The sequence below is a fragment of the Salvia miltiorrhiza genome, chromosome 7 (genome assembly GCF_028751815.1).
Source record: "Salvia miltiorrhiza cultivar Shanhuang (shh) chromosome 7, IMPLAD_Smil_shh, whole genome shotgun sequence".
Classification (NCBI taxonomy): domain Eukaryota; kingdom Viridiplantae; phylum Streptophyta; class Magnoliopsida; order Lamiales; family Lamiaceae; genus Salvia; species Salvia miltiorrhiza.
In genome coordinates, this window is record NC_080393.1 from 39,963,847 (window position 1) to 40,035,935 (window position 72,089).

At 39.2% G+C, this 72,089-nt stretch overlaps 3 protein-coding genes, 2 long non-coding RNA genes and 2 pseudogenes across 5 annotated transcripts; 2 read left to right on the forward strand and 5 right to left on the reverse strand.

Annotated features, from left to right (window-relative positions):
- Positions 1–840: 840 nt before the first annotated feature.
- On the forward strand, positions 841–17,520 carry LOC130992906 (uncharacterized). Its single transcript, XR_009091466.1, has 3 exons — positions 841–975; positions 15,873–17,042; positions 17,258–17,520. It is a non-coding gene; the product is annotated as an uncharacterized LOC130992906 (long non-coding RNA).
- A 12,350-nt stretch (positions 17,521–29,870) lies between these two features.
- LOC130992893 (homeobox-leucine zipper protein ATHB-12-like) lies at positions 29,871–31,094 on the forward strand (annotated as a pseudogene).
- LOC130994214 (mediator of RNA polymerase II transcription subunit 10b-like) lies at positions 29,976–34,943 on the reverse strand (annotated as a pseudogene).
- Positions 34,944–37,474: 2,531 nt separating this feature from the next.
- LOC130994215 (uncharacterized) lies at positions 37,475–38,918 on the reverse strand. The gene is made up of 2 exons (XM_057919250.1): positions 38,109–38,918; positions 37,475–38,029 (listed from the first exon to the last, which is right to left on the reverse strand). The coding sequence occupies exons 1-2, from the start codon at positions 38,916–38,918 to the stop codon at positions 37,475–37,477; spliced, it is 1,365 nt and encodes a 454-aa protein (XP_057775233.1).
- An 11,766-nt stretch (positions 38,919–50,684) lies between these two features.
- LOC130994216 (uncharacterized) lies at positions 50,685–52,440 on the reverse strand. The gene is made up of 4 exons (XM_057919251.1): positions 52,204–52,440; positions 51,690–52,133; positions 51,512–51,590; positions 50,685–51,409 (listed from the first exon to the last, which is right to left on the reverse strand). Exons 1-4 carry the CDS (start codon positions 52,438–52,440, stop codon positions 50,685–50,687), a joined length of 1,485 nt encoding a protein of 494 aa, XP_057775234.1.
- A 5,516-nt stretch (positions 52,441–57,956) lies between these two features.
- Positions 57,957–60,756, reverse strand: LOC130992880 (methionine gamma-lyase). The gene is made up of 2 exons (XM_057917639.1): positions 59,699–60,756; positions 57,957–58,687 (listed from the first exon to the last, which is right to left on the reverse strand). The coding sequence occupies exons 1-2, from the start codon at positions 60,444–60,446 to the stop codon at positions 58,110–58,112; spliced, it is 1,326 nt and encodes a 441-aa protein (XP_057773622.1). The 5' UTR covers positions 60,447–60,756; the 3' UTR covers positions 57,957–58,109.
- A 10,298-nt stretch (positions 60,757–71,054) lies between these two features.
- On the reverse strand, positions 71,055–71,877 carry LOC130992930 (uncharacterized). The gene is made up of 2 exons (XR_009091490.1): positions 71,819–71,877; positions 71,055–71,204 (listed from the first exon to the last, which is right to left on the reverse strand). It is a non-coding gene; the product is annotated as an uncharacterized LOC130992930 (long non-coding RNA).
- Between the last annotated feature and the right edge of the window lie 212 nt (positions 71,878–72,089).

Consider the following 72,089-nt stretch of genomic DNA (forward strand, 5'->3'; position numbering starts at 1 on the left):
TTCTTTATTACTTATAATTAAGAATCACTATTGAGAGTACTGAGATATTGGCATTAGCTTATTAAGAGAACCGAGATGAAGTTTCTCAATAGATGAGATGTGAGTATTTTAAAAATTTTGATGATGGATCTAGTGAGTGAATTACCTTGAGAGGATGAGTTTCGATAGAGATGCTGATTAAAAAGAGAAAAGAATATAGTTTGTGTTTCCGATTAAGGAAGCATAATTATTTTTTTGAGATGATTTATAGTGTTAAGAGTTACTATGATGAAACTTGACTAGAAATAGAGTCGAGGTGAGTGAGTGAGAATCACTATAGAAATAGAGTCAGATTCGTGAGACGATTAGATTGACGTGAGATTTTGACTGATTGTAATGTTACGTTTAAGTGAGATCATTTGATTGATTGTTATGTGACCTACTTGATACATGTGTATTATGATTGAGTGATTTGTGATTTTTCTAAGCATGATAGCACCCGAGATTAATTTTAAAATTCATAACAAACGGATTAATTTTAATTGGTGAGTAGTAATGTTACTATTGATATTATAATTTTCCTAGGTGAATTTTTCGAAGTTTATTTTTCTGAGATTGTTGCGAGGTGAATATATGTGTACCCAAGTGTTATAATTATTTTTGGTCACATGAGTGCCTAATAAATAGATTTGATTTAATTAGTAAGTGATTTGATAAATCAATTTTTCACTACACATTTTACTATACAATTTTTACCATTTTCATTAATTATTACTTTAACCTAAGATATTTACTTAGCAAGTGGCTTGGTGGCCAAGTTGTGCATTAAATGAACATAAAATGAGTTGGTAGCTTATGTCGCAAGCTTATCAGTTATCATTTAAACAAAACAAAAATTTTCTCTCTCTTTTCCCCCTCTTGAATCAAGAGCAAGGATTGAAGGAGTTCTCAAGATTGAGCTAAAGAGAAGATTTTGATTTATATTCAAATTATTGAGTAAGTGTTGAAACTTAGATCTAATTATATTTGTGATAGATATGAGTGTATATGGATAGATCAAGCAAAAAAACACCACCCTTTTTAATTCTTTAAATTTTCGAAAATTAGGGTTCTTGCCCTTCAAAAAAATTTGTTTTTATTTTCTTAAATTGAGGTTACATTTATGTAGTTGGGATCATATTGAGTCTACTTCTATATGCAAGGAATGAATTTAAAATGAATTGTGAATTTTCAAATGAGTTAGTTTGTGTAAATTTGGGAAACCTTGATCTTGAGGATGGATCGATGAAGTGATGATTGATATATGTTATTGAGGATGCTAATATGATATTTGATGGATTGGATTGACGATTGAGATGGATTGGTGGAATTTGAAGTGAGTTAGTTTGATGGAATTTGGGCATATGTGTTTCTATGCTTTAATTTACTAATTGTTGGCTTATATGTGTAATTAAGTGAGTTAATTTGATAGATCTAAGGTTGAATTGATGATTTATGCATGTTTGAAGATTTTGAAAAAGTTTAGTTTACCTAAAATTGGGACTTTATTATATATGTGCTAATTTATTAAATTAGCTATGTATAATTGATATTGAGCATGATAAAAATGATAATTTATGATCAATTTGATTAATTATTAAGAATGCCTAAAATTGGTTAAGTTTAGTTTGCTAATTTTAGGGAGTTTTGATTAATGAGATCAATACTTGAATTGATAATGATTATGTGTTAATTAGACTACTAGGAAGGTGAAAGCATGATTAAATTGGTATATGATAATGAGATGTGAAAATTTCACCGAGTTAGTTTGCATGCATATAAGAGATCTTGTATATGAGATGAGTTATGAGATGAATGTGTCTATATGTGGCTTATTGACGATGAATTGAGCCTATATATGAAAGATGAGACGAAACGAATCATTCCCTAAAAATCTAGGAAGTGACCGAATGCATGCCTAGAAAGTGGAAGCCGAGTTTGATTTTTCTTGAGTCGTTTGATCATGTATTCATGTTCTTGTGTATTATGTAACATCCCAAATATTTAGATTTATATATAAGTTGAATTATTAGTATTTTCTTTTATAGTTTTTTTTAGATAATTACATGAAACATATAGATGTGCACCATTTATTTATTTTATTATTATTATTATTATTATTATTATTATTATTATTATTATTATTATTATTATTATTATTATTATTATTATTATTATTATTATTATTTCGATTCCTATTAGAACTAGAACTCTTTTATCATCTTTATTCCTTATCCTTGGAGATAAACGTAGAATATAATTTTATACATATCAAATACTTAATTAGACTTCTATTAGAAACTTTATAATTAATATATATTTTTTTCTTAATCACATCATAAGTGGTGGTTGCCGAATTTTTTAGTAGTTAACTAAATTTTGATATTTAATTAGTTTATATTAAAACCTTAAATGAGTTAGATTAAATAGTTTAATTCCACTATCCTTATATTTCTCCAAATTATGAAACAATGTTAATTCTTAAGTTTTTCATAATATTTTTTTTTTTTAGAACAAAGCCACCACTTTATAAATCAAGCAAGAGAATCAACAAGAGTACTGGGGACAACACCAGTAAAGAAAGAAACATTGCGGAAAACAGTAGCATGCTTAGCTAATTTATCAGCAATACTATTACCCTCCCTGGGAGTCCAGCTGTAGGAAACACGACGGAAGCTAGCAGCAATCTCACAAATATCCCACAAAGTAGCACCCACATAAGAGAAGTTAGTGGAAGAGTTGGTGAGCTTCCAAAAGAGGTTCTGGCAGTCCATTTCTACAATAACATCCTCTTTCCTCCACTTTTTGCAAAGACGCAGACCCTCCGCAACAGCCAAGCCTTCCCCTTCTTCAGTCGTAAACGCTCCTTCCACAAAGCCGAACCGGCATCCAGAAACCACACCGTCCGCATCCGTAAGCACAGCTGCCAAACCCACACCCACACCTCTAGCAAAAGCGGCATCACAGCTCACCTTCCACTGGTTTTCCTCACACCTTAAAGAGGGGGCACGAGAGACCCGGGCCTGTGAAGTACTCACGATTTTGCTCCACAGTGAACGCTGCGCGATCGAGAAGCAATCTTGATGGCTAAGGGTTTTATCTTGGAAAGTTCTCAAGTTTCTAGCATACCACACAGTCCAACAGAGGACGACAAAGAGATTTTGGGTTTCTTTAGGATGATTCTCACGGAAGAAGTCGAACCAATCTTTGATGGAGCACAACGCCGAAGCAGGTAGAGGCTGAAGGCGAAGAGGCGAAGCCGCCCAGAAAAACAGAGCCCACGGGCAATCTCGAAGAGCATGTTCCAAAGTTTCTTCATGAATACCACATCTTTTGCAGATCGGATCAATCCTAATGGATCGTTGGCGAAGATAAGTAGTCGTCGGGATGGCCCCACTCAAGCATCTCCACATAAATAATTTGACTTTCGGGATAACATCCATCTTCCAAACCCATTTCCACAAGGCATCATTCGAGCAAGATGACGTCGGGTCAGAGCGTTGTTTAAGCATGCACGCAAGATGATAGCCAGATTTCATCGTGTAGCAGCAAAACTTTGCCGCCGGCCAGAAAATCCGATCAGGGACATGCTGATTGCGGAGCAAGTGATCCCCAAACTTCCATTGATCCCCATCCGGGAAGATCATAGCAATCTTCTCCCTATCCCAGTTCTCATTATCCTCGGAAAACAGATCCACCACACACCTCTCCCTCCAAACTTCACTAACACAGCCCTTCGTAAAAGACCCGTCTCCATCCGGCAGCCACGCGTCCTCACCAATCCGGACTCTTCTACCATCCCCAATTCGCCATGCAATTCCTTCCGCCAACAAGTTCCGTCCTACAACCAAGCTTCTCCACGCAAAAGAGGGATTATGGGCATTGGGTGCAAGGAGGAAATCAGACCTCGGGTAATACCTGGCTTTAAGGGAACGTGCCAAGAGAGAGCCATCAGCATGCTGCAAACGCCATGCCTGTTTAGCGAGCATGGCCTGATTAAACAGGCTAATGTCCCGAAATCCGAGGCCACCTTGAGATTTTGGTATGCAGAGCCGTTTCCAGCTACGCCAATGGATTCGGCGTTCATCATTCTTTTGGCCCCAAAAGAAGCTAGCAGCCAAACTGTTAAGTTGCTGACAGAGTTGATCCGGAAGGCAAAAACAACTCATGAGGTACGAAGGAATAGAATGCAATACAGATTTGATGAGAACAACCTTGCCTGCTCCGGAAAGATATCTCATCTTCCAATCCTTGGTTTTTTTACGGGTCCTATCCACCAACATCTGGAATATTTCAGTTCTGGAGCGCCCCACCGTGCTAGGAATCCCAAGATATTTCCCATTAGAAGTACCTCTACTAACGCCAAGTTGGTCAGCAAGGCTTGTCCGAAGCTCCTCAACAACTCCTCCGCTAAAAGTGATTGAGGACTTGTCTAAACTCACCATTTGACCAGAAACACCTTCATAACCAGAAAGAATCTCCTTAACCTTCTCAATCTCTTTGTGACAAGCCCTCCCAAAGATGATGCAATCATCAGCAAACAACAGGTGGCTAACTCTCGGGCTCGAGCGGCCAAGACGAGCCCCGTTCAACAAGTTCTGGGTTTCTGCTCTTCGAAGGAGACCTGAAAGTGCTTCAGCAACAACAAGAAGAGATAAGGAGAAAGGGGGTCTCCTTGCCGTAAGCCCCGGCTAGGAGCAAAAGAATCGCCAGGAAAGCCATTCACCAACACTTGAAAAGAGACCGTCGTAACACACCGCATAATCAAAGCAACAAAAGATTCATGGAACCCCAAACGACTCATCATAGCTTCTAAGAAACCCCACTCGACGCGATCATACGCCTTAGCCATATCAAATTTAAAAGCAAAAACACCTTTCTTACTAGCCTTGTTAATTTTCATCATGTGGAAAATTTCAAAAGTTAAGAGGGCATTATCGGTGATATGACGACCTGGAACAAAGGCAGATTGGTGTTCGTTTATAATATCAGGTAGAACCATTTTGAGTCTATTAGTAATGACCTTAGAAATTATTTTGTACACCACATTACACAAACTAATAGGGCGGTAGTCAGCTGGACAAACACAATTTTTTTTCTTTGGGATGAGGCAGATATAAGTGGAATTTAGCGGACCCGGACTCGCCCCCCCATTCAGGATACTAAGTAAAACAGGTAACAGATCAATACTAAAAAAATTCCAACAAGAGGAGTAAAAAATAACCGGCATACCGTCCGGTCCAGGCGCTTTCAGAGGGTGCATCTGTTTAAGCGCAGAGACAATCTCAGCGGCGGTGTAGGGGGAGGTGAGCACCCTGTTCATTTCCGAAGTGACTACAGGTTCAACAGCTTGAAGAATCGACGCAGGATCAAGGGTATGGCCAGCCAAAAAAATTTCCTGAAAGTACTCCTGAAACACCCTCTCAATCTCCTTATTGATCTTAGTAACTCGCCCATCGGGACATTGGATATGTTTAATGTGATTGCGTTTTTTCCTTCCCGCTGCAACTTTATGGAAGAACCCGGTGTTGCGGTCCCCCTCCGCAAGCCAGTCCGCACGGGACCGCTGCTTCCACATAATCTCCTCCTTGTTAAGCAAGTCGTCAAGCTCCTAATCAACCTGCATCTGTTCATCTTTAGTATTTGCATCACAATAGGGTCTCTGCAACTCCGCTAGCCTTTGACGGAGCAAGGCTGTAGTCTTCCTAATATGCCCAAATTCATGCCTCTCCCAAAGCTTCAATTCTCTTCCCATATCAGCTAGCTTTTGTTTGGTGTCATTAGCGGTAGAGAAGCCTCCACCCATGTTCCATAAATCTTCACACACAAGTTTACAAGGATCATCCTTTAACCACATCGCCTCGAACCGAAACGGGCGACTCCGATAAGGATCTTCAACCTCCAGCGTCTCATCACAGAGAAAAAGAGGGCAATGGTCACTGGATTTCCTTGGAAGATGAGACACCTTATACCCCATATGCTCGTCAATCCACAAGCTGCTTCCAAAAAATCTATCAGTCCTTTCCATGATATGAGCATCACCCTGCTGGTTATTTGACCAAGTATACGGATCACCCTCGTAGCCCAAGTCAATAAGCCCACAGTGATCAATGACATCCCGGAAAGCTTGGAGTCTAGAGTCCGCCTTCGCCTGCCCACCCCGCTTCTCAAAATGATAAAGAGTTTCGTTGAAGTCCCCACCGCAAATCCATCTCGTGTTGCACAACGGGAGTAGACGCATCATAAGATCCCAGGTAAGCTTGTGATCCTCCGTGCGGCTCCACCCATAAATCCCACAAAAATCCCACTGCTCAGGAAAGCTAGAGCCAGACACTTGAGCCAAAATATGGTTGGTAGAATGAGATTTGATATCCAGGATAATATCATCTGTCCAGAGGAGACAAAGCCCCCCACTCCGCCCGCTTCCATCACGCGAGCAATCAACAACAAAGAAATTTTCAAAAGCAGCCTTGGATAGGATCGACTGCCACTCATCACGGACAAGCTTTGTTTCCATTAAGAAAACAATGCTGGGTTTCTTTTGTTTGGTTAACCAAACCAGCTGACGAACTGTCGATGGGTTCCCAAGCCCTCGACAGTTCCAAACTAGCGAATACATTGTGCCCGGCGGGATTGCTCCAAAGCAATCTCCGCCGATAGTGCAGCTAAGGTGGTAGAGTCAGTAAGAAGGGTTCCCTTGAGTCGTTTCTGAACAAGATCAACATCTTCCTTATTGACAAAAGAAACGTCATTTTCCTCCTCGCGCAAATGACGTTTTCTGGAAATATCCATAGGAAAAGGGCTCGCAGGTTTGGGAGGGTCAGTTTCAGTAGTGGTAGTGGTTGGGTTCCTCTGATGTCTGGATCATTTTTTGGGAGTAGAGGTTGTTGGTAAAGCTGGGCCCGGTATGTTGGAGTGGAGGGTACTCGTGGAGTGAGGGATGTTAAGTCGGGCTATAAGATCTTTGGTTGGTGTGTAACGGTCTGTGGCTTCAGGTAAACTAAGGACTTTTGATGTGAGATGAGTTTTTTCGGGATTGATAGCATCTGCATCAGGCTGTCGAAAAGTATGGTAGGAATCTGAAGATGTGTGAGTGCATGAGATTTTATGGGGATTGGTAGCAGCTTTAGTGAGGTTTGTCAGAGGGGTTTTTTTGTGAGGGGAGGTGGTGGTAAGGAGGGGAGAGTTCTCAGGGGACGGATTGTAGGAAAGGGTGGTGGGCGTGGCTTTGAGAAATAGCCAACGGGGCCAGGTTTTCGACGGGCATTCGGGAGTTGAGTAGCAGCAGCAGCGTCTGTTTAGCCCTATTTTGTGATGAATCTCTGGGTGTTTACGTGTTATATTGACTTTTATTTTGGTCTCTTTCACTTAAGAGTTGAATGATTTGAGCTTTTGTGCTAATTTTGTTGTCTCAGGATTTTGTGCTCAAATTGATTGATATGTGGACAAAAATAAAGTCAGAATTTAGTTGATTGGTTTGAATAAGAATCGAAGTTTGTCTCGATACGAGTTCGTAGGCGAAAACGGATCCAAAATCCGACTTGAAACGAGGGAGAACAGGCCAAAACAAAACCGCTGCGCATTGCAGTAGACGGCGGGCGCCGTGGGACGGCGGCCGCCGTGCCCATTCTGCGAAAGGCCCTCACGGCGGCGCCGTTACACGGCGGCGGCCGCCTCTGTGCAGATCCGACAGTACGTTTTTTCGATTAAAAACCCCTTTCTAGGGTTTTACTTTATCATTCTCGTCTCCAGCAACCTCTAGGGGCGATTTCCACCATTTTCTTTGGGTTTTTAGAGTTTCAAAACAATTACTTTCGATTGTGGATTCATTGGATTGCTTTGGATGTCAATTAACATTTCATCGGATTGGATTTCCTTGAATTGCTACGTTTTGTAAGAACTCCTTTTGATTCTCTTTGTTTTATGAATCCTTTGGTTATTGAATCTTTTGTTTCTTGTCTTTGATGATTATGATGATTGAAGATCATTGTTGTTGATTCTATATTCTCTTGGTTATATGAATCTTTTGGTTAATTAAGTTTTGTGTTTTATGCTTTGATGAATGTGATGATTGGAGATTATTATTGTTGAGTTTAGATAATTTTGGATTATATGAATCCTTTGGTTAATTGAATCGTTGTTTTATACTTTTGATGGATGTGATGATTGGAGATTATTGTCGTTGAGTTTAGATAATCTACGTGATTCGTAGTTCGTTGCTATTGCTTACGTTTTTCCCTTTTTGTTGTTGAAGGTTTAGATATTTCTTTTTATGGAGATTAAGATTTTCTTTGCATTAGAATCTTATGCTTGATTGAGTTTCTTGCCTAGGTAGTTATTAATCTTTGATGTTTACAAGTTTATGATCGTTTGGTTTAGTGTTGGAGTTGGAAACTCTAGTTGATTTCGTTAATGTTCAAATGCCATGTTCTAGTTAGTTCGTCGCTGAGTTACTTGCGGAATTCTCTTTGATTGTGTGTGTTTGCTTAACATTCATTTGATTAAATGTTAATATGTTATTTCGCCTAGATAATCGTTGTTTATGGTGTTGAATTGATGATTGCTTTCTAGATTGCTAGTTTAGAACCTTAGCTTTGTTTACCTTCTTGCGTTCTTATTGGCTTCCTATCTTTTGCCTAGTTAACTTTATATGCTTTATTTTAATTACGCATTAGTTAATCGGAGAGAAAGTGTCAGACCCAATTACCCGATTAGAGTGTTTAGATTTCTTTTAAGTTTCTTGTGAGCAATACGATTAGAGCCCTGCTAAGTCTTCCTTGTGAGACGACTTGAGTCACCTTACCACCCTAGGACGACCTCGTATAAATTCGAGTCCATCCGTTAGGTGTTTTTGGATGAGTCAAATTTTGGCGCCGTTGCCGGGGAAGGCTTTAGGCATTTGATTGTGTTGCATTGTTTTCCGTGTTTATTTTTGTTTATTTCTTTTGACTCGGTTATTTTCTCCCTCCGGTGCGTTTGATTTGTTTGTTCGTGTTGTGTATGCAAGGACGTAGAAGCTTGAAGAGAAAGCTTGCACCTTACTACGACAACATTCATCGACCTCGGGAGGTTCTTTCAAGCCTGGAGAAGGAGTCCGAGTCCAGTTCGAGAAGTTTTGTGGAATCACAGTTTCGAGAGAAAAATTGTGAAGAGAGAATTGCTTCCAATCCCATTCTGGAAGCTTTTGAGGAGACACTTTCAGTGCATTCTGAAAAAGAAGAAGAAGCTTGGCCCAATCCTGACCAAGAAGCAATGGCGGAGAAGAATGTTCAGTACATGGGAGATTTTTCCAGACCAGTTATTGGGACCACTAGCACGTCAGCTATAGTGCTTCCCACGGCGGTCCGAAATTATAATCTGAAGCCCAATGATTCAAACCTGTTGCCGCTCTTTTATGGGATGCCCAGTGAGGACGCCTTGCAGTTCATCCGTGATTTCTGCACCCAAGTGCAGACCTTCCCACTGCTGGAACTCACCGAGGATCAGTTGAGACTCAAGTGCTTGCCCTACGCACTCAAGGACCGGGCGAGAACGTGGTTGCTGTCCCTGCCGCCGAACTCCATCACTACATGGGGAGAGGCGTGTGAGAAGTTCATGCTCAAGTACTACCCTAATCACAAGACTCAAGAGATTAGGAGCCAAATTATGGACTTCATGCAAGGAGCTGACGAGCCTTTCCACGAGGCTTGGGAGAGATTCCAAGAGCTCCTCCGCCAGTGCCCGCAGCACCAGCTATCACCCGTCATGTTGATGCAGTTCTTCTATGACGGATTGATCCAGACGGCACAGTTTATGGTGGACAGTACAGCAGGGGGCAACATTGCCCGGAAGACAGCTGATGAGCTCAAAGGGATTTTCGAAACACTTGCCGCGAGTTCTCAACAGAAATCAGTTAGAGGAAGGAGGGTTGAAGCCAATGCAGTAGCTCCCAACAATGAGCTTCAGAAGCAAGTAGCGGACCTGATGAGGCAAGTACAACACCTCACGATGAACCAGGTGAAGGCTCCACCAGTTCATGCGCCACCAGCAGAAGGATGTAGCATATGTGGCGATTTTGGTCATGGAACAAACGCGTGCCATCGCATGGGGGAATGCACACCTGAAGGAGAAGCAGAGGTCTATGCTGCTCAGAGCTATCCGGGGAGGCCTCAATTTGAACAGAGGCCCGTGTTTAATCAAGGGCAACAAAATTCCAACTCGGGTTGGAGAGCTCAGCAGCAGAACTACACTCAAGCTTATCAGCAACAGCAGCCCCCGCAGTATCAGCAGTATCAACAGTTTCCTATACAACAAGGGAATTTTCAGCAGCAGCAGCAGCAGCAATACCAGAATGCTCCCCAACAGTTTCAGAAGCAAGCTCAACCACAGAAGCCGTCTCTCGAGGACACCATGCAGTCTTTCATGGAGATGACCAAACAGAACATGGAGTCTCAGAGTGCTACCATCAAGCGTCTCGAGACTACAGTTGGGCAACTTACAGGAGCCCTGAATCAGCTGCAGCAAGAACAGCCGACCGAAAAGTTCCCGAACCAGGACAAACAGCCGCATCAAGCTCATGCCGTTGAGGTAGTCAAGGACAAGGCCCCAATAACCATGGGGAGATGGAGAAGCAAAACTGTGCAGGCAATCAAGGCTACCCAATGCCCCAGTGAGCCACTGCCACCCGTCACTGTTGCACTAGACCAACCACCACCCAAGCAAGGAGATCCAGGTAGCTTTATTTTTGATATTAGCTTAGGTGGGGTTGAAAAGGTTTTGGGAATGCTTGATTTGGGCGCGGCAGTCAATTTGATGCCGCTTGATATTTTTGAGAGGTTGGGAAATAAAGAGCTGAAATGCACGAACATTAAGATAGAGCTAGCTGACGGCTCCATTAGCAGCCCACGAGGCCTTGTTGAGGATGTTGAGGTGGTCGTGAGGGGGATTAGTGTTTTCACTGATTTTGTTGTACTTGATGAGGGAAAAGGGATTAGAGGCGAGAATGGGCATCTCGTGCTACTTGGCCGACCCTTTATGGCTACCACCCGTACTCGCATCGATGTGGGTACGGGAACTGTAAGTATGGTAGGGGCGGGTAGAGCGGTAACATTCTCTGTTTTTGATCAAAAACCTACTACCCCCACTCGCTTAATTCAAACCTGCTCTTATGTTGAAGCATTTGATGCTTTGGATGAGAACTATATTGTGCAGGAATTCCTTAATCAGCTGCAGGAGGAGGACGAGATCGTGGAGGAATTCCTTGCTAACCTGCAGGATGAGGCTGACATTGAGCAGGAATCTCTGGATAAGCTGCACGAGGAATATGACATAGAGCAAGGCTTCCTGTCTGCCTTGCCACTGGAAGAGAAGCTCGATGAGGTTGTGTCACTCAATCTCCTTGGATGGGTGGATAGAGGAGCATCTCATGATATGAGCATGGAACGCTCATTTGGAGGACCCGCAGCTGCAATTCAAAAAGATGTGTTTACAAGGGCGCTAAGACAGCTGGAGCTCCAATCGGATTTTGGTTAAGGGACCTTCTTAGTCGGGCTGGCGACTTAAAAACTAGCGCTGCATGGGAGGCAACCCATGTTTTCTTGCTTTTTCTGGTTTCATTTTTCTGTCGTTTTGTTTGTGTTGTGTTTTGTTGCATCTGTTGTTTGGTGCAGGTTGTTGCGTTGGAGACTGCTTGTTCTTTGGATGAGAGAGAGGCAAACATCGTGGGACACTACAGACTCACCACTGGATCGGTATTTAGGGAAGTTTCCTCCTTCACCCCTCTTTTTGTTTGCACTGAGGACAGTGCCAGAGTTTAAGTGTGGGGGGGGGTGTTTGTTGGTAGTTGTGATCCTATGGGTGCCTTTTTGTTGTGTTTTTGGGCTTTCTTGTGTGGGGCAAATGGTCTCCTTTATCTTGATTGTTGTTTGACTTCAAGTAATAATGCACACTTTGATGATTTGTTCACAAGTAAATTTCATGCTTTGTGTTGGCTTGGTTGCTATCTTTGTCTCTCAGGCTATGCATATTCCTCTCTTGATGTAAGTTGTTTAATGTTTTGGATGCAACACCCTTATGAGCTATTCTTGACGTGATTTGTCCGGTAGATGCTAGAGGGAGTGTTTTCATTGTGATAGCCTACGATCTTATCCCTTGAGTTTGAATGTTGGTTTGTTGTGAAGTTTTCTATAGCTTTGGGTCTCTGCTCCTCTGACAGTAGTGTTATGAGCATGGAAAACCATGTGAGAACATTTTGGATTACCTCCAAAAGTGTTGATCTCACGAAAGTTGGCCCATCTATTTAGAATGGAATAACATCACCTTTAAAAGAAAGATGTATAAAATTTGATTTGGTTTGATTGTTTATCATCTTCAAGGAAAATGGGATTTGATTATAAAGGCAATCACATTAGGGAATTCACCTCTAGCGGAGAATTGGGTCTGATCGGATTGAATTGTATCATGTGGTTGTTGCTTCTTAAAGTCTTAACAATGAACATCTCGTGAGGAATGTGAAAGGCTAAGAGACTTAGATTGGTTGGAGATGTGAATGGTGAGGAAGTTTTCTTGTGAACTATCTTTTGGTGTCGTGACTTTGCTTGAGGACAAGCAAAGGATCAAGTGTGGGGGGGTTGTTTAGCCCTATTTTGTGATGAATCTCTGGGTGTTTACGTGTTATATTGACTTTTATTTTGGTCTCTTTCACTTAAGAGTTGAATGATTTGAGCTTTTGTGCTAATTTTGTTGTCTCAGGATTTTGTGCTCAAATTGATTGATATGTGGACAAAAATAAAGTCAGAATTTAGTTGATTGGTTTGAATAAGAATCGAAGTTTGTCTCGATACGAGTTCGTAGGCGAAAACGGATCCAAAATCCGACTTGAAACGAGGGAGAACAGGCCAAAACAAAACCGCTGCGCATTGCAGTAGACGGCGGGCGCCGTGGGACGGCGGCCGCCGTGCCCATTCTGCGAAAGGCCCTCACGGCGGCGCCGTTACACGGCGGCGGCCGCCTCTGTGCAGATCCGACAGTACGTTTTTTCGATTAAAAACCCCTTTCTAGGGTTTTACTTTATCATTCTCGTCTCCAGCAACCTCTAGGGGCGATTTCCACCATTTTCTTTGGGTTTTTAGAGTTTCAAAACAATTACTTTCGATTGTGGATTCATTGGATTGCTTTGGATGTCAATTAACATTTCATCGGATTGGATTTCCTTGAATTGCTACGTTTTGTAAGAACTCCTTTTGATTCTCTTTGTTTTATGAATCCTTTGGTTATTGAATCTTTTGTTTCTTGTCTTTGATGATTATGATGATTGAAGATCATTGTTGTTGATTCTATATTCTCTTGGTTATATGAATCTTTTGGTTAATTAAGTTTTGTGTTTTATGCTTTGATGAATGTGATGATTGGAGATTATTATTGTTGAGTTTAGATAATTTTGGATTATATGAATCCTTTGGTTAATTGAATCGTTGTTTTATACTTTTGATGGATGTGATGATTGGAGATTATTGTCGTTGAGTTTAGATAATCTACGTGATTCGTAGTTCGTTGCTATTGCTTACGTTTTTCCCTTTTTGTTGTTGAAGGTTTAGATATTTCTTTTTATGGAGATTAAGATTTTCTTTGCATTAGAATCTTATGCTTGATTGAGTTTCTTGCCTAGGTAGTTATTAATCTTTGATGTTTACAAGTTTATGATCGTTTGGTTTAGTGTTGGAGTTGGAAACTCTAGTTGATTTCGTTAATGTTCAAATGCCATGTTCTAGTTAGTTCGTCGCTGAGTTACTTGCGGAATTCTCTTTGATTGTGTGTGTTTGCTTAACATTCATTTGATTAAATGTTAATATGTTATTTCGCCTAGATAATCGTTGTTTATGGTGTTGAATTGATGATTGCTTTCTAGATTGCTAGTTTAGAACCTTAGCTTTGTTTACCTTCTTGCGTTCTTATTGGCTTCCTATCTTTTGCCTAGTTAACTTTATATGCTTTATTTTAATTACGCATTAGTTAATCGGAGAGAAAGTGTCAGACCCAATTACCCGATTAGAGTGTTTAGATTTCTTTTAAGTTTCTTGTGAGCAATACGATTAGAGCCCTGCTAAGTCTTCCTTGTGAGACGACTTGAGTCACCTTACCACCCTAGGACGACCTCGTATAAATTCGAGTCCATCCGTTAGGTGTTTTTGGATGAGTCAGCGTCTTTTGGTGTTGGGTGTCTAGTTCGTTTGAGGGGTGAAGCCTTAAGAGCAGGTTCGTACTTAAGGTCATCATATTGAGTTCCATCTTCATCATCGTCAACACTCCTTTCGCAAGATCTGGTCTGGTGCCCAATAGTACCACATTTGTAGCAGTAGATAGGAAGGTTCTCATATTTTAGTGGAATCCAGAGCTTCTGTCCCTCGAACATAATAGTCACACCTCTCAGAAGGGGTTGAGAAACATCGAAACTAATTTTGAAGCGAGCAAAACACCCTTGATAGTTAGCTTCAAGATCCAGTTCGTCAATCACTCCAATTTTCTGGCCTATATTCTGAAGAGTGTCTTCCGTCATGCATCTCATGGGCAGGTCATACGCCCTTACCCAGAAAGAACAGTGGGTTAGTTTTATACTTGAGGGTTGAACCGCCCCATCAAGCGCCGCAATAGCGAGGAGGTTGCCATCAAAATGCCACGGCTGCCTCTTTATGACCCATTCTCTATCATCCTCGTTCTCAAAATTGAAGAGGAACAAGTTTTTCTTCCACTCTCGCCCCGTCACAGAGCAGCGAGATTTCCAGGACTTTGTCATAACCTCAATAAGATGATAGCCATTAGGGGGTTTTTGGCTCACCAGACGTCCAACCATGCAAGTGTTGGCTTGAGCAGAAGTAGGGTTATTGGGATGACAAGGGCCAATGTCCACAACTTCGGATTCCCGTTCAGTACGACTCTCTGGATTCGAGCCATACCCATAATCCCGCGAAGAACCTCCTCGCTCCATAACCTGAAATCAAAATAAAAAAGAAAAGAGAGCAAAAACACCAAACCAGAACAGCCGCCACCAAGAGAACCTATACACAAAAACAAGAAACACCCGCACAAGCAAAGGCTCGGAGGGGCAGAGAAAAGGAGACAGAAGACGAGGTCACAGAAAGATATGAGGACGACAAAAGGAAGTCAGAGGGGAGACACCAGTGAACAAAGATCAAGGTAGAGACGTCACGCCGCCAAACGAGTAGGACAAAACCTAAACCAAAACTCTAGAGAGGACAAAACCCTAAGGAGGTAGGGAACGAAAATTCATAACACTTTTGCTTATGACATAACTTTTGCTTTTCATATATATACACGCATATATACGATTATATTATAGAGTTGCTTATAGGATTTTTAGTTTAAGTTAGGATTCATATTGAAATGTTTTATCTATTTAATTAGGTGTGGTGCAATTAGGATCCTCGTTCCGGTTTTGATTGAATTTATAAGTCTCGATATTAAGGTGAGGGATTTTACGCTTATTCATATGGTTATATATGTTTTTATTATCGCGTTTGATTACTTGTTTACGTGCATCTTATGACTATGTTGTTATGTGTGATCATGGGACCTATGCCATTGATCTATGATGTTATGTGCGATCATGGGACCTAAGCCATTGATCTATGTTGATAAGTTGATCATGGGACCTAAGCCATTGATCTATGTATGTGTTTGGTCATGGGACTTAAGCCATCGACTCAAACTATGATTATGTTTGTCAAGGGGCTCCGGTCTCTTGGCGTATGTTTGCAAGTATGATAACGTGATTTGATTATATATGTGACGTATATGAATATTTTGTTATGTTCCTCACTGAGTATATTTTTCAATATACTCACCCCTTATCTTTTCAGTTTTGCAGTTTCAGAGTCGAAGTGGCCATGGAAGTGGAGAATGACTAGGGATAAGAATTTTACATAACATTTTAGTTGAACTTGTTAAGTTTTATTTTATTTTATTTTATGATACTACCTTAGTTTTGGCAAGTTGACTTTGAAATTAGTTTAAATTTTCTTTATAAATCAAGAAATTATTATTTTACTATCTTTTGTTCTCTAAATTTTTAAATAGTAAAGTTTATGAAAATTGGGGTGTTACATATTATGTGAGTCTAATGTGAATTTTCGAGAAATTTTCAACAAAGAAATCCAGAGTTTAGTTTGTCAAGAATGAGATAAAATGGCATAACTTGTTGATGTGAATTATTTTTGGATAAATGATTTAAGAATGTTTCATATTATGTCTTTGGCTTTCTAAAATAAATTTTTGGGAATTTTTCCCCAACTAAAATGTTTTCCGTTTTTTATAAAAAGTTTTTAAGTATGTTTGATATGATGTAAATCAATTCGATTAATTTTGTTGTGAGCTAATATGGAATTTATATTTCTTGTGTGTATGCTTATCTATATGTTTGTTGTCGATATAGTTTAGTTCTATATTGGGTGATAAGTCAAGAATCGAAATAGTATTTACTTAGGAAAAGTTTACGATATGAGATCGAGTTAGATGGAGTGTAGTGTTGGAATAGTACTAAGATAGGAATAGAGTTCTTAGTAAGGAAGTTTCTGACTGATTTCTTTTATTCTTATCATGAACTACTCTGATGTGATGATACCTGAAGATACAAGCAGAGGACGGAAGTAAGTTCACCCGAGTGCTACAAGACTAAGCTAAGTTTGTTATGTGGGCATTATTTTACTATACGTATATAGAGATCCCCTGCGTGTCTTAGGCCTCTTATACGAAATGAAATGAAAGATATGATTTAACTGTTCAGTTTCTGTTTGATGAAAACTACCAATGATGAATGATAGAGTTAAAGTTATGTTTAAACTAATTGACTTGCCAATTTTTGATGATGATGAGCTTGTATGTTACCCTCTACTGATGAGACGAATTCGGTCCTGCTACAAGCGGAATTTTATGCACAGAGGTGACTGTGAGCCATCTATCGGGTCGGCCGGTCATGGTACCTGAGAGGGAGGCCTACTTCTCAATACCTTTGATGATGAGTTGTAGATGTGGTACATACATGATGAATATTTTTACTGCAGTCGTTTATTATGATGTTTATGATTAAAATTTTCATGCACATGTTCGTTTATACTAAAATCCCTGTGTTTTGCTCGAATTGTGACAAGTTCAATTAATAGTTCTAAGAGCAAGCTTTCATTTGTTTTTCGGCATATGTCCATTGAGTATTCTGTACTCAGCCCTGCATGTATTTCTAAACGTGCAGGATAAGCGAGGAGGGAGATTGGACTGGTGCTGGTGGGGACTTTGTTTCGAATGATGTTTCCTTTTGCCGTATTTCTATTTCTTATGGTAGTACCGTAATGATGGAGTTTATTTTGGATTTGATAAAGGAATATACTCTTAGCTATATGTCTTCATACATATAGTCTATTCACGTTTTACTGTGATACTCTGCATTTTATGAACCATTGTAAATATTGAACTATTTCCACTTTGTAAATATTGTCGAGAATCTTGATACTTTTGTGATTTATGCTTAAATTACTCTATTTTCAAGGGTTTGTATGTGCGTGTTTTAAGATAATCTTCTGGAAATTGGTGCGTTTTATGGTGTATTCTATGCTTAGCAGGAGATTTAGGCTTTCGCGATGGAAGAATGCAATTTTGGAGAATTTTGGATGAATTTGGCGTTTTCTAGGTGTTCTGGTATCCAGAGCAGAGAAATCACCATTCCTCTGGAGTCAGAGAAATCAATCTCCACTGCAGCGAAGTCAACTCACCAGAGCAGAGAAACCAATCGCCAGAGAAGTCGATAGTCAGAGCAGAGGGGAGAGAAGCCAGTGCAGCGGAATCGAGAAGCCAGAGAAATCACGAATACAGTGCAGAGGAATCGAAGTTCCAGTACAGAGAAATCAAGAGACCAGAGCAGAGGATTCACCCATTCCTCTGCAGAGAAGCGCCAGCATCAGAGAAGTGAAAAGCCAGAGAAATCACCATTTCTTTGGTGATCCCCATTCCGATGGCGACTCATTTCTCTGGCGAGGTCAGAGAAATCATCCATTCTTCTGGCGCGACCCATTCCTCTGGCGAGAGCTGCGAATTCGGCAAGAGTAGGAGTATTTTCCAGAAGCGCGCATCCAGCTGGAGAGTTGCCTTATTTTACACGATTCTATTACCTTTAGAATTCTACTTTGCATGGCAACTTCCATGGTGATCAAAGGAAATCTGAAATCTATAAATAGGTCCTCTTTTGACCTATTACCATAGACCGAAAACCCTAGCATTCATATTTCAGTTTTATAGGTTTAGAATATTTTAGCTTTCTAGTTTTCAAGGCTTGGATCAAGATTGGAGATTCAAGTCGCTACTTCAGTTTTCATTCGGTTTTTATACAATTTGTTTTTACAATTGCGTTCAATTTAATTATGTTTATGTTTGATTTTATTATGTCTGGCTAGTTTCCTTTAGCTGATTCTAGGGTTTGTAAATAGTTGATTGAATTTATGTGATTTATTTGTTAATACCTTTGTGCCTTCCAGTTTATGATTCATAATTCCTGGTGCTTAATTTCGTGTGAATTATTTGGCCTATAGTTTGCATGTTTAGCTATTCGGTTTGAGACCTAGCGGAGATAACTGTTTAGCGGATTCAGGAATGTATGATATGATTTTAACCTTGAGACCTAGCGGAGATAGGTGGATCATAGGGAGCTATTCTTAGGAGCTTTTGGGAGTTAGTAGATTTTCTTGAGACCTAACGGAGATAGATAATTTACTAATCTACAATCGTTGCTGCTCTAGCGAGAGTAATTGATTAATTAAGTGATCTCTCATCATAACTGGATTAAAACTGGTACATGGGATTAATAGATTTATTGCGTAGATTTAGTTAATGAATTTACTACCCTAGGATCAGTTGTCTTTTAATATTTGATTCTTCTACGTGTTTTGATTTATTGTTATTTGCGTTTTAGTTCAAGTAAATCAATCTCTACTTTCGTTTACCTGCATACTGTTAGTGTCTGTTTAGGAAATAGATAGAGTAATTTCGTTTTACAGTCTCTGTGGATACGATACTTGGTTACCAATTTGTGCTACAATTGCACCGTGTTAGTTGCGGTAATTTGTTGCTAATAATTTAGTGATCTTTGAACTTATGAAGCCGATGATATTTATATCTTTGAGATGTTATTATTGTTGCTTGCCTTAGCATGTTTTATTGTGAGCTTCCGCTTGATGTTCAATCTAGTTTTTATGTCTTTACTCCCATGAGATGTGATAAACATGCACTTTTATCTCTTGGTGTGTCATTTTTTACGTTTAATTATGAGGATTTTGTGTGTTTGATGATTTATTTGAGCTTATATTGGTTTGTGGTCAAGAACTTGTCACTTCCTTGTGTTTGAATGAATTTTCAGAAATAATTAAGCAGAATTTGGAAGAATTGGCTGAAATACAAGTTTTAGTTCGTCTTGAGTGGAGTTCGTGAGCGAAAACAGAATGTAAATCGGAGTTCGGACGAGGGAGAATGAGTCAAAACAAAATCTCTGTGCAAAGCTGTCAGACATTTCGGCGCTGCATGCAAGCTGGGCGCGCGGCCGCGCATCGGGCCGCGTGACAGCACAGATTTTGTGCGATTTTTCTATTATTTCAGCTATTTTTCGATCCTACACGGTTTTGACCTATATTTTGAGACCTAGGGCGTATAAATACTTCCCAGAAACATATTGAAATCACCTTTTATCATATTTTACTTTTCTTGAGAGCTGAGAGAGATGGAGAACTGAGCCAGAGTAAGAACTGAAGATTCTCGATTTCACTACGGTTTTATTGTTGAATGTTTTCCTATTTTATTGAGACTTTGATTCTAGTTCATATGTCTATGTGTGGCTAGAATCCCTTTTTTCAGGGTTTAGGGAGTAAACATGATTTGAGTTTCCGACTGTTTGATACAATCAGTCGAGATTGTTATTCCTTTTTATGTTCTCAATATCACGAGCCTCCAAGAGTCAACGCGAATAATTTCAAGCTTAAGACTGGTTTGATCACCATGGTGCAACAAAACCAGTATGGGGGCAAAGTCGTGGAGGACCCTAATGCGCACCTGGCGCAATTCCTGGAGCTCTGCAGCATTGTTAAGATGATTGGAGTCCCTGATGACATTATACGACTCCGCCTTTTTCCATTCTCACTCCAGGGTAAGGCAAAGTCATGGTATCAAACTCTACAGCTAGGAGCCAATCCAGTATGGGGGGTTTTGGCGGATCTTTTCCTGCGAAAGTTTCATTCTCCCGAGCTTATATTGAAGTTAAAAATGGATATTCTCCAATTCCAACAGTTTGAAGGAGAGATACTAGCGGAGACTTGGGAGAGATATCAAGAGAAGCTCAGAAAGTGTCCAAACCATGGATTTGATGAAGGCACGCAAGTAGTTATGTTCTATAACGTTTGCGGGGAGTGCACCAGAATGTTCATGGACACGGCTGCAGGTGGATCCCTACTTAAAAATGGGAGTTCTGAAGCAATGGAGATTATCGAGAGCATGGCTACCACATGTTATCAATGTCCTTCTGGAAGAATCCAACTGAAGAAAGCTGCAGCCGTTTTCAGCTCTGACCCTTTGACTTTATTTGCCACTCAGATTGCGAAGCTGACTTCCAAGATAAACACTTTGACTACTGCCAGGAGTGCACCAGCCGTGGAAGAACCGATGATGATAGAAGATGCCAATTATCTCAATGACAGAAACTATTGGAATGACGGATACAATAGTGTACAACAGTTTCACCACGGAGGGCACCCGTATCCGAATTTGGCGTATGAAAACCCAAACAATGCAATCCAACCTCCACCAGGCTTCTCTGTTACCAATGGAGTCATTAATGAAGAGAAGAAGCTAAATATGGAGGAGCTAATGATGAAGTTCATCTCCAAGGCAGATGAGAGGATGGAGAGGATTGAGGCTACCACTGCTGCCTTGGGAACAGAGATGAAGATGTTTGAGACCCAATTGGGTCAAATGACCACCGCCATCAGCAAGCTTCAGCAATCGGGTAATTCCTCAAACAATGCCAAGGTGAACACAAAGGAGCAGTGCGTGGTAATTGGGGTGAAGAGTGCAGCCACATCTGAAAGCAGCCATGTATTTCGTGGGATGGGGAATGAGCCAAAACAAAGCCATAAGGGAAGCCGACGAGTTCCACCTCATCATCGTCGTCCCGGGTGGATGTCGTTTCCCCAGCGTCATTATAAGATCATCGATTTACCGAGTGGGACTACACAAGAAGAGGCCAAGACGCCCGAGTATGAGAGTGCACCGTCGGTTGTGGAGGAAAAAGCTGAGGAGGTCACTGTTGAGGTTTCTGGCAAAAAGAATGATGAGAAGAATAAAGAAGCTTCAACAGCAACTGTGACTATACCATTCCCTCAGCGCCATTAGAAAGAGAGGATGAAAGAGTGGCTCTCTAAGTTTTTAGAGATCTTCAAAAAGGTGAACATCAACATTCTATTGGTGGAGATGTTACAGGAGATGCCGCAATATGCCAAATTCCTCAAGGACATAGTCTCGCGCAAGAAGAAGTTGGGGGAGTTTGAGACCGTGAAGCTAAATGAAGAATGTAACGCGATTTTACAGAGGATGCTACCAGCGAAGTTGGCGATTGAAGAGTTGAAGTATATATCTATGAGGCTGCAGATGGCAGACAGGTCGGTCACTTATCCACGTGGAGTGGTAGAAAACATGCTTGTGAAGGTGGGGGATTTTATTTCCCTGCCGATTTTGTGGTTTTAGACATTGAGGATGACAATAAAATTTCGCTGATTTTGGAGCGCCCGTTCCTTGCAATGGGAAGAGCTTTGATTGATGTGGAGAAAAGAGAGCTCACGTTGCGAGTTCATGATGTAAGCCAAAAGTTCTATGTCTATGAACCATGCCCCATCCACAAGGATGAAGTGCCAAAGAAAGCAAAAGATCCGGGAAAGGTGAGAGTTGATGTTCATAATACATTTAATGATGAACATTTTATTTGGCAGGACCCACGTGATTAGATTTCTAAGGGAGAAGGCATGGCTGGCAAGATTAGAGCAGAGCGCAGCTGGGTGCAGAATTGCTTGTACTAGCCTCCTTGAAGATTCTATTATTCTGTCAAGCTAACGACGTTAAAAATAGTGCTTATTGGGAGGCAACCCAATTTTGGTTAATTCATTTCTTTTTGTTAGTTTGTTTGTTTTCGTGCCCCACAATTCCTTTTCAAACTTATTCTCCTTGGTGGTGAATAAGTTTGGGTGGATGTGTTTTTGTGGGTGCACTGTTTCTTTTGGTTAGTCTTGTTCGTGTCATAGTTGAGTCGTTTAGTCTTGCTGTGGTGGTTTCTCTGTGATGTTACCTTAATGATGATGTGAGTAGTGTAGAGATTGGTTGAATAATTAGCTCATGATGATTTCTGTTTAAAACTTGTCAAATTGCATGCGTTTGTGTTGATATTGTTGTGATTGAGCATGATTGATGAATGAAAAGCATGGTCTCTTTGATGTTGCAATCAATGAAATAAGCTGTGAGATTTGAGCCTTGACTGTCACCCTTTTTACAATCTAATTTCTTATTCTTGAGTGATTGTTCGAGCATGCTTGTGTCTCACTAGAACTTGTCTTGGTTTCTACCTCGAGGTCACATAGTGTGCTTAATAACTTTGAGATGATAGAAGGCCATCTTTGCTAGCCTATATATCTCATACTTGTCCTTTTACTATATATGATCCTAGTTCACCCCCTTTGAGCCTTATTTTTTATTTTATTTGATTTAGCCGTTGGTGGAAACTTGGCAATTATTGATGTGGGGTAGTTGGCGTTGTGGAGACATGTGATTATGGATTATGAACTTTGATCTTGATTGAAAAATCTTAGTACCTTACAAGTTGTTGAAAAAAAAAAGAGAAGGAAAGAAAAGAAAAGAAAGAAAAGAGAGATAAGAATTGAAAAAATGGGTACATAGGATGCTTTCGAAAGTCATAATGCCATGAGAAATAATTGATGAATTGCGATGGTTTCTGAATTGAAAAATCTGATTTTATGAGAGGTGGATGATTGTATTGAGTAAGAATGCTATAAGGTTGGTGATTGTGCTACATTGAGAAGTATCCATTAGTCACTTAGCCAAATATATCATATCCTACCAAAGAGCCTACATTACAACCCTCAATAAAGACCTTTTTGATCTTGGTTATAGGAGCACACATTAAGTGATGGAGAGGTGAGACAATTGACAAGCTTATGGTTGAATACTTGTTTTGCTTGAACTGAGTGTATACACGTCCATGATTTTGATTGACATACTTGAGAGTTGAGAGTTCTTAAATTCTTTATCCTTTTGGTGAGGATTGCAAGTCATTGAGACCATAATTTGAAGATTGTCATGAGTGTGATATCTTGATGATAGGAGATACAAATGCATGTTGATATTTTTGTTGACAAATCTGAAGCCATAATGCTATCAATTTTTCCCTGCGCTCTTATAGATTCATTCTTGGTTCATCTTTGTTTTGTCCAAGGTCAAAACAAAAGAAATTATATTTTACTCAGGTATTTCGGCACCGCATGCGGGCTGGGCGCACGGCCGCGCCTCGGGCCGCGTGACAACACAGATTTTGCGCGATTTTTCTATTATTTCAGCTATTTTTCGATCCTACACGGTTTTGACCTATATTTTGAGACCTAGGGCTTATAAATACTTCCCAGAAACATATTGAAATCACATTTTATCATATTTTACTTTTCCTGAGAGCTGAGAGAGACGGAGAATTGAGCTAGAGCAAGAACTAAAGATTCTTGATTTCACTACGGTTTTTATTGTTGAATGTTTTCCTATTTTATTGAAACTTTGATTCTAGTTCATATGTCTATGTGTGGCTAGAATCCCTTTTCCAAGGGTTTAGGGAATAAACATGATTTGAGTTTCTGACTATTTGATTTAATCAATCGAGATTGTTATTCCTTTTATGTTCTTGTTTATATTGTTTGCTTTATTGCTTGATCACCAATTTAGCATAATCATAGGTTTTAATTTGATATCGAGAGATGATAATTATTACCTGAACTAAGAACATATAACACATTTATTTTAATTCTTAAGAAAATTGATATTTGTGAGGGCGTTAATGCTAGGAGCTTTTAGGAGTTGCATGTTACAAGTGTGATCCGGAGACGGTAATCTTGCATGTAATCAACGGTTTGTATGCCGTGAGAGTGGGTATAGACTAACTTTGAGATTGCCTTAGGAATCATCTTAATGATTGAATTGAACTTGTTAGTTATGAGAATCTGTTGAGACGTTTGCATTGGAAAATTCTTCTCATATCTGTTTCTCTGTTTCGCAGATTGATTTATTTGTTTTCTGTTATTTATTTATTTAGTTTTAAAAACAAAACTCTTAATTTCAATTATCTAGATAGAGGATTAGGATCTAGGATATGAATTGATATTAATTAGTCTCTGTGGAATATGACCTTGCTTGCTACTGTACACAGTTGCACCCGTGCACTTGCGGTGTGCTAAGAAATTAGTAAACATGATGTTATCATATCTTTTATTTAGTCATATCGATACTCGGTCTACACTATCACTGGCTACGCGTCGGACTGCGACACCACTATTCGGGATCTTCAGGTCCACCCACACCGTCAAAAGTTGGTGGTTTTTCCTTTCTAACTTTCTCTTCTGCAATGCGATTGGAAACTACACGTGGTATGTAATCCTTGTAGACGTACCCTCTACCTTGTCCACAGCCAACACATCCTCTTCCCTGACCCTGTCCATTCCACATCCTCACTCTCCTATCACAAAGTCTTCTACATTGTTCTCAATCCGAAATCCGTTTACATTGTCTCTCATTCTGAAGTTTGAATTTTATCAATTTGTAAAAAGCAGATATTAATTAACATTGTACACTTTACTATCACATAGAGCACCCATACGTTCACACACACACACACACACACACACACACACACACACACACACACACACACATATATATATATATATATATATATATATATATATATAAGTAGAGTCAAATACTCCCTCCGTCCATGAAAAAGAGTCCTATTTAGAGTTCGGCTCGGGTTTTAAGAAAGTTGTTAAAGTACATGTAAGTGAGATAAATGTATAATTTGTAGGGATATTATTAGTACAAAAAAGTAGAATAAAAGTACATTTTTAGTTAAAAAGTGAAATAAAAGTACAATTTATAGTTAATTTGTAAGAGAAAATGTATGATGTGATGGTTCAAAAAGTTAAATGGAACTCTTTTTCATGGACAAAAAAAATGGGATAAGTAGGACTCTATTTTATGGACGGAGGGAGTACATCTTAAGAAAAAAGTAGACCTGTCAGGAGCTAGGTGTCAAGGTGAAATCCGGGCTACCGAGTTCCCTACTTCACATCTAAAAATACTAAAATTAGACACATGTCCCGTGCCAACCCCTCAAGTGATACTCTCTTATGGGCCAGAGGGAGTATAATATATAGAAAATATTATTATAAAAGAAGCATCATTGTATACAAAAAATAATATTATCATAGAAAACAAAATTTATTGGATGCGTAAAAAGCATTATTACATTTAAAAATCAATAATCAAAATATATAGACTAGATTGATATGTAGTTAACATAATAAAAATGGTTTTCATACAATCCTTCCTCATAACTACAAAATAGAAAAGACTTGATTAAAACTTAAACGAATTAATTCTTTCAGAATAATCTATAATCATTAATCATCGTACATATGGCTTACTCATCACACCAACAATCACTTCTCTTGATATTATTATCTTAGGAATTCCAAGTGTGTGAACATCTAGCTAGACTTTCTCGTATATATGCAGTCACCACACGCTCTAACTATTTATTGCTTTCTTCTACAGCTTATCGTCCCAAAACACCAATTTTAGCCTTACACTTCATAAATCATAATGTCCCCAAAGTCATGGAAAAAGGGAGAGGTTTCGGGTTCACTTTTGGGGCTAGACTATTATTCCGTGTTCTAATTTCCTTTTCTTAGACAAAATTCATTGTATTTCATAATTTTCAACAGTGGCATTTCGTTATGTTATAAGCATATCAATAATTTATCTTAATATTAAAATAATGCAATATTTAGCCCTGCTTGTTACTAGCCGCAACAAAAAGTTAAAAACAAATATTATTTAATGCTATTCTCTCATATTACCTAAGGTGTTTGGAACAGCTTATAAGTTGTCGAAGTATATAGATAGTTCAGAATTTTTTTTTAGGGGAATAGATAGTTCAGATTATAAATTAGAGAGACAATTTTTTTAACTAAAGACACAAAATAAAAGAAAAATGAACTTAAAATGTTATAGTATGATGAAAATAGTTGAAAAATATTTGTAAAATGATTGTTACAGTATAAGATTATGAAAAAACAAGTTAGAGTGGGGAAACTTATTTTTTAGTGAACTTATTTTAGAGCTTATAAACTGGGAGCTTATTTTGCTAAACACAAGTTGCTTATAAGTTGTTTTCAATAGCTTATAAGCCCTGTCGAACACTCTCTAAGAGGGTGTTTGGCTAAGCTTATTTTAAAAAGCTTATAAGATGTTTTGAGATATTATAAGCTTATGAGTTGTCAAAGTGTTTGGATAATTGAGCTTATGAGCTAGAGAGCAATTTTTAGTTAAAGAGAGAAAATCAAAAAGATATGAAATTAGATTGATATATTATGAAAATAAAAAATCATAATTGAATTATTTTTGTAAAATGAGTGTTGCTTATAAGATAATGAGAAAATAAATTGAGCTAGATGAACTTATTTTTTTGAGAGCATATAAACTCGTACAGCTTATTTTACAGTTTATAAGCTCTTTAAGAAACTTATTTTGCCAAACACTTTGAAGGAGCTAAATTGATTGTTGCATATTATACTAATAATCACGATGCTAAATCACATAAGGGAGAGAGTTTAAGAATATTATAACCAGGTAATCTATTACTCTCTCTATTCTTAAAAATTGTGACCCAGTGAAAATGACACAGATTTTAAGAAAAAATATGGTAGTTATGTTTGAGTGGAGATTGAGTCCTATATTTTTTTGTAAATAGTGAGAGGAAAAGTTTGTGAGATCATTTCGCAATAAGGAAAAAGTCATAATTTTCAGGGACGTCCCAATATAGTAGTAAGGTTATAATTTTTAAGGATGTATAAAGTATTTACTAAAAGAAATTTTAAAAGGTTGCATATCCAAAGATCCTTTACAAATCTTGAGATAGCTTACTCGATTCACGTCATGTTGAAAGGACTACGATTGAATTTTTTTTTTGTGATGATGATAAAAATATTTAATCACATATATTATCAACCTTCAGATGAGAATCGTATTTTTTTGTGAGAACGAAGAATCATAAACAAAGTATACAAAATTAAAATTTAGTCTCAAATCTTAAAACATCAAAATTTAGCCATTAATTAGGCGGTATGCCTAATTTGCCCCTTTCCCATCGCACTGCAGCTCCTCGATTTGGCTCAATCGCTCTGGCGCTCCTCGATTTGCTCCGTCGCAGCTTCGTGGATGCGGACGAAGGGCTCTCGCATCGAGCGACCGCGGCTGCTGGCGCGACAGAGAAAGCGAGCGGTGCGGCGGAGAAAGCGAGCGGTGCCGCGGAGGCCGAAGGAAACGGGAGTGATTGCTGGGGCTCTGGTCGCCAAGCAAAGGCATAGTGTCGACGGCGGCTGCCGCCGTCGGCGACAATGGGATGTCGTTGTTCGACGACATCGATTCGATTGGGGAAATTTCGAGTTTCTGGTTTTTTCTAATTTTTTGGTGTATTAGTGATGATTGTTGTTGCTGTTTAGGGTTAAAAGGACCATTTTAAACACTTCCCCCTAGGGTTTAGATATTCCATTTAGAGTTTAGATTATCCATTTTAGGGTTTAGATGTTCTATTTAGAGTTTAGATTATCCATTTAGTCTTTAGATGATGATGTTGTTTTGGTGTGTCAGTGATGATTGTTGTTGTTGTTGTTGTTTATGTATTTGTGCTGCACGTTCGGACACTTATGGCACTATTAGTGCCATAAGTGCCAAAAGGACCATTTTAAACACTTCCCCCTAGGGTTTAGATATTTCATTTAGGGTTTAGATATTCTATTTAGGGTTTAGATTATCTATTTAACCTTTAGATGATGATGTTGTTTCTGTATTTGTATTGCTCGTATGACCACTTATGGCACTATTAGTGCCATAAGTGCCAGAAGAACCATTTTACTTGATTGATTTTTTTTTTCCCTTGACACTTATGTCACTAATAGTACCATAAGTGTCAACAAGACCATTTTACTTAGTTTTATTTTGGATGTCCGTTGACACTTATGACACTAATAGTGCCAAAAGTGCTAACGAAAATTCAAAATAAAACAAAGTAAAATCTTGGCACTTATGGCACTAATCGTGCCATAAGTGCCTAACCCGACCCGGCACGCGACCCGCGTGTCTGATCCAACCCGGCCCGCCTCATTTAGGGTAATTTCATCCGAAATCGTAAAATATGGCCAAAATTTAAGTTTTTTCAAAATCCGTCTAGAAATTGAGTTTTATGTTCCATTTGGGCTACTTCAAAATTTTTCTCAATACATAAAAGACATGAACAAAAGACAGTAAAATATAAACATCTTTGTTCATATATTTTTTAATATCTTTTATTCATGTATTTTATGTATTTATTCATGATTCTTCATGTTCACAAAAAGATGTGATTCTCGCTCGGTCCTAACCCATAACCATAATAATAAACGCCCCTTAAATAGCAAACTTGATACATCATGCCCCTTAAATAGTAAACTTGATGCATCACACAAACATGGCCTATAAAAATCTGCAAACCACCACCATTTATGATCACATATCTCGACCTCTAGTGAAATTTATTTAGTTCTGTATTTTTGAGTATTATTGCCACATCACTATCTTCCACAACCCAATAAACACAAGGACAAAGCAAATGCCAAATGTCAACTGTTGCTTGAAATCTGAAAAGGAAAAGGGGCACGTAAGTAGCCACATTTTATTTTAATCTGGGAGCCACATTGGCAGAATCCCATTGGGTTAGCGACGACAGCAAAGGGTTAATTTTGTCTTATCGCTAATGACTCGATACGACGTGTCAACCTACATTCCGCAGAGTGTGAAATCTACTTTTTTTTTTTTCCTTTTCTTTTTCATTTTTTCGTCTTCACATGTACTCCTCTCCTATTTTCTTTCCCATCCCAAGACGACCCCTTATCTTGAAACTAAATCCCCGTCGCTTTCACCCCCGCAAATTCCCACTCATTTCATATGCCAACATATATCCTACTCTATCTGCTAAGGTTTATGCTACAAATCATAATTTCATCATCACCCTTAAAATTCTTAACTAATGTTCACTCCCAAATTAAGGTTTAAGGATTCATAATTTTAGGGTTTTTCTAGTGAGGAAATCTTGTCAAAATTTTATTTATTTTATTCAAGTTTTATCCTATTGTAACATCACCCACAACTCAAGTACAATTTTTTGGCTAAGTTGCAAAATAAAAATCAATAAAAGGGCATAGTAATTTTTAAGCAAAATCTTTTTTGTGGTGTGAAAAATCGGAAAAAATTTTAGTAATTTACATCCTTAAATTTAAAGCTTAACAACTCATATTAAGATTCCTAATTTCAGCAAATGATTTTCTTGTTCTAGATCTTTTCTTTCTAAGAGGAAAAATAATTGAAATGGGGTGTGACAAGAGCAGTAGTATGACCATAAGAAAAAGATTAATATGGAGAGGCAACACCTGGTATCTTAAAGAATAAGTGCTACTGCCTCGAGGCCCACCAGACATCAAGACATACACGTTTAAATTTATTTGACGTTAAAGATGCATCCACAGTAGCTTCAACGAGCCAAATAAATGAGCGACAACAAACAAAGCCTCCCCAACGTCCTAAAAGAGTGGAAAACCTGCTACTCATGTCTACCAGTATTAAGAAGGGCACCAAAAACTCTAGAAGAAAAAGATTTAGCGATGATCAAATCAAGTCTCTGGAGACGATGTTCGAGACAGAGGCTAGACCGGAGCTACACCTCAAACAGCACCTAGCTAACAAGCTTGGGCTGCAGCCACGGCAGATCGCCATATGGTTCCAGAACAAGAGGGCTAGATCAAAGTCCAAGCAAATTGAGCAGGAATACAGCGTGCTTAAGTCCAACTACGATAACTTAGCTCTACAGTTTGAGGCATTGAGGAAGGAGAATCAAACATTGCTTGTCCAGGTCTCGTCCTTGATATGCATTCATTTTACTACAGGGGTGATATAGCTTAGATAGATTGATCAGTTTCGAGTTTTTGTTTTATCGTCTAATCCTTCAAATACTCAATGATATATATTGTCAGTCTAATCTATCATATAAAGTAAACGCCCCCTAAGTTAATAAGTAGCTGTGGTATGATATGAGTTTATGCTAGTTCAAGTAAATATACTAAGCTTTTCGCAATTCACAGGTGCAGAAACTCAGAAAGATGGCGGATAACAAGGATTGTGAGGAAAATGACAAGAATCAAATCAAACTAGCAGCTTCTGAAATCCCGAGATTGCTACTAGACATTAGCGGCGATGAGCTATGCATGCCATTGTGCAGCGAACTGAACGGAAGAGAAGATTACCTGGAGGAAGAGGCCGATGTTCTGAATATGGCTCAGATTGCTGAAAGTTCCTTAGCATCACCTGAAAACGGATGCAGCTTAGAATCTTGTACATTTCTTGATAATACTGGCTGGTACTGCGCAGTGGTGGGACTTCTAGTTCTAAGATAGAGAATGAGAATACGTGTGTGATAGCTTAGAGAGAGCATAATATTTAGAACTAGGACATAAAAGTGATAGTGCATACTTCCAGTTTTGATTTATGTTTGCAGCAAGCCCCCTGTGAAAGCCATCTCAATTTCTTGAGATGGATGCTCGTGATCATAAGGCCAGAATCCAGGATTAGCCTCATGTTGCTTTTTAAGGCATGCCATTCTGTTCCTTAAGTCAATAAAGCAGCAAGTCCAAAGAGAAAAAGTAAACATATGCTAGCAGGTAGAAAAACATGATGTTATATAACAGTGGAAAATATAAAACAGCCGTAAATGAGGCTAGATATTATACAGAGCAATATCTGGTGAAACAAAGGCAACAAATTAATTGCATGTAGTAAAACATGTGAATTGTTTCATAAATCTACATCATTCACTACAATAAACACACATCTCAATATAGTTACTATAACATACTGAATAATCCGCCTTTACTTTGGGTCATGATAAATATATTTTTAAAGTTTCGATAGGATTAACCATCTCTCAGGACCTCTTCTATATAAGTAAACCACCAGGGATGGTGAGCCTGGTCTAGCAAACTAGAGCATCCACCTCAATACATTCATAACTCATAAGAGGTCATTCCTCAAAAATGGAAAAAGCAAGTCCTCCATCGAAAATAGTTATATCTTTGGCATAGAATTCACAATTCCCCTTAGTACTCTATATAATAGCAACTAGCGTGCATTAATTAAACATATCACAGACAGAGATTCTGTAGTGCACACGTTTTTATCGTAAATAGATCGCTGGATGGGTCAACATATGAAGAACCTTTTGCTGTATATGGTAAAGAGAGGTTCCGGTAACACATATGTGCTGCCAACATGACCAACAGTTCTTTGTCTTACTCTCTACTAAAAACTTTTAAATCTGTACTTTAGTAGGAAGAGATAAAGAGAAGAAAACTGAACAATACGCTTGGTAAAATAGTTGTTCCATGCATGTATTTCCACAACATTTCCTATAGCCACCGGTGCAAAGAATATATATTTGATTTAAATTCTGTTCAGGCAAATACTGGGGGGGGGGGGGGATGAAGTGGCTTGTAAACATCAAAATTTCTGTTTATTGCAGCTGTCCATCTGTTACAGAGAAGAAATCATAGAGGTTGGTGATGCAGCTAGCACATAACTTCATTTTGCTCAGAGGAAAAGAAAAAATGGATATTGAACTTCATATACTAGCTATAGAGGCCGTCTAGCTAGTGGTTGGAAATGTCACTATATGGTAAAAAAGGGAGCATATCTTTAAGTTAACACGTCTAGCTCCGAAAATAAAATTGTAAGACATACTGCATAGTCATTTATCTGTGAAGTGAAAACTCCTATTAAGGTATTGCAGAGTAGTAAAGTATTGAGACATGCAGGAGAGAAGAACACTAGTATATTATGTTTTCAGTTAAAAATACAAGACTCCCACATATATAGGATATATAAGGAAACCTATAAACTATAATATTCCACAACGGGTATTTTATGCTCTATAATCCTCAGTGATGGTATTAAGATTCTGATTTGCTCAAAGTATTGTCCATGTACTCCATCACATAGTTTTTCTACACAATATTCAATACTGTATTGAATTAAAACACTTATCAAACCTTTTACCTAATAGGATATTTATAATAGCGTGGTGAGATCTCAAACACTAACCATCTAAGATTTATATAACAGATTGCAATTCGTCATTAAAATTCTTTTAGATTATCCGAAGTACTAAAACTGTATAAATTTCATCGAGGCTTGGGAAAAACAGAAGGTGCATGCGCGAGTACTAGGAAGCAGCAAAGGGCCCTTCTAGCTATAAGTTTTGGTTACTATGTTTTACAAAAGTAAACAACACATTAAATGATCGTGAAAGCTTATCAAAATTTGAAAGAATCCAAACATCTTAGAACTCTAAATTTTTTCATCAATTGAAAATATGAATTTCATAGTTGGTCCTCTATTATTGTAAATTCTATCCACCTTATATACTATTCAGATTGGATCAAGCCTGAAGCTTACCAACTTTTGACAAAAGATTATTGTATTTATAATCATAAGACAATTACTATTCAGATGGAGCACTCAACATAGAAGACTTTTATATTTATGTGTAGCAGTAGGACACATAAAAAGTAGAAGCTTTGGCATTTTACTTGGCAATCTCGAATATCAAAATCTCAATTTTGAGCTGCCAATAGCATTCTTATTAAAACATCATTGAAATAGTTGTTCTAAGTATGCATCATAGTTCTGCCTAACTCTTTCAAATGTTTCAAGGCAGATATTTCAAGATCTTCAACATTCAGAAATGCTATGCATTCATGCCCTTACCTCAATCATGATAAAAATCGATATATTAATTAATATAGTAATAAAATTTACAGAGATTTTATAGAACACTGAACCACTTAACAAACACAGGGGAGACATTAGAAGAAATATTAACTAAATAACTCATTGCTGCAGATACAGAACGTATCATCCTATAAGCTTCATCCTCATCAGAAAATACCTTATCCATTTCCTCAACCAGGTGTATTTATAAACTTGATTAAAAAACAAAAGATCAAAATAAAAGAAATGAAACTAATCAGTTCAGATATTATGATGGTAAGATGGAAAAACCTTCTCCAATGAATTTAGCATATATTAGTACCCTAAGAAGGTTTAAGATGCAAATGTAAAGTGCTGAAATATTATAGGAGCTATGTCATCATATAAAGATCCTTTCAAATTTTAGGATTGCCTCCAATTAACAATTTTCGCTAAATTTCTCCAGATAAACAGAAATAAAGGAAATGTCAACTTTATCCGTGTTATTTCAGAACAAAGTAAGAAATAGAAGGCAACTCCTATCATTGTCACTTTAGAAAATTACGACAACATTCCGTTCTACACTTCATCAATCCAAGTCTACGAGCAAAGTTTAGAATTAAAAATGGGACTAGAATAATATGAAACCTCAGATTTACATATACTGAAAAGGCAACAATCTGAAATCCATTGTATGCTCAGAAGTCATAGACATAAAGTTAACCAACCAACAAATAAGCATGGGCGAGGCAGTTGTGCAAATAGATACATAAACAAAAACATGGACCAAAGTCATTTCGATTATTGGAGATTGAAAAGTCTGATTAAAAACTTTTTGCATCAGCTGGTGACTAAAACAGGATATGTAATTCACCTGCAGTCATCAACTTTCACCAAAGTTGGTGTTTCTTTTCCGGAACTAATTCTTAACCCATGAGAGTATAGTTCCCATATATCAAAAATAAGTACCAAGTTTCTAAGTAAACAAGCACTAGTGCAACCTCAGTAGTCAAAAGTAATGGTGTTAAAAACTTCGGTGGCAATCATCAAAGTTCACATTTGTTTTTAAAGCAAAGACCAACCTCGATGGTATCTGTCTTCCCTTTGGCAATCTGATTCTTGGCAATTCAGCCATTCAAAAATAAGTCAATAATAGCCCTTTTTCCAACCTTACTTTAGGATCACCATTGGCACCTGAACGTTGCCCTTGTCCACCAGTTTCGTCATATTAACTAGCTCTATTACTAAACTATTCCATTAGTACAATATATAAAAGGGGGAATTTAGATATAATCACTAGCGCAGCAAACTGAACAGCAATTGTAAAATCAGAATCCATGTGACATCCATTCAAATGACCAAACTTTATTATAATGCCAAGCATAATGCTTCAATTCCTCTAAGCAGCATTCCAGAAACAGGCATATAAACACATAAAATGAATAATTGATAATGAATTACAAAGATGACAGCGAGGTACAGCTGGTGCAGAAGTCCTAGAGTTCTATCGATCGAGATCATCGCTTCAGCTATAAATTCTGCTTTTGATTGACGGCCTTGCCGGCGGTGATGGGCGAGAGTTTCTCCGGCGAGGCGTCGCTGGATTGTGTGACGCTGCCGGTTGCAGCAGCCCTTGCTAGCCAACGGCTTTCTTCCAAATATTTTTCTGTCATGCTAGTTTTTCTTTTCGTCTTTCGATTGCCGAACCACCGGTATACAGGAGTAACAATTGGTGTCTCACTTTGTTGTAAATTTATTATTGTAAATTTATTATGGAAAAATAAGGAATAAATCAAATTTGATCTTTTAAATTTTTTTTTTCTTCATTTCTTATTTGACCCTTTTTTATTTCTTCTTTTCATTATAAATGAGCAATACTATTATTCCTCCAAAAATAGTGTGATAATATTATTCCATTTTATAGTGAAAATGAGGAATGGGTACGGATCAAGTAGAAAATGAGGAAAAATAAATGAAAGATTTAAAGGGTCAAATTTTGATTATTCCTCATTTTCTCATGATAAATTTATAACTAAAGCGAACGCACGCATTTACTTTGATTGTAAAATTTTCAATGGAAAAAGATGGATAAGAAAAAAATGAGAAAATATTACTCCCTCCGTCCTTATAAAAAATACTTATTTGTAAATGACACGGATTTTAATAAAATAGTTGAATATGTTGTGAGTGAAGTAAGAGTCTCACTTTATTGTGAGTGGAAAACTTACCAAAAATAGATTGGATACATTTTATGTGGACGGATGAAAATGAAAAATTGAATACATTTTATGAGGACGGGGGGAGTATTTTTTACTTTATTTTATTAGGGTATGTTCTCTTTGATTATAAATTTATCACAGAAAAAAAAAAATTCACCCTTTAAATTCTTTCTTTCTTTTCTCTTATTTCTTACAAAATAAAATTTGACAATTACTCATTCTTCATTTTGACTACAAATGAGAAATATATTATCACATCAAAAATGAATGGATAATATTATCCATTGTTTATAGTGGAAATAAGGAATGAGTAAAGATCAAATTCTATTTTATAGGAAATCTTTATATACTCCCTCCGTCCACCAATTAAAGCCCCATTTGCCCTAAAATATTTGTCCACCAATTAAAGCCCCATTTTGCTTTTTATACCCTTTTACCCCTTCTCTTTATTTAAAATTACTACCATTTGCCATTAATTATCCCATCTCACTTTTTAACTCATTTAATTAGAAAACTAATTAAACTCCTAATCAAAACTAATTTTCGTCCTTTATGTTTTAAACATTTGGGCCATTCCATTTATCCTAGCCCATATTAGTGTTCTAGAGAATTCTTCAAACCCTAGAATCATTTGACATCTGCCGCTCCACTTCCTCGTGTTCTTCCTTATCATGTTCTAGAGAATTCTCAAACCCTAATTTCCATCTTCTCTCAGCCGCCTCCACTTCGTCGTGTTCCATGAATTCCTCATCAAAAATACCTCTATCCTCTTCTATGGAGGGTGTTGTTGTCGATTATGTGTCTCGATTTATAAATCAAGAGACGATTGTGCTGGAAACTGAGTTCCCAGGCTTCGATCCCTCTGAATCGGCGTCGATGCTGCCGGATTCCCAAGAGGCGGGCTTCGATTGCTCTGAAACGGTGATGTTCGTGCCGGAAACTGAGTTCCCAGGCTTCGATCCCTCTGAATCGGCGTCGACGCTGCCGGATTCCCAAGAGGCGGGCTTCGATTGCTCTGAAACGGTGATGTTCGTGCCGGAAACTGAGTTCCCAGGCTTCGATCCCTCTGAATCGGCGTCGATGCTGCCGGATTCCCAAGAGGCGGGCTTCGATTGCTCTGAAACGGTAATGTTCGTGCCGGAAACTGAGTTCTCAGGCTTCGATCCATCCATGTCGGCGTCGATGCAGCCGGAATCGGAGATCTCAGAGTTGGCGTGGTACGAGGCCGACAAGTACACTAAATATGTTGGCATCACTGAATGCATTCTCCCCGACGCCGGCTACGACACGTGGTTAGCAACCGGGGTGATGCCGGAGGCCCCTTCACCGCCAACATCTCTGAGACGAGAGAGGTCAGAGGCCGAGCAAGAGACCGAGCGAATCTCCTACCTGAAAAAACTAGGGATATGGTTCCCTAGTGTTCTATCTCTCATACCAGGTGAAGTCGTTTTCATTTCTTTGGTGGGTGATGGCTGGTGATGCCTTATTTGATTTCTTTGTTCATTTCTTTGGTGGGTGATGGCTGGTGATGCCTTATCTGATTTCTTTGTTCATTTCTTTGGTGGGTGATGGCTGGTGATGCCTTCTCTGATTCTTGGCTTCTGTGATGTCTTTTGTGAATATGTGGTGCTGATTGTGTATCTTTGATGTCGATTGTGTATCTTTGGTGCATTCTCTGCATCTTTGGTGCTGAGTTTGCATCTTTGGTGCCGATTGTGCATCTTTGGTGCCGATTGTGCATTTGTGGTGCCGATTGTGCATTTGTGGTGCCGATTGTGTATCTTTGATGTCGATTGTGTATCTTTGGTGCCTTCTCTGCATCTTTGGTGATGATTTTGCATCTTTGGTGCCGATTGTGCATCTATGGTTCCAATTGTGTATCTGGGATATGTATAATATGGCCCTATGATGATTTTTATAATTCTGAGGGCAGCAATAACAAGATAATGTACTTAAGCATGCTAAAAACAGTTAAGCTTACAAAAAATGGTTTACATTTCAAACACCCTCAAAAACAGTTGCATGGTGTTTGTCCCTGTAAACATTGGAGCTATAGGATTCTAGTCTGCAATTTCCACTTGATTCAGCCCTTCTATGACATCTTCAAGGTTTAAAATATCACCTTCTTCACTTGACTCCATCTGTAGGAACTTTAGACTGTCCCTTACAAGTGCTTCTTCAACTTGAATACAACGTGGTAACAGCCCTTGTCTTGTGAGTCTGTCTTTGTTCATATGGGGAATCTTGTAGTTATTCCCACCCTTGGCCTTGATTATTTCATGATAGCAGCCTTGCAAAGTGAGGAAAACACTGTTGAGCTTCTCTGGTGGGTATTCCTCATAGGCAGCTTTCACATTCTCTAGTAATTCCTCCATATTTTTGGCTGGTTTTTGATCTTTAAGGGTCTGTATAGCTCTGAAAAACCCTAGATCATTCACATTTGTATCCGGTGAATTAGCTGGCTGGCATACTATTTGGAATTTAAATCCATCATTATTTGCAACCGCTAGAAAGTCTGGATCATTAGCTTTAATGTGGGGTTTGGCATTATCTTGTTGGATATATATGTGTTTGCTTGACATCTTTGGCCACTTGGCTTTGAACATTGGGACCATCTGCCATATTAAGGGCTAAGTGATGAATAAAGAACAGATTCTGATAGCAATTTAAAAAAAAAAAATAGATCATGCTTACCTCTTTAATAAGGCAGGCTCTGATGATTGGCTTAGTGACGGCTGCAATTGGCTTCACTTCCATTGTACCTTTTGATCTATTTTTCGAATTCCTTTGTGCTGGTTCTGTTGTTGTGAAAGGAAATATGCCTAACTTTCCATCAAATATGATTGTGCCATCTTCATCAATTATTGGCCTCGCAACAGCGCACATAAACATGATTTTTTCAATATACCTTTTTGATTTGCATGTCCTATAGGGTTCTACTTCATCGGGCATGAGGTAGTATCTGTCCTTAGTTTTGGTAAGGTAAAACCATTTTTCATCTATATGAATGGTGTTATACATGCTTTGAAATTGTATAAATCCATCTTCACTTAGAGAACTTAGTTGTTTCAGACTCCAACTAAGTCGACACAACCTGTTTTGAGGGGTAAGAAATGGTTTTATTGCATTTGTATGTGGTTTCAGTTTTCTCTCTTTTACCCACTTGTGAATCAAAGACTTAGACACACCTAGATGGGTAGACATGCATCTCAAAGAAGATCTTTCTAAAACAGAAAGTTTCTTCACTTTTTCAACATCAATGTGTTTCTTATCCTTGTGTAGACAGCCTTTTCTAATTGATTTTACCTCGACAGGTACACCACATGCTCTTTGATGGGAGACTTGGCTCCAAATCTTCCAAATGGTCTTCAAGTTCACTTTGAAGTGAAGTGCCGCCTCCTTTTTGGCTCCATGCTGCAATTTCCCTGCACTGCTATGTTCTAACAGCCACTGAGCAACTTTATTTCTTTCATCATCTTTTAGTTTTGGCCTTTCTATGGCCATTTTCTGTTTTTTGGTTTTGGTTGGTGAGAATTGAATGAAGTAGGAGTAATGGCTGTATTTATAGAGAATTAGTTTGATTTTCCCTCCAAATGGTTTTGGAGGGGCCCTTGTACTTTTGCAGCAGCTACTTAAATGAAATTTTATTTTGCCTCCAAATTTCAGCTTTCTCTCATGCAGACCTCCGAATTCCTTTGTGTATCTAATGCAAACCTTAAAAAAAATCTGGTAGTCTGCTACTTTTTGAAACAAAGGATTAATAAAGAAAAAAAAAACTGACAGTTGGAAAAAAAAAAAGAAAAAAAGAATTGGTGTCATTAAATTAAAATGACATAGTCAAAGATTAATAAATTAAAAATTAAATGGAATAGTTAAAGATAATAAAGTTAATCAAAAAAGTAAAAGTCTCTTAATTAAAGATTAGTAAAAGTAAACAACTACCCTTATATTTCACCCACAACACCTTTTTCAGTTTTCTTAGTCTCCGTGCCCACCCTCAAATGGGGCTTTAATTGGTGGACGGAGGGAGTATATAAAAGAGAAAAATTTTGAGATAGCCAAAATGAATCATGGAAATCAATTTATGGCCACTTTTTGAAAAAAAACTTAAATTTTGGCCATATTTTACAAATTCAGACGTTTTTACCCTTAATGAGGCGGATCGGGTAGGATCAGACACGCGGGTCGCGTGTCTGGTCGGGTTAGGCACTATTATTGCCATAAGTGTCAAGATTTTACTTTGTTTTATTTTGAATTTTCGTTGGCACTTATAGTGCCATAAGTGCCAACGAAAATTGAAAATAAAACAAAGTAAAATGGTCTTTTTTGGCACTTATGGCACTATTTAGTGCCACAAGTGCCAACGAAAATTCAAAATAAAACAAAGTAAAATGGTCATTTTGGCACTTATGGCACTAATAGTGCCATATAGTGCCATACGTGCAGCACAAATACAGAAACAACAACATCATTTAAACCCTAAATGGATAATCTAAACCCTAAATGGAACATCTGAACCCTACATGGATAATCTAAATCTTAAATGGAACATCTAAACCCCAAATGGATATCTAAACCCTAAGGGGAAGTGTTTAAAATGGTCTTTTTGGCACTTATGGCACTAATAGTGCTATAAGTGCCATACGTGCAGCACAAATACAGATTAGATCAAATCTGCCGATGGTTGAAATTGAAGGAATATTAAATTGAATTAACGTTCCGCTTTGTCCGATGATCGTTTCTTGGTTATTATTAATTTATCATACAACGATTAATCTTAAACATGCTCATATGAATTTAACAGCTGCACATAGGTGTTAGGAAATACTTACTTGTGAAGCGGATGCAGAGGCCGTTGATGATCGTGTCAAAGGACTCCAGTTCTGATCTTCTCGACTGTATCCCGCTCAGCTTTCACCGTTGGATGGACAACAAGCTATGAAAGCCCCAAGCTAGAAATCACCCTACACGTTTTATGCGCCTCATTACTGCTCTCAAAACCCTAATAATTATCAGTGTGTCTTTTCTGAGAGTTGACAGCTGTATTATATAATACAGAACAGAGAGAGGGGGCGCCAATATGGTAGGGGGCGATTTCTAGCCCTAGTTGGGCTAGGAGACATTGGGCCAGTCCAGGGACTAGATGCAAGGAATAAAGATGGGCCTCAAATAAATTAATTTATCTATGGTCAGCCCAGACCATAATTAATTTATAAATATCAGTTCATTCCACTAGAGAACCAATATTGACTTACCCCTTTATTGCCGGTGATGAGTCGGGGCTTGTATTTAGACTTATTAAATCCTCGTATTTAAAATATCCGACATCCATTAATTAATTATAGCTCTGACAGCCTTAATTAATTAATCTCTTTGTAATCCTTAAGCAGTACCACTCAAACCTTATTATTGCGCCTGAATTTAATCAACCTGCAGGGTTTAGCGCAATAAACATTATTGAGATCCTTAAGGGGATGTCATTATCCTATACGGATACGAGTACTAATACAGATAATCAAATATCATATATTAACCACTATCACCCAAGATACAGAGTACTCAAGTTACTATATAACTCTCACCCATAGTAAGTCAAAGTGATAAGCAAATCAATATATATATATATATATATGAAATCTTATTAGTATTAAGATCTTATAAGTTACCGAGATCTTGATTCTTCACTTAAGTCAGATAGAAGAATACATCTCACTGTGGTCCTATCAATACGTTATGACGTACCAGTATAGATAAGTAGTCAAGACAAACTACTTCCATCTATACCGCAACCTAAACCAATAACTTGTCCTAGAGTTATTTCGGCTGTGATTATATTATATCTCTTAAGGTTATTCCAATTATACGGTCTTCTGTGATCTACAACACACCATATAATCTACTTATATAGAGATAAAGAACATGCATATGCAATCATGAACCCAATCAGATAGGAGATAAAATAGTGAACACAGGAATCATTGTATACAGGCATAAAACGTTCTTGCTTTCAGTATACAAATCCAACAATCTCCCACTTATACTAAAGCAAAACTTTTAGTATACAATGTGTCTAAATACTAGCTATTACAACAAACACTTCACTTCTTCTCCCACTTATACTGAAAGTTTTTCTCTAAGTGGGTGGCATCAACCGCAATCCCATCCCTCGAGCATGCTTCTCGTAGGCCTTTTGCGGCAAGCTCTTCGTGAAAGGGTCAGCTAAGTTCTCCAATGTATCAATCTTCTCAACTAGCACATCTCCTCTGCTTACGATTTCTCGTATGATGTGGTACTTTCTCTCTATGTGTTTGGTCGCCTTGTGGCTCATGGGTTCCTTAGAATTTGCCACTACACCCGAGTTATCACAATAAATTATCATACTCTTAGGCAAATTAGGGACCACTGCTAGATCCAAGAGGTAGTTCCGGAACCATACAGCCTCCTTAGCAGCTTCAGAAGCAGCTACATATTCGGCTTCCATGGTGGAGTCTGCAATACATTTCTGCTTTGTACTCCGCCATGATACGGCTCCACCTCCCAAGGTAAACACATAGCCAGAGGTAGATCTCTTCTCATCCCGGTCAGCCTGGAAATCCGAATCGGTGTAACCCAAAGGAAATAGACTGTCTAATTGGTAAACTAGCCTATAATCTCGAGTCATCTTCAGGTACTTGAGAATATGCTTTACCGCAGTCCAGTGTCCTGGTCCAGGGTTCGACTGATATCTTGCAACCATGCCAACGACATAGCAAATATCAGGTCTCGTGCAAAGCATTGCATACATGAGGCTACCTACGGCGGAAGCATAAGGTACCTTCCTCATTTCCTCAACCTCACTAGGTGTCTCAGGACACATGTCCTTAGACAGAGGAATGCCATGTCTGAAAGGTAGCAAGCCTTTCTTGACAGTTTGCATGCTAAAACGAGCAATCACAGTATCAATGTAGGACGCTTGAGATAAGCTCAACATCCTTTTCTGGCGATCACGGACAACCTTGATTCCTAGGATGTACGCTGCATCTCCTAAGTCCTTCATTTGAAACTGTTCGGATAACCACTTCTTTATGTCCGATAATAGCTCAACATTGTTGCCAATGAGGAGGATATCATCTACATAAAGTGCAAGGAAAACCACGTCGCCATTGGCATCTAAACGGTACACGCAACTTTCGTTTTCACAACGAGTAAATCCATAGGATTTAATGACCTCGTCAAAACGTTTGTTCCATGACCTCGAAGCTTGCTTAAGTCCATAAATGGACTTCTTCAGCTTCCATACAAGATGCTCTTCGCCCTTTTTCACAAACCCTTCGGGTTGCTGCATATAGATGTCCCTTCCTTCTTCAAGGAAATCGTTTAGAAAAGCGGTTTTGACATCCATTTGCCAAACCTCAAGGTTCATGTGGGCTGATATGGCAAGGAGTATTCGGATAGACTTAAGCATGGCAACCAGCGAAAAAGTTTCATCGTAATCTATACCATGTTCCTGGGTATATCCTTTCGCCACCAGTCTAGCTTTAAAAGCTACGACTTTGCCATCCGAATCTCGCTTTCTCTTGTATACCCACCTATTACCTATAGCTTCGAAGCCATCAGGTAGTTCAGTTTTCTCGTATACATCCATAGCAGTCATGGATTCTATTTCAGAAATCATGGCGTTGTACCAAGAATCTGCATCTGTATCTTTCACTGCTTGTCTAAAGTTATCAGGGTCGATGTCCTTTTATTCATCAACAATAAGAAGATCCGAAGACTCTCCCAAGAACATAAATCGATCGGGTTGAACTACAACCCTCCCACTACGACGAAGAGGTGGTGGTACAGCTGTGACAATGGTTTGTGCAGTATCCTGCGGTGCATTCACTTGCACACTTGGCTGGGGTGATGGAATCGCCTGTCCATTGCCTTCGATTTCTTGAAGGACAATCTCGGACCTTGACTTGTGTTCATTTATATAATCATGTTCCAAGAATCGTGAGTTGGTGCTAACAACCACTTTCTGATCCTTAGGATTATAAAAATAAGCACCTTTCGTTTCCTTAGGGTATCCTATAAACAGCATTAACTCGCATCTAGGCTCCAATTTTTTCGCTTCCTTGTCTAGCACGTATGCAGGACAACCCCATACCTTTATTTGGTTCAAGCTGGGCTGACGCCCTGACCATAACTCGATAGGAGTTTTAGGAACCGATTTGGACGGTACCCTATTTAGCAAATAAACCGCTGTTTCTAAAGCATATCCCCAAAACGAAATAGGCAATGATGCATAACTCATCATTGATCGTACCATTTCCATAAGAGTTCTGTTTCTTCTCTCTGCTACACCATTCTGTTGGGGAGTACCCGGTGCAGTCAATTGGGATGTAATCCCACATTCTGACAAGTATTGTAAGAACTCGTTTCCGAGGTATTCGCCACCGCGATCAGACCGCAATGACTTGATAGATTTACCCCTTTTCTTCTCCACTTCTGCCTTGAATTCTTTGAATTTCTCAAAGCATTCAGACTTGCGTTGAAGTAGGTAAATATACCCAAATCTTGAGTAATCGTCAATGAAAGTGACGAAATACTCATACCCTCCACGAGCCTTTGTGGACATCGGTCCACACAAGTCAGAGTGAATCAATTCTAATACATGCGAGGCCCTATTCCCCTTGGCCTTAAAAGGCCTTGCCGTCATCTTTCCTTCTATACAGGATTCGCAGGTTCTAAATGAAACAGCTTGAAAGTCTTTCAAGACTCCATTTGAAACGAGCCTTTGGATCCTATTTAGATTGATGTGGCCTAACCTTAGGTGCCACGCATGCGTATATTGTTCATGAGAATAATACTTCCTCTTATTCGGATTATGACAGATTTGTGATGTAGATACAACATGGACATAATTTTTAATTGGACATGTAATAGTATAGAGAGAGTTGTTCAAAATTCCAGAACAAATAGTCATGTTATTTTTCATGATAGAGACGCCTCTATCAAAAGTAACAGAATATCCATCCAAAAACAATTTTGAAATAGAAATTATGTTCCGCCGAAACTCCGGCACATATAAAATATCTCTCAAAACTAAAATGTCATCACCAAAACATAAAGATAAATCTCCAATAGCAACAGCTGCGACCTTCGACGCATTGCCCATGGAGATGGTGATCTCATCACTTTCCAGCTGCCTTGTCGGCTTGAAGCCCTGCAAGGTGTAACAAACATGATCAGTTGCCCCCGTATCCACTACCCATGAATGAGTAGAAAACGAAGCTAAACATGTCTCAGTTACTAGAACTTGTGACGTACCTTGTCCCTTTGCCTTGAGCATCGGACAATCTTTCTTCCAATGCCCAGTTTTGCCGCACTTGAAGCACTTTCCCTTTCCCGTCGGCTTCTTCACGCCGCCGGTAGGGCCGTCCACTTTGGCTTTGCCTCGTTGTCATTCTTGCCCTTTGGACCTTTCCACTTCTTCTTCCCGCCTTTCGACGAAGAAGTAGATCCCTTGGCAGCGACAAGAATCTCTTTCCCTTTCCGCGTGCCCATGACTCCCTCTGCCGTAACTAGAGCATTCAACAACTCATTAAGAGTATAGTTGACCTTGCTCATAACGACATTGAGACGGAAGTTCTCATAAGATTTGGGGAGAGTTTTGAGGATGATATCGACTTTGGCTTCGCCTTCGACACCCCCTCCTAGTAGATCAAGCCTGTCAAACAAATTTCTCATATGCATGACATGATCGTGCACAGAACTGCCATCGCTCATACTACATGCTAAGATTTCTCTCATTATGTTAAAGCGGGCAGATCTTTCGGACTCCCCATAAACCTCAGAGAGATTTAACATGATCGTCGCCGCATCGTCCATGCCCTGATGCTGGAGTTGCAAAGTTTGCGACATAGTCATCATAATATAGCACTTGGCCATATTATTCGACTTATACCACCTCCTATGCGCCTCACGTTCCGCATCAGTCGACTGATCAGTTAAGGGCGCGGGACGTGGAGTGGTAAGCACAAAACTGTGCTCATCAACGTCAAGAATATACATTATATGGTGTTTCCATTCGGTATAGTTAGGACCGGTGAGAGGATTGCTAGCTAAAATATTAATGATCGGAGACATAGACATATCTGAAAGTAAAGAATTTAAACATGTAAGAACATGAAGCACAAAAATTCGTAACAATAATATTGTAACCTTTTGATAAAACAATATTAATGAAACCTCCAACGGCTCAAAGAATTCCATGTGCAAGCCACGTGGGGTGGACAGTTACACACGAACTCCTCAACCAGACTATTCACCTAGTCATTTAATTTCCATGTCAACTTAACCTTTTGACAAAAGAAATTAATAGTTGGCACCTTAACTAGACCATATCATCATCAAGAAGGGACTCCTTGGGGAGTTGTACATTGTACTTGATATGATATCTAAGCAATGACCACATTTTAACCTTGAAAATTAAATTCTCGAAATTGACATACTCACTCGGACCATGCCGCTTTCAATTTAATTTTCTTGGTTATCTTATTTAATTCCATTCTCCAAAGTACTTGTGAAAATTACACAAGTAAGCCACGTGGGGTGGACAGTTACTGCATAACTCCCACTACTTTAATGGTTTAAATATTTTTATAGAAACCTCTTCTGACAAACTTATGAGAAACAAATACGAAGTAAGCTACGTGGGGTGGACCGTTACTCATATTGCTAAACACTTTGTCTAGAGACCGCATGTGGAGGTCTAGAAATAATTTCAATTGCTTAAAATTATTAAAACTGCTTAGTCTTTTTAATTCAAAAGGTTTGTACATGCTCAAGCACATAATCCTAATCATGCTTTTCTAGAACGCAACATGTAAAACATGCTCGCAGAATTCTAAAGCATGCTTAAGAAAACAATAAACCTACTATCATGCTTGTCTAAGCGCAGTTAAAAAAATATATTAACAAACAGAGACGAACTAAAGCAGGTAAAGAGCATAATGGATTAACACCACGGCATACAAAGAACATAAATAAATAATTAAAATTCTTCGTGACCTATTCGTGGAATCCCAACATCTATTCTATTTTTAAAGAAAAAAAAAATAAAATAAACCCAAAAACTAAACTTGGCCCGAACACATTAGGCCCGTCTTTGGAATTAGGGTTTGGGCCCCCTAGGGTTTGAGATACGCAGCTAGGGTTTGGAAACCCTAGCTGCCGCCGCCACCTCCCAAAGCAGCCCCCCACGCACGGCAGCAGCCGGCCGCCGCAGCAGCCCGACATGCCAACCACCAGCGCGAACGGCCGCCCAGTCGGCAGCCCACCAGCAACGTCCGGCGGCAGCAGCAGTCCAGCGCCTCCAGCAGCTCCAGCGCACGGCGACAGCAGCTCCAGCAGGCGGCAACAGCAGCGGCAGCGCGTCGCCCGCCGGGCGCGCAGCGCGCGCTGACGCGGCCCCGGGCGCGCACCGCCCCTGCCGGCTGCTTCCCCGTCGCTCGCCCAGCCCCAGCCCGCCTCACCTCGCCTCCAGCGCACGTCCAGAACCGAGAGCAGCAGCGGCCGCGCGGCGCCTGCCTGGGCATGCTGCGCACGGCGTGCTAGCACCCGCGCGCGCGCAGCCCCTCGACGCCCGCAGCCCCATGTGCCCGATCCCGTACGCCTCCTCCTTACACCGTTCATCGTTGTTAATTCGTCGTCGTTCTTGTCTCGTTCCTCAGTTTTACAGATTACAACGGAAAAAACAAATACAATTTTCTCGCGGTAAAAACGATTACAACGTCAAACGACGTATTCCACGAATCAACAGACCACGAAGAACAACAGCAATAAAAACAACGCACATTATTAATCGTACATAAATTAATAATAGAGCCAAGAAATTAATCTTGGCCTCTGATACCAATTGAAGGAATATTAAATTGAATTAACGTTCCGCTTTGCCCGATGATTGTTTCTTGGTTATTATTAATTTATCATACAACGATTAATCTTGAACATGCTCCTATGAATTTAACAGCTGCACATAGGTGTTAGGAAATACTTACTTGTGAAGCGGATGCAGAGGTCGTTGATGATCGTGTCAAAGGACTCAAGTTCTGATCTTCTCGACTGTATCCCGCTCAGCTTTCAACGTTGGATGGACAACGAGCTATGAAAGTCCCAAGCTAGAAATCACCCTACACGTTTCATGCGCCTTCTTACTGCTCTCAAAACCCTAATAATTATCAGTGTGTCTTTTCTGAGAGTTGACAGCTGTATTATATAATACAGAACAGAGAGAGGGGGCGCCAATATGGTAGGGGGCGATTTCTAGCCCTACTTGGGCTAGGAGACATTAGGCCAGTCCAGGGACCAGATACAAGGAATAAAGATGGGCCTCAAATAAATTAATTTATCTATGGTCAGCTCAGACCATAATTAATTTATAAATATCAGTTCATTCCACTAGAGAACCAATATTGACTTACCCCTTTATTGTCGGTGATGAGTCGGGGCTTGTATTTAGACTTATTAAATCCTCGTATTTAAAATATCCGACATCCATTAATTAATTATAGCTCTGACAGCCTTAATTAATTAATCTCTTTGTAATCCTTAAGCAGTACCACTCAAACCTTATTATTGCGCCTGAATTTAATCAACCTGCAGGGTTTAGCGCAATAAATATTATTGATCTCCTTAAGGGGATGTCATTATCCTATACGGATACGAGTACTAATACAGATAATCAAATATCATATATTAACCGCTATCACCCAAGATACAGAGTACTCAAGTTACTATATAACTCTCACCCATAGTAAGTCAAAGTGATAAGCAAATCAATATATATATCTGAAATCTTATTAGTATTAAGATCTTATAAGTTACCGAGATCTTGATTCTTCACTTATAGTTTTCCTCTTTTCACCTAAAATTCCTTCATTTTCAAGTGTCGAGTACCTAAATCATTAAAAACAAAATAATAAGCTCAACTCGACAATTCAAAATGGAAATCACCCCATATATACACACTTTCACAAGAGACCTAGAGCTAAAATGACTTGAAAAATGACTCATAATACAACAAAACAAATCCCCCCACACTAATTAAGCATTTGCTTGTTCTCAAGAAATAATATAGTTCAACGTAGTAGAGTTTGGACTTAAGAGACTTCATTTCCAGTCAACTCAACATAGACATCATAAACTCTTTAGAATCATTGTCAACCATTTCCCAAAATCAATGAAAATCACAATTAACCTGAAGCATGTTACTTGTCTATGAGATAATCAATCAGATCAGACCTAGCCCCCCATAAGAAGTGAGTTACCTAATGCAGCCGCTTTATCAACAAGTCTCTTTACATTTATTCAACAATAGTGAAAAACTAAATGATGTGCATCCCTCTTATACCCAAACTCTAAAACTTTTTTTTTTCTTTTCTTTTCATTTTCTTCCCTTTTTTTTATACAACTCCACAAATCCCAACAAATACAAAATATCAATAATGGAAAACTACCACATCAACTTGTACAAGATGGAACACTTATGAATTAGAGACAAGTATTTAAGCAACTGCAATGATAACACTCCTTCAAATTTCAGCCGGACAAATCACCTCAATCATATCTCATAAACTTGCCCCACAGCAACAAGTATAAAAATGACCTCATCTCAGCTAAGTCACAATCAACAATGAATTCCAAGGATTCAACTCAAATCTAGCAGACTCGACCAAAAACAAACTAACTTAAATCAAGCCTCTACTATGCAAAACTAAAATAATGAAGGGATTCACAAATACACACACATTCAAAACAAAACAGATATCACAACGCACACAAACTCATCAAATCACATAAGAAATAACGACATCCCCCACACTAAAACAGAGCAATGTCCTCAATGCTCAAGTGCAATGAAATAATGCAAAGGAAAAGGCAAAACTTCCCTGAAAATTGACAAGTCGGCAATGGTGCGACTCATTGCGCTCCCGAAGACGGTGGTAGATGAGGATATCGCTGAGTCCAAGTAGCCTAATGATTCGCCAAAGTCACCAATCGATGATCATAGACATCCGTACGTCCGAAAAAGTCTATTCGTCCTTGCTGACAATTGACAATGGAGGATCCTATTTATCTCGGATGTCAATGATTTTTGGTTCTATTTCCATTTCCTGTGCAGCTGAAGAAGCAATATTCTTCGTTCTCCCCATTCCTGAGCTAATGATGGACAAATAGCAGCTGTGGCTGAGTGACTGAAAACCACGCAAAGTGTCGGTGGTTGCTGCTGTAGAGAGGTGGAACGACTGAGCAAAATTGGAGGTCGAAGCTGTAGTTGACCGATGACAGAGAAAAGGAAAGCGAAGCTAGTGACGTCTGGAGAGTGGTGAGTGTGCTGCTCGACGTCGAAAAGAAAGCGGTCGCACTGTGGACGATGGAGAGATGATGCGGGAACTGCACAGAGGCCGCCTGGAACAGGCGGAGGCAATGTGGTGGTGGAGTTGTGGAGATGGGGTCGCGCAGGAACGCCGATGACGTTGGCACGGCTGTGGCTCGACGAACGGAGATGAAAGCAGGCAGCGTCTGGAATTTGGAGGGTGGTAGTGCTAACTCGACTAGAGGAACGTGCGGGTCCGGAGGATTCGCGCAGAGGCAGCAGATGGATGTGGTGCGGCTGTTGAGTCGCGCAAGGTCGACGGCGCGCGGAGTCCGACGGTGAAAATGGCTGGTGGCGGTTGAAAAATGGCGGTGAGGATGACCGGAGATGAAGTTGTGAGGCTGGTAGGTTGAGGTGAGAGAGAGAGAGTTGCAGAATTTTGAATTAGGGCTCCACTTCAAATTTTCACGATATTCATTTTCATTTTTTTTTTTTGAAAAAAAAAAGTCAGCCGGGCTGAGTAGCCACCCATGGTGCACACTGCGTTCTGTCCTCCTCGCCCCATTTTTGTTATACGAGTCAACCCGATTGATTAGTGCCCCCGGTGACTCTACTGTCTGCCCAAAATTAAGAAAATTTGCCAACCAGGATGACTGCGAGCTGAGGCTCGCACTGAATGTTGCTCCATTAATGTCACTTTCGAATTTTTCTCAATTCCATCCTATCAACTTTATCTCCTTTCCAAGCCCATAAAATTCATAGAAACCCCCTCCTGAAACCACAAAAATAATAAACTCCATCAAATCACTATGAAGCAAGACAACTTAAAAAACTAAACTAAAACTTAAGGAAATAAACAAAGCAATAAAATCGTGGGTTGCCTCCCACGTAGCGCTTTAGTTGATGTCGTTAGCTCGACCTCTTCATGCTCAATCATGGATCACATCATCGAGTACAATGGACTCGACTCCCTTCGGGCGAATTACTCCTTCAATGTACGGCTTCACTCTATGACTATTAACTTGAAATGATTCTTTTTTCCACGGATTGAATAATTTGACCACTCCATATGGAAAAACTTCTTCAATCTCAAATGGTCCACTCCAATGAGATCGTAGCTTGCCCGAGAATAATCGCATCCAAGAATTAAATAGAAGAACCTTCATTTTCGGGCGTAACTCCTTTCTCACAATGTTTCGATCATGGAGCTTTTTCACCTTTTCCTTGTAAATCTTGGCATTGTCATACGCCTCATTCCTCAACTCATAAAGTTCTGAGAGTTGCACAGCCTCTGAATCTGCAAGTACACTATTAAGGCTATTCTCCTGCAAAAATACCATCTCGACCGCAGCATCAATAGCATCAATGAAAGAGCAATTTTCCATAAGAGATGTAGCAGGTATGACACTATTATCTCGAATAGAAAAAGACATTGTTTCTCCCAACACAGTCATTTTCAAAGTTCCATTCTTGACATCAATTAACGTGTTGATTGTTGCCATAAACGGCCTACCTAACCACAAAGTGTGCTCTTTTCCATTCTCTCTCACATCCTCCACATCCAAGACAACAAAATCAACAGGAACAATTAAACCACCAACTTTAACTAATATATCTTCGACAATCCCTTTAGGATAACGAACAGACCTATCAACTAATTGCAAACGCATACGAGTAGGTTTAAGATCCCCTAATTCAAGTTGGTCAAATATAGAAAATGGGATTAAATTTATACCTGCTCCCAAGTCCAACATACCTGATGCCTCCTTCCCATTCCCCAAAGCAATTTTGATAACAAAGCTTCCTAGATCTCGCTGCTTTGGTGGAAGTTGATGCTGCAATATTGCACTTGCCACTTCAGATACCACAATCTTCTAATCATCGACGAACTTTCTTTTCTTTGATGCTATTTCTTTGAAGAACTTTACATATACCGGAACATTTCGAATCCCATCAAGTAGAGGCAGATTTACATTCACCTTCGATAGCAGCTTATAAAAATCATTAAACTGCTGATCCTGCTTAGCATTTCTTAGTCGACTGGGAAAAGGTATAAGTGGTTTGTAATGATTAGCAGCTTTGTGAAGCCCATTATCCTTCTTCTTTTCTTTTTTCTTCGCATCATCATTCTTTTCTCCCGACTTTCTTAATTCTGCCTCTTGAGAACTTGATTCATCAGCGTGTGGATATTCAACCTTGTTATCAACCACTTTGCTACTTCTAAGAATAGAAATAGCATGAGCCTTTTCTGAATTGCTCGGCAACTTGTCCTTGGTGTTCTGCTTGACCAGCTCTCCCACAGTTCCTACAAGCTGTCCAACTTGAGTCTCAATCCTTTTCATAGAAGCTTCAACTGACTCAAATCTTTGAGTGCTTGACTAGATAAAGGTGCTCAATGAATCTTCCAATGAAGGCTTCTTAGATGGAGCTTGTTGGTTGGGATACTACGGCTGGCGATAGAATCCCGGTTGCTGTTGCTAATATTGTGGCTGGATTGATAGTTGCGGCTGCTGAAAATTCTGGGCATTCTGACTCGGACCTTGACCTTGATTTTGTCTCCAAGAAAAGTTTGGGTGACCTCCACCCCGAATTGTAAGTTGGAGCAAATGGGTCTGGTTTAGCATAAGGTTGAAAACCTTGCAAGGCATTAACTTGTGTCTCATCCTCAAATATGGGCTCCCCCATTCTCGAGCATAAATTTGCTCCATGTCAAGATTCTGCACAAATCCCACAAGTCTCGACTGACATCACTCGTTGAGATTTAGAGTCTTTCACTCTCAAAAGTTCCACTTGCCTAGTCAACTCGACAACTTGCCTTGTAACATCATAGCCTGGCGTAGCTTCATTGATGGCTGCCTTCCTTCATCCTCTAGCACTCTTTGTTGAGAATTCGAGGCCATCGTCTCAAATACGTTCTTGACATCTTCAGCTTTCCTGTTGCCAATATCTCCTCCTGCAACGTTATCCACCATGTATTGAATGTTTTGAGCCAAACCATCATAGAAGAACTGATTAAGTAATGAAGGTGGTAGATGATGATGTGGACATTGTTGCTGAAGACTCCGTAATCGATTCCATGCCTCATGAAAAATCACACCAGAATTTTGAGCAAATGTGACAATTTGTGCTCCCAAATCTTGAGTCCGCAAGTTGGAGTAGTACTTAGCCATGAATTTCTCATAGACGACATCCCAATTCTGTAGAGAATTTGGTTCAAGAGACATGAACCACACCTTAGCCTTGTCCTTCAAAGTGTACGAAAAATACTTCATCTTCAATTGATCTGTGTTGAGTCCTTGTGGAGGAAAATCGGTAACCACATAATAGAACTCTCTGATGAAGTTTAATGCATCTTCTGAAGGCATTCCATAAAAAGAAGGTAGCTGGCTAAAATGCATAGGCTTGAGCACATAATTCTTAGCTGCATCTCTAAGAACTATACTAGAGGTTTTCGGCTCAACCACCAGACGAGCAAAATCCCTCATGCTCATTTGATTTACTACAGCCATCCCTGCTGGTTGATTTGTTAAGTTTAGAGTCTCTTCCAAAACTTTTGTACTTGCTTGAAGGCTATCGTCACTAAATGATCGATCTTCTTCTTCCTCCAGATTTGCTATCAATTCCCGTGTTTGGTGTATATAATCAATTTCAGGAGTCATCTTCCTTCTAAGGCTTCATCGACCCTGCATATAAATCAATCACCAAACAAAGAAACGGATCAAATGCACCTGAGGAAAGAAAGAAAAGAAAATAAAAACAAAACACAAAAAATAAAATAACACACAAATACTAAGCCTAAAGCCTTCCCCGGCAATGGCGCCAAAATTTTGTTCAACCTAAAGTATACTCTCTAGATTGCTCGCAAGAGAACGAGGTCAATCGTAGAGTGACAAGTTGACCCAAGTCGTATTCCATGAGAAAGACTTAGCAGGGCTAATTATCTATGTGTTAAACACGTAAAAACAATAACACCTAAACATTCTAACTAATTTTTAAGTGATCAAGTAGCGTATCAAAAACAACGAGAAATAAATTCATGATAATAAAACAAACGGAAATTCAAGGATTAAAGATTCTAGGGCGATGGATCATCTTCTTGGGAAATCAATAAACAAGTGAAGATCATGCACAATTCATAAACTCACAAAATTCTCCTAACGTAGGTGCTCAAACCATAGTTAATTTTCACATTCAAGCATGAGTCTACGCTAATTAAATCACATGAATTCATCAATTATTAGACTACACGTTTCCGATTAAGTCTAATACCAATTCAACCACGGTCAAGCAACGAGTTCTTCTCTCGATCTCACACGTTGCAAACACAATCAAGTAGTGATCAATTGCTAATTCAAATATCAAACAACTGAATTGGATAAAGTGCATCAATACATTACAAGCAAATTAATTAAACCCAATTGAATCTCCAACCCTAGATTATGGAAATTAGTTCATCATGCTGTAAAAATAAAAGAAAAAGCAAAAGTAATCCATACAATGAAAGCAAAGATGAAAAATAAAGAAATTATTGCTAAATAAAAGTGTAATCCGTTCCAAAAGCGTAGAGAAATCGAAATAAATAAAAAACTAAGGTTCTACTAATGTTTGTGCTTCATCAAAGTGAAAGATAGAAGTTAGAATGAAAGAGAGGTGGTTTTCTAATGTCATAAAGACTCCTTTTGAAATCAAATTTTTGTCAATAACCGCTCCAGTCAGCCGCGGCTCACTCGTCATTCTGCCCTTGACAGCTTCCTTAGTCAACCGCGGTTCACTGGTCAGCCGCGACTCACTCCAATTTCTCCTTAATTCTATAGTTTTCCTCTTTTCACCCAAAATTCCTTCCCTTTCAAGTGCCGAGTACCTAAATCATTAAAAACATAATAACAAGCTCAACTCGACAATTCAAAATGGAAATCACCCCAAATATACACACTTTCACAAGAGACCTAGAGCTAAAATGATGATAATCATGTTGGGCATAATCATGTGTGCACAATTGAGGACAATCGTGTTTAAAGTGTGTGTGTGTGATGAGCTCAAGTTTGTGCTCTATTTTTGTGTTTGAATTAGGTCTACATAGAGTCTTTTTTCCTTGTTTTGTTTGGTGTCGTGTCGTCTGGGAGGGCGTAGTTCCAAGGCAGGCCTGCTCTGTGGGCAAGAAGTGCTTTTGGGGCATGATGCTGCGGCAATCCATGAAAGAGGCATGGTTTTTGATGCAAGGGGATTTGGAAAGCATGATGAGTTGTTTCAGGATCGAAAGTCCGAAAAGCAGCAAGTTGGGAAAACCAATCATTTGCCCACAAGTACCGCGTGGGATCCCACAGGCATAGAGGAGAAGGAGGAAGGTCAGAGGAGCGCAGCAGACAGACGAGGTAGGAACTCAGTGTGGAGGCTTGATATGGGCAGAAGGTGGTAGCGATCAAGAAGAGGCCGAAGGGGTCGAACCAGCACCCCATCCACATACGGAAAGCAATCTCTTCAAGATTAGGTCTGAAGATTAAGTCGCATCTCCAAGATTCTGGATCCATCCGTAAGTATGTTTTCCATATTTTTTTTCTTTTTCCTCGAGCATTAGAAGTTCTTAGATGATAGCCTACATAATGTGTGTGTTAAGTTGTCATTATCGTTGCTTGTACATTTTCTGCTCATTTGATCTTTATTCATTTCGGAACTTCTCATTGCAGGGGAGCAACGAAGCAGCTAAGGCGGTTGGTTCCTGTTGTCTTGGTGATGGTATTTAATCGATGGAATGAGATAAACAAGCTTAAATGAGTAGAGCACTGATAGAAGAAATGTGAAATTTGAATATAATTGGTGGAGAAATTGAGCATATTGGCCTGTGAAAATCTAAAAATTTGAGACGAATGAAAAAAAACTAAAAGAATTATTTTTTCTTTTTTGTTTTTTCATGGGAATTTCTCCAATTAGACAAGAATTTGCCTCTTTCTAAATATATGGCCATGGCGATTTTTTGTAAGTTGTAATATTTAAGTGAATTTTTTATTAAATATTCTATATTTCTTTCTTTTGATTTGCTTTATTTTATAATCTCCCTTTTATTGGTTGGATCTCTAAAATTTGGAGCGTGAATTCAAAAACATATAAAGTGATTTATCTTGCGTTTTGTTATTTTGCTAATGTTTACTCACACAAAAAGAAAAGAAATAAAATTTAGAATTGAAAGTATTGAAGCCGTGAATTTCGTACGTTTTTTACTATAATATATAGTTTGACATATTATGTTAACACTTTTTTTTAATATAAAAAATCTTCAAAATGTATAAATATATTATAAAATAATTTTTTTCTTATAAATTGTAATATCAAAACTAATACTCAATTATATCGGAAAATGTTAATCCCGTAAATTTGAAACATTAATTAAACGTGTGCAAGTTTTCCAATTGATTTCGGAGTTATGCCATAGACTAGAAACATCTATACTATACTAGAAGAAGGAATCCAATGTATTACAAAAAAAGGAAAAAAAAAAAAGATTAAAAAGGAATCCAATTTTAACAATCAATTTGAAGATTGACTTTAATCAATTTTAATGATAATTTTGTTCTTATATAAAATTTTGATGCTAGTTTCTTATGAGTTAATTTTTGCAATTAATGTTAGTTAAACGTGAGTCGAAAGTTACTTTTTTTTTTCCCCAACTAGATGATATTTTTTCTCTGATTCCTACGATAAATTTAATTAGTTCGTTTTCTTTTCCACTCTAAAATGTCTATTTTTTGCTCAAATCTTATTGTTTTTCTATTTTTTTCTTGTTCTTTTTTTTTTCCCTTTCTAAAGTCATTTAATTTGACTACTTATAAAATATTAAATATGTATATCAAATTTAAAACCAACACTTTATCCTAAATTTACAAAATTAGTTTTGGGTAAGAAAATCACATCAAAGTTAGACTTAATTAAATTGGCTATCTTATATTTTAGTTAAATTGGGCATAATATGTTAGATCATATATTTGTATAAGCTGTCAGATATGGCACGATCTGATATTTAAGCGAACTATGCTTTGTTTTTAGGGATAATTGCGTGAAAATACACAAACTTTGCCAAAAATCCATATTTGACGCGAAGTTAGAATTTTACATTTTAATACACCAACTTTCGTTGTTGTCCAAATTTGACACGACTTAATTCTTAAAAATTCAAAAAACAACCAATTTTTGTAAATAATTATACAAAGACCCACTTATGTTATAATTTGGGACATTTAAACCAAAACAAGATATTTCCTTATGATGTTTTCTTTTAATCTTTGATCCGAGTCTAAAATGGTTTAAAAGAAAACATCATAAATGAATATCTTGTTTTGGTTTAAATGTCCCAAATTATAACATAAATGGGTTTTTGTATAATTATTTACAAAAAGGTGTTGTTTTTTGAATTTTTAAGAATTAAGTCGTGTCAAATTTGGACAACAACGAAAGTTGGTGTATTAAAATGTAAAATCCTAACTTCACGTCAAATATGGATTTTTGACAAAGTTTGTGTATTTAGGTGCAATTTTCCCTTGTTTTTATAGGGCCAAAAATTTTCGGCATGGTCCAATTATCTCTCCCGTGAAGTCGGCCAATTGGGCTGACCATTTGGCACCTCTGCTACTCACATCGAAATTGTCCCATTATAAGTGCTTTGATTCAGTCCCTTTTCATTTTTTTCTATATCAGAAAGAGATGGGTGAGATGGTTAGTGGAGCTTTGGGAAGCAAACGAAAACAGACGTTAGGACGTGTGCAGAGCGTTGCTTTAGCGATAGATGGTTAATGTTTAAGGTTAAAGATTTTGGGTTCAACAGTTCAAGTTTCCTGTTGTGTGGACTTTAAATTTTTTATTTATTTGTACTCCTTCGGTCCCACTTAAGACGCAACATTGCTTTTGGGCACAAGATTTAAGGAGTTATATTAAGGAGTGATAAAATAGGAGAGAAAAAGTAATAAAGTGATAAAGTAGAAGAGAGAATGTAATAAGAAAATATTTAATTAGTGATAAAGTAAGAAAGAGAAAATAAAAAGTGATAAAGTAGGAGAGAGAATGTAATAAGAAAATATTTAATTAGTGTTAGTTTTTGCCAAATAAAGAATGTAGCATCTTGATTGGGACGACCCAAAAAGGAAAATGTTGCATCTTGGGTGGGACGGAGGGAGTATAATTTATCAAAAAAAAAAAAAAAAACAGCACAAAGATTGCTAACAACAAGCAAAGATAAACCATAACCAAAAGCAGAGATGTACACAAATCATATATACCACACCAAGGCAATAATCAGCAAAGTCCAAAGAGTAGCTGTGGCCAAGCCATGTTATTCCCGTTAGTTACATATAACCCACACCCCTTAGCTATACCTTATTGAACAAAGTCGGATCTTGCATTCTAGACAGCGCCTTCTCAAAGTGGCTCCACTTCTGCTCCAACGTGCCATTGAACCCGATGGACATCCTAACAAGCCCCGGGGAGATCCCGGCGAGTTCCTTCTCATCCTGGCTCAGCTCGCTGCTCGTGCTGCTGCCCGAGCACGACATGAGTGTCTCGTAGTATCCCAAGCTCACGGCCATGAGCCCGAACTGGCTGCAGTTCTGAAGCAGGTTCATTAACCGGTTGGCCTTCTCCTCCGTCTCCATGTCCACGCACAGGAGCCCCCCGTACCCGTAGTCCTTGCTCGCCATGGACTTGAGCGTAGCGTGGTCCGGGTGGTCCTCTAAGCCTGGGTAGATGACCTTGAGGCCGAGCCTCTGCATCCTCGTGGCGTAGACGAGGGCACGGTTGCAGTGCTCCTTCATCCTCAGCCCTAGGTGAGGGAGCCGGCCCGCGAGCTCGAACGCCACTTTCGGGTTCATCGTGGGCCCCAGCAGCATCAAGCTCCCTTGATGGGTGTCCATCATTGAGTTCACCAAGCTGGCTGGGCCACATACTGCCCCTGTTTCAATCCGAATAAGTTTACTACTTGTCTCCAAATAAATGGATTATATCATGATGAGACATGCATATATGGAATGATTCATTGGAATGGAACACACACACAAAATTCATGGACAAAAGTGGTGCAGTGCCTTTCTTTTTCTTATTTCTTGTTTTGTTTATTTTATTTTTATCATTATCTGATGGAGCCAAATAACCAACGAGGCAATCATGTCACATGGCGCCCATGATTCGGTACCATTCAATTCCATCCATTTAGACAAGCCCTTTCCCACAATCAAATAACAATTCCACACATCGCAACTTGACTTATCAACAAAGCAGAGATGAGACCCACCAAGCCAAAAAAATACAAGAATCACGAGTGTTAATGGAGTACAAAAATAAAGAATCATACGTTCTCTTGGATCTTTAAGTTCAATTCTGATTAAGGATGATATTTTATCGCATTCAAAACATATAAAACGTTATCCGTCACATCAAAGATATAAGAATATTTCGGATTAAAATAGTATGTTTAGGGGCGTTTATCTTGAATCATTAATAAAATGTATTATTGAGTATTTTTATCATAAACAATATAGTTTCTCAGAATTTCACTATTTTAATAAGATAATAATCAAGCAAAATTACATAGAAATAGTCAAGGACTTTGAAATAAATAAAGAATTAATTTTTTAGTTTTATTTATCGAAGCTAATATTTCAAAGTAATATTTGAGATTGGTTGTAAATAACTGTAATTTTATGTATTTTTGGTGAAATTAGTATATATTTTAGATGTGCTTGAATAAAATATCGAGTCCCCGTGATATATATGCCAATCATAAATCCAGGTATATATATGTGGTCATTAATAAGCATGTAAATGTAAATATTGAGACATTAATTAATTGCGTGACTTTTGTGTATTAACCAATAGAAAGGAAGAGAAAACGAAACAATATACGCAATAAATGGAGTATGCTATGGAAATAGGCAGATTAAAGGGAAAAGGAGAAAAAAGTTACCCGCAATTAAATCAGCGCCACCGCTAATGAACTTGGACATACTATGCAAAACGACGTCGGCCCCGAGCCTGGCCGGGGAGACGACCATGGGCGAGAAGGTGTTGTCGACGACGACGGTGACGCCCTTATCGTGCGCCATCCTGCAGAGGTCGGGCACGTTAGCGACGGTGAGCGTAGGATTAGACATGGTCTCGAAGTAGAGCACATTAGTCCTGCCCTGGAGCATGGCCTGCCGCACCGCCCCGTGGTCGCGGATGTCGACAAACGTCGTCGTTATGTTGCAGGTGCGGGGCAGGAAGTGGGCCAGCAGGGTGTGGGTCCCACCGTAGAGGGTCTGCGAGGCCACCACGTGCCCGCCGGCGCTGCACAGCTGGAGTAGCACGGAGGAGACGGCCGACATGCCGGAGGCCGTGCAGTAGGCAGCCTCCGTGCCCTCCAGGGCGGCCATGAGGCGCCCCAGGTTGAGCACGGTGGGGTTGAAGTGGCGGCTGTAGATGAAGAAGTCGCGCTCGGGGCCCAGCTCGCCGCTGAACATCCGCCGCATCGTCTCCGGCTCCATCACCGTGAACGTGGCCGACGCCTCGATTGACATGTTCACGCCGCCGTGCTCGCCGAACTCGTGCCGGGCGGTCGCCAGCGCCGCCGCGGGGTCCTCCGCGTGCGCCGACTGGTGCTTCTTGGCGGCTGAGAAGGGCTCCCAATGGTCGTCGGATGAGCCCGACCTTTTCTTGCTAACCATGGTTGCCATTTCTGAATATTAGTATCTTTGTTTTTTTGGGAAGATTGGAGTCTGATGGTGTTGGGTTTTGTGAGAGGCTTGTGGAATGGTGTCTCTATTTATAGAGTGCAAGGAGCGTCCAGATTCATTCCTATTTTATTCATTAATGTATTTATTTACTTAGTAGGATTATAGCCAATATTATTTAGTATAAACAGCTTCAAGATTATCATTATCCAAGCTTAATGCTTACTTGGAAAGGTGCCCACACTGTACTCTGCTCATTAATTTTCTTTGCCAAATGTAATATGACGTCAGAATGTATGAAACATGAAGTTCAATAAATCTATCCAGTCACATTAATTTGATAAGAATTTATTTATTTATTTAATTTATATTTTACATAAAAATAAGATTTAATTATTTACCTGTATTGTCTATATTGTACTTATTTTTTAAAATATGGGGTAATTGCCCCTAAATACATTAAGTTACTCCATTTTCTGAACCCTATTATATGCGCATATGGGGTAATTGCCCCTAAATACATTAAGTTACACCATTTTCTGAACCCTATTATATGCGCATACCGAACTGCTTTTCAAACCCCAATTGGAATGTAACTTTCTGAACCGGTATTTAATCCAGTTAACCGATTAACTACCGGTTAACCATGGCAGTGCATGCAGAGTTGAATTTTTCAAAAAATTTGACTTGATATGGGTAATAGAGGATTTGAATCATAGTCTTTTGAAAGAAAGGTTAAAGTCTTATCCAATACACCAACTTATGCTTTATGTTTATTTAGAACAAAAAATAATTTTATAGAAACTTCTAATTTTATAGTATAAAAAAAAGATTATATTTTTCTTTGGGGAAAATTGCACCTAAATACACAAACTTTGCCAAAAATCCATATTTGACGCGAAGTTAGGATTTTACATTTTAATACACCAACTTTTGTTGTTGTCCAAATTTGACACGACTTAATTCTTAAAAATTCAAAAAACAACCCCTTTTTGTAAATAATTATACAAAGACCCACTTATGTTATTATTTGGGACATTTAAACCAAAACAAGATATTTCCTTATGATGTTTTCTTTTAAACCATTTAAGGCGCGAATCAAAGATTAAAAGAAAATATCATAAGGAAATATCTTGTTTTGGTTTAAATGTCCCAAATAATAACATAAGTGGGTCTTTGTATAATTATTTACAAAAATGGGTTATTTTTTGAATTTTTAAGAAATTAAGTCGTGTCAAATTTGGACAACAACGAAAATTGATGTATTAAAATGTAAAATCCTAACTTCGCATCAAATATGGATTTTTGGCAAAGTTTGTGTATTTTCACGCAATTATCTCTTTTCTTTGTGTACTGATTTTCTAATTCAATATTGACCATTAAGATTATATATATAGTTTGTATATATATCTAACAATTAAGACCTTGTGAGTATTTAAGCAATTAACTTTTTCAATGATACTCATTTAAGCAATTATATATATGTTTTAACATGCAGTATGCTCCAGTTATTTTTCCTAATTTAAAAAACTAACCTTGATTCCTTGAAACTATATTAGTTTCGCATTTAGATCAAAGAAATAGTGTTCTTTAAGGAGAACAACTGTAAATCCAAAAATAAGCTTTCTGCTTAGCCAAAAAATAAACTCAATTCCAAATATTTCATCTTTATGTAACCATTAAATTTACTAATTCCAAAAGATAAACTCAAAATCATAATCTACAATCTACAAGGCAAGATCACAGTCAGACCAGCTTAACTAGAGCATCTGCATCAACTACAAGATGTATCATATTGTGTAGCAACATCAACTACAAGAAATAAAATAATATGGAAGAGACCTTTAATCAAACAGATAGAATGCATACATTCAAGCATCAATAATTGAAAATCAAAACTAACCTTTTGTCACACCCCAATTCTTGAAACAATAACTATAACTGGGGTACGACTAATCATCTAAATGAACAAGGGAAAATCCTTGTGAAATCCGAATAAACGGGATAACAATTGGGCTTAGCCCCTTTGGATGAAGAAAGACAGGTATTCAAATGATACGAATCAATCCACAAACATAACAACTTCAGGATCACAAGTTTAGTGTCATGCTTCAGATAACCAACATTCATTAATCGAAATACTTGAGAGTCAATAGTTTAGGCTCAACAAAAGATAGATACGGGCTAGTTCTACAGCGGAAGTCAAAATAAGGAGTTGAACTCTAGCCTCAGCTCCGCCCCGTCATCACCCGCCATTAACCTGAAAACATTTGAAAGTATTTTTGGGCTAAGTACTAATGTACTTAGTGGGCTGCAACTTTAAAACATTTCATAATCTGAAGAACAGTTTATCCAATCATACTTGACATGACTTAGAAGGTTTTAAAGTGAAAGAACTTCTAAGCATGTTAAAACATTTCATTTTTATAGATACATATATATATATATATATATATATATATATATATACTTAGTTTGCGCGCAGATGTCACACTCATTTCTGTTACTCGCTGTGATCCCGGACCTCTAGCCACCGACGGATCCGTTTCTCCCATTTACTTGAACTGAGGGCGTAACCCAGACAAGTTTACTTTTGACCTCGGGACGCTACCCAGGCAGGCCCTTACATTCTATGCTTCGGAACACATCCAGCAAGCATCCTTATAACGCCTCTTAGTTAGTGTCCGAATGGAGATCAACCCACCGAGTCAGCTAACGGTGTACACAATTCTCAAATAACGTGTTAGGCCATAAGAGAACCTCAATTGATTCGTTGTGGCGAGCCTTAAACAGAGCAGAGTGCACATAAACATTTTATTGGATAAACAGTTTATATATAATACATACATTTAAGCTCATTAGCTCAATCATACATTTGGAAAATAAGCCCCCCTGTATAGGCAAAGCCTGTCGTTTAACTTAATCTCTGAATCGGAATAGCAGTGCTAATCCTTCTGACGTTCAAAGCCTACAAGAAATCTATTCTCAATAGGTCTCCTTGAATCTAATCTTAAGGCGTTGTGAAGTGCTTAACATTCTATGATTCACTTAGCCGGGTTTTCAAAATTTAATGAATAAATAATTGAAAACATAAAATTCTTGAGCTAAGAACACCAACAATATTCTTACTCATCTTTCTTTAATAATTGGAATTATAATTAAAACCAATTAAATACTTTTATTACAAAATAAATGCAATTTCATGTCATGCTTAGCATATAATAAGTAATTACTTAAAATATGCACATAATAATAATATAATATTATCCTTTAAATAAATTAATCAAACTAATAATAGTTCAATTAATTAAAAAATAAGAAAGCCCAATTTAATTAATAGGAGGCAGCCCACAATGTTAAATAATTGAAGGTCCAACATTCTTTTTAATAAACTGAGCCCAATTGAAAATTAATGGCCCAATTGATTTAATAAGTAAAGGCCCAAACTGAAACAAAAATAAACAAAAACTCGGCCCAACACTCAATTAAAATCGGCCCAAGTCAAACCCACCCTCAAACCCAAACCTAAAGCCCAACATCCCATCCCCCTTTCTTCCCTATTCTCTCTCTCGGTCACACTCACACACACACGCAGCAGCACCCTTCCCATCTCACTCTCTCTCTCTCTTCACGCCAAAATTCCGCCACCGCGGTTCTACCTCCGGCGGCCGCAGCGAGCCACGGCCGCTGCCCTCTTCGGTCGCCAGCGAGCAAAACAGACGGCCACCACCGCCGTCCGCCGACTCCGACTCTCCTCTCCCTCCGACCGTGGCCGAGCGACAGCGGCAGGGCCGCCGCGCCCTGGCCTCCCTCGGAACTCTCTCTCTCGGCTCACTAGACTGCCCGACCCGACGCCTCACCTCTCTGTCTCCGGCAGACGACGACAACGCCGCCCCTGTCTCCCTCTCTCTCTCCTCGTCCTCGGCCCGGCAGCAGTGGCAGAGCCGCCGTGCCGTGCCTCTCCTTCAAAACTCCGGCCGACAGCAGCAGGAGAACCACCGCCGCCGACTGCATCTGCCTCCCTCCCCACTGACTCAACCCAGCAGAAACACAACACTGCAAGGTCTCGACCCTTGTTCCAAAACAGGGGCAGCAACCCGATTCTACACAACAAGGCTCAAGACTCCATTTTTCAAAAACAACAAATCTCCTCTTCTACTTTTCTTTTCTTTTAACAACAGTCATGTTCTGATGTATGCGTATGAATAAATGAATGTTATTCTTTTGAAATGCTTGAAATGTTTTGCTGTGTAAATCATGAGGTTTATTCGTGGTTTCTGCTAAACCAATTCGGAGCTAGAGGCGTAATGTATAAACAGAGGTAGGCGAAAAAGTCAAGTGGTTACCTTGGCGAGGATTTCAGTTGGTATTCTGATTTTTGCTTGTTTGCTGTGAAAGTTCAGATCATAAATATTTTTCTGGTCCGAAAGGGGCGGTGTTCTTACAAGGAGATAAAAGAAATGATTGTGAATCTTTACCTCAATACTTGATTTCTGGTGAAATGAGCTTGGGGAGCCGATGAAAATAATTTGGTGGAGTAAGTGAGGGAGAGCTTAGCTGCTGTATATCTTAGAAACAATAGAGGAGTCTTGGGGAGCTGTAAAGATAGATATGGAAGGATTTGATAAGATATGGGAGGATTTGATTGTCTGCATAAAGGCATGTATGCTAAAAAAATAATCATGATATAGGGTGGCTATTAGGAACATAGGGTATGGGGTGAGATGGGGTGTTGATTGGACAATTAAACTTCAGGGTTGAATTATGAGAACTGTAAAATTCTTCAGGGTTCGCTAAATAAATAGCTCGTGAAAACACTTGAATGCTAAATTAAATAAATATGCAATGCATATAAATTCAATAACTAAATTTACAAAAGCTTTTGTAAATCATTTTTGTTGGAATTAAATAAATTTATTTTCTTTATCCGGCGTGAATCATCTTAAATCTAAGTTCAAAATTATTCTAAACTTAGCTCGAGGAAACGGGGTATTACATCCCTCCCTCCTTAAAAAAAATTTCGTCCCCGAAATTACATACCTTGATAATCTAGTTGGGGATACTTGACTTTCATTGAATCTTCAAGTTCCCATGTGGCCTCTTCCATCCCGTGATGGTTCCACTTCACTTTAACGAGAACGATGTTCTTGTTACGTAAAACTTGAACTTTGCGATCAAGTATCTGGACTGGTTTTTCTTCATAACTTAAGTCCTGGGCTAGGACCACTTCATCATGCTTAATCACATGTTTTGGATCAAACACATACTTCCTTAACTGAGAGACATGAAACACATTGTGCACGTCTCCAACACTGGGTGGCAATGCCAACCTATAGGCTACAAGGCCTATCTTATCTAGGATCTCAAAAGGTCCTATATAACGGGGTCGTAACTTGCCCCTCTTTCCGAAACCTATAACTCCCTTTGAAGGAGAAACTTTGAGGAAAACTCGATCCCCAACATTGAATTCTAACTCCGATCGGCGTTTATCGGCGTAAGACTTTTGTCTATCTTGAGCTTCTTTGATTCTTTGCTTGATGTGGTCGACTTTCTCAACCATCTGTTGGACCAGTTCAGGACCTAACAACTTTCTTTCACCCACTTCATCCCAGTAAAGTGGTGATCGACATTTTCGGCCATACAAGGCCTCATATGGAGCCATTCCAATTGTTGCTTGATAACTATTGTTATAAGCAAATTCTACAAAAGGTAACAAATCCTCCCAACTTCCACCTTTGTCTGCGACAATCGTTCGCAACATATCTTCTAGAATCTGAATCGTTCTTTCTGACTGCCCGTCAGTCTGAGGGTGATACGATGTGCTGAAGTTCAGCTGAGTGCCCATTGCTTCTTGTAAACTTTTCAAGAAACGCGATGTGAATCTGGTGTCACGATCTGACGTGATAGATACAGGTACACCGTGGAGGTGTACTATCTCTTTGACATATAACTTTGCAAGTTTCTCCAATCCAAAAGTCATTTGAATTGGCAGAAAGTGCGCTGACTTTGATAATCGGTCCACTATGACCCAAATTGCAGTGTTTCCACGTGCTGACTTCGGTAGGCTCACTACGAAGTCCATGTTGATGTGTTCCCACTTCCACTCGGGGATTGGTAGTGGTTGCAGCATTCCATACGGCCTCTGATGCACAGCCTTTACTTGTTGACAAGCGAGACATCGCTCTACGAACAACGCTACATCTCTTTTCATTCCTTTCCACCAGAAAATTTTCTTCAAATCCTGGTACATCTTTGTGCTGCCTGGATGTGCAGTGTAAGGAGTATCATGAGCCTCGCTCATAATCTCGTTCTTTAATTCTTCTTTGTGTGGCACACACAATCTTTCACCAACCATAAGTGCGTTATCCTTTGCTTCAGTGAATCCTTTCGTTTCATTCGTTCTTGCAGCTAGACGCATCTTCTCCAAGAACCAATCTTCTCTTTGTGCTTGCACAATTCTTTCTCTTAAATCAGGTTTAGCTGTCAGCGCAGCTACGCAACCCGACACTGAATCTGGGGGACAAACAATCTCTAAACTGAGTGAGGCGAAGTCACGAATCAGTTCCTTCTGTTGGGTAATGAAATACCCTAACTTAGCCTTCGTCTTTCTACTCAGGGCGTCAGCTACTACATTCGCTTTTCCTGGATGATAACTGATGGTGCAATCGTAATCCTTTACTAATTCGAGCCATCTTCGTTGTCTCATGTTCAAATCCTTTTGCTCGAAGAAGTACTTTAAACTCTTATGATCTGTAAAGATCTCACACCTAACTCCATAGAGGTGGTGTCTCCAAATCTTCAGCGCGTGCACGACGGCTGCTAGTTCTAAATCATGAGTCGGGTAGTTTAGCTCATGGGGCTTCAATTGACGAGACGCGTATGCTATCACTTTCTGATTTTGCATCAACACGCAACCCAATCCTAGTTTCGAGGCATCAGTATACACCACGAATCCTTCATTCTCTTCTGGTATTGCTAACACTGGTGCAGTAGTCAGCCTAGTCTTGAGCTCCTTAAAACTTTGTTCACACGCTTCAAACCAAACGTATTTAGTCCCTTTCCTCAAAAGCTGAGTCATTGGCCTAGCCAATTTCGAGAATCCTTCGATGAATCTTCTGTAGTAACCTGCTAGACCGAGGAAACTCCTGATCTCATTGACGTTGGATGGTGCCTTCCATTCCTTGACTGCTTCGACCTTGGCGGGGTCTACTTTGATTCCTTCAGTCGACACGATGTGACCGAGAAACATCACTTCTCTCAACCAAAACTCACACTTACTGAATTTGGCAAACAATCTCTCATTAATCAGGGTTTCGAGTACGATGCGCAAGTGCTCTTCGTGTTGTTCTTCAGTCTTAGAGTATATGAGGATGTCGTCAATAAACACTAAGACAAAACTATCGAGATATTGATGGAACACTCGGTTCATCAAATCCATGAAAACTGCTGGGGCATTCGTTAGTCCAAAGGGCATCACGGTGAACTCGTAATGTCCATAACGCGTTCGAAACGCTGTCTTTGGGATGTCTTCTCGTTTCATTCTGAGTTGGTGGTAACCAGATCTTAGATCAATCTTGGAAAACACACCGGCTCCTTTCAACTGATCAAACAGGTCGTCTATCCTTGGAAGAGGATATCTATTCTTTATCGTGAGCTTGTTCAATTCTCTATAGTCGATACACATCCTTAGTGAACCATCTTTCTTCTTGACGAATAAGACTGGTGCTCCCCATGGTGATACGCTAGGCTGTATGAAACCTAGATCCAGCAGTTCTTGTAGCTGCACTTTCAATTCTTGTAACTCCGGCGGAGCCATCCTGTATGGTGCCTTGGACACTGGTGCTGCCCCCGGTTCTAGATCAATCGTGAATTCTAGTTGTCGGTTCGGTGGCATACCAGGCAATTCTTCGGGAAAAACATCTTTGAAATCTCGCACCACTGGAACTTCTTCGATTGTTTTCTCTGCTTCACGTTCTCCTGTCAAACTGACTAGGAAAGCCCGACATTCTCCATTTCTCATCATTTTGATGGCCTTCATTGCTGAAATTACTGGTACTCTCCCTCCCATTCTTATGCCATGAAAACTTGCCTTCTCCTTTCCAACGGATTGGAAAGAGATCTTTCTCTCGCTACATAGTATCGTGGCACCGACTTGAGTAAGCCAGTCCATCCCTATGATTATGTCGAATTCTATCATAGAGATGACGTACAAATCTGCCTTAAACGTTTCAGCACCTATGTTCAGCTCTAAGTTCGAGATAATGTCCTTAGCAGCCAATCTTCCACCACCAGGGGTGCTAACCTCTAAAGTTGTCTCAGCCAATTGTGGAGTCAGTTCTAATCTCTTACAAGCAGCATGTGAAATGAAAGAGTGGGACGCTCCAGTATCAAACAAAGCTATAACCGGCACGTCGAAAACATTAATCATACCTGCCAAGTTTCCTTGGTTTCCCGCTGCTTGATTTTGGTTAAGGGCATATGCCCTAGCATTTTGGGGCGGCCCCCGATGTCCTCCACGACCCTGGTTCTGTGGCTGTTGCGGTGCTCCTCCTCTCTTCCTTGGACATGCCGGAGCATAGTGCCCAGTTTCTCCGCAGGTAAAACAGACGTTCACTCCTCTCAGGCATTCTCCCAGATGGAGTTTCTGACACTTCGGGCAAGGTGTTTTAATAATTGCCTGATGTTGTTGGTTCTGAGGCTGATTCTGATTTTGGTTTGCAGCCCATGGTTTCTTCCCATTTCCATTACCAGGGTTTCCACCCGTTCTCTCGTTCCATTTTCTTTTTCCTTTACCACCATCTTGAGGTGGTACAAATCCAGACTGTCCCGGAGCTTTTCCTTTCTCCCTTGGTAGCAATGACTCAATGGTGAGAGCCCTGCTCAATGTTTGTGCGTAAGTGAGACCTCCCTGACTTGCTAGGGAGATTGATATCTCGTGGCGCAGTCCGTTCCTGAATTTCTCAGCGCGCTTCTCATCAGTGTCCACTAATAGTGGAGCATATCTTGATAGCTGGTTAAAAGCCCTATCATACTCAGTTACTGTCCCAGCCCTTTGCTTCAAATTCCAGAACTCGTTCTGTTTCTTCTGTCTATAGCAGCCTGGTATGTACTTCTCGTACAATTCAGTCTTGAAATCTTCCCATGTGAAATTTTCCCATTGTTCCTCAGTCATTGTGCGCCTCACCGACTCCCACCAGAAGTCGGCTTCGTCTACCAGTTGGTATGTCGCGCAAGTCACTTTGTCTTCGTTATCGCAACGGATGTAGCCGAAGATTCGCTCTACTGCTCTAACCCATTTCTCGGCATCCGCGGGATCGCCTAGACCATCAAACGTTGGAGGCTTTTCTTTACGAAACTTTTCCTCAGCAGTACGCTCTGGTGCTACTTGAGGGATAGGCTGTTCAGGGATGAATCCCCTGCCGCGTCCGCGACCACGTCCTCGTCCCCTACCGCGTCCTCTTGGCACATCTTCCATTCTGTTTTACTGATGAAATCAACACAACAGTGAGACTCATTCCGCATGTATACATACATACATACATAGATATACACAAGGTATATCGCTTCTATAGTATAACCCTGTGAAAGGCATACTTTATGTGGAAACTGATCTATTTTGGTGGAGTACTTAAGTGAATCCTTAATCTCATCTCATTGCTTCTACGTTATAACATATCTATGTTTAACGTCTCTATCTTACCAGTCCTTACTTAAATCGATCAAGCGGAGCTATCACGACTAACATTTCCAAGGCATTCTTGGGTGGTACTCAAACAGTTGTAAGAGGACCCTTCATTCTGATCGTATAGGCAGTAAACCTAAAACGATAACATAAACTTTCATTCATTCATTCATTCCTTCATTCATTCGTTTCTTTTGAAACCTTTAAAAACACTTGGACAATAGATGTCTCATTCCTTTAAAAACTTTGCTTTTTCCGGAAAGATTCAAGGAATCTAACTCGACCATTCGTACATTGATTCGTTAAGGGCTCGGGTAGTCCCAAACACGAAATAACATTCATTGAGTCGTTATGGGTTCGGGTAGTCCCAAACACGACACTATCGTTAAGGGTTCGGGTAGTCCCTAACACGATATTAGCTTGGTTATATGAGCCGAAGACTCAAAATAACAATATGAAAGCGATTAGCAATTCATAACTTATAGCATATGGAAAGCGATAAGCAATTCACATAGCATCATTCATTGAAAGCGCGCACTTCTTGAAAACCTTCAAAACATTTAATAACTTTGAAACTTTTAAATCGTACCTCTTTCTTGCGGCAGTGTGACGGCGAGCTGAGGTTCAACAACTTTCTTAGAAGTCTAGAGGTACTAATCTAGACTCAACATTAAAAGCTTTTGGTTATCAGAGACATGAAAGAAAACTTATGCTCTGATACCATTCTGTCACACCCCAATTCTTGAAACAATAACTATAACTGGGGTACGACTAATCATCTAAATGAACAAGGGAAAATCCTTGTGAAATCCGAATAAACGGGATAACAATTGGGCTTAGCCCCTTTGGATGAAGAAAGACAGGTATTCAAATGATACGAATCAATCCACAAACATAACAACTTCAGGATCACAAGTTTAGTGTCATGCTTCAGATAACCAACATTCATTAATCGAAATACTTGAGAGTCAATAGTTTAGGCTCAACAAAAGATAGATACGGGCTAGTTCTACAGCGGAAGTCAAAATAAGGAGTTGAACTCTAGCCTCAGCTCCGCCCCGTCATCACCCGCCATTAACCTGAAAACATTTGAAAGTATTTTTGGGCTAAGTACTAATGTACTTAGTGGGCTGCAACTTTAAAACATTTCATAATCTGAAGAACAGTTTATCCAATCATACTTGACATGACTTAGAAGGTTTTAAAGTGAAAGAACTTCTAAGCATGTTAAAACATTTCATTTTTATAGATACATATATATATATATATACTTAGTTTGCGCGCAGATGTCACACTCATTTCTGTTACTCGCTGTGATCCCGGACCTCTAGCCACCGACGGATCCGTTTCTCCCATTTACTTGAACTGAGGGCGTAACCCAGACAAGTTTACTTTTGACCTCGGGACGCTACCCAGGCAGGCCCTTACATTCTATGCTTCGGAACACATCCAGCAAGCATCCTTATAACACCTCTTAGTTAGTGCCCGAATGGAGATCAACCCACCGAGTCAGCTAACGGTGTACACAATTCTCAAATAACGTGTTAGGCCATAAGAGAACCTCAATTGATTCGTTGTGGCGAGCATTAAACAGAGCAGAGTGCACATAAACATTTTATTGGATAAACAGTTTATATATAATACATACATTTAAGCTCATTAGCTCAATCATACATTTGGAAAATAAGCCCACCTGTATAGGCAAAGCCTGTCGTTTAACTTAATCTCTGAATCGGAATAGCAGTGCTAATCGTTCTGACGTTCAAAGCCTACAAGAAATCTATTCTCAATAGGTCTCCTTGAATCTAATCTTAAGCCGTTGTGAAGTGCTTAACATTCTATGATTCACTTAGCCGGGTTTTCAAAATTTAATGAATAAATAATTGAAAACATAAAATTCTTGAGCTAAGAACACCAACAATATTCTTACTCATCTTTCTTTAATAATTGGAATTATAATTAAA

Bases quoted from the DNA above. Each gene is read 5' to 3' on its own strand.
- LOC130994216 (XM_057919251.1), bottom strand. From the start codon at position 52,440: ATGGGGGAGCCCATATTTGAGGATGAGACACAAGTTAATGCCTTGCAA. The intron at 52,134-52,203 runs GTAGTATCCCAA...ACCTTTATCTAG, and splicing joins CCGGGATTCTATCGCCAGCC to TCAAGCACTCAAAGATTTGA. The intron at 51,410-51,511 runs GTATGTTGGACT...GTTTGCAATTAG, and splicing joins GAATGGGAAGGAGGCATCAG to TTGATAGGTCTGTTCGTTAT.
- LOC130994215 (XM_057919250.1), bottom strand. From the start codon at position 38,918: ATGGCCATAGAAAGGCCAAAACTAAAAGATGATGAAAGAAATAAAGTT. The intron at 38,030-38,108 runs GTAAGCATGATC...TTAATATGGCAG, and splicing joins GAGCCTGCCTTATTAAAGAG to ATGGTCCCAATGTTCAAAGC.
- LOC130992880 (XM_057917639.1), bottom strand. From the start codon at position 60,446: ATGGCAACCATGGTTAGCAAGAAAAGGTCGGGCTCATCCGACGACCAT. The intron at 58,688-59,698 runs GTAACTTTTTTC...GGATTGAAACAG, and splicing joins TGGCGCTGATTTAATTGCGG to GGGCAGTATGTGGCCCAGCC.